Source organism: Protopterus annectens, chromosome 2.part0 (genome assembly GCF_019279795.1).
Source record: "Protopterus annectens isolate FY-2018-M chromosome 2.part0, PAN1.0, whole genome shotgun sequence".
Lineage (NCBI taxonomy): Eukaryota > Metazoa > Chordata > Ceratodontiformes > Protopteridae > Protopterus > Protopterus annectens.
In genome coordinates this window covers 1,921,609,652-1,921,681,740 of record NC_056728.1, presented here as the reverse complement: position 1 = coordinate 1,921,681,740, position 72,089 = coordinate 1,921,609,652, and positions in this window count along the sequence as shown.

Here is a 72,089-nt window from a genome sequence, read left to right as displayed (position 1 = left end):
TACACCCTTGGTTCTAAATACTATGGTTCACCTTTTTGTACCTACTTCTTTAATAAAATGTAAGGCTCTCTTATTACAGCAATACACCACACAAGGTAGAAGATGTAACTTCATCTACAAGCTTTAACTTTGCCGAATGGAAATTGTACATCACATGACTTCACAGTCATTTGTTGTTTTTAATGGCAGCGGATAACCTTTTGACATTGTTCCTTGCAAACATCCAGCATTATAATTCAGATGATAATAAGTGGGGCACTTCAACACAATGGCATTGCTTTACTTAAAAAATCCTTATCTTCAAATGATTAATAAATAATGACTGACATACATACTGGTGGTCAGAAAACTTTCTTCTGAACATTATCATCAAAGCATGAGTATATTCACATGACAGAGTAAGTTACTTTCTCAAGTCAGAATAACTTACTTTACTTCAAGGCTTAAATTAGCTCTGCTTATGTTTGATCAGTGTAGTGGAAATAAAGCTGTTTAATATCAAATTGCTAGTTTATAAAAATAAAGATCACTTGCCAAAGTGCTATGACTCCGATGAATTTAAAATGAAGCATTATAGTAAATGCTGTTGAATCAGCATTATACAGTCCCAAATGCTTTGGATAGTTTAGTATGACAAAGTCACAGTGAAGTCTGAAATGTGAGACATACAAAAGGAAAATCACTGAAAACTGAAAATGATGTCATTTGTTGTATTGCATGGCTTTATTACAGTCACAGATTCAAATTGGGACATGGCATGCTTAACAAAAGGAAAACTCGGATACAATTTTCTTTGAAATGCAGGCCTTTTCTGATAGCATGAGAAGTTACTTCCCAACTAAAGACATGAGCAGTCAGTTCAGAATACAATATGAATAAGCATTCACAAGCTAGAAGCATTGGTCCTTGTTCAACAGAACCTCAGATCAACACTACATGGCAGCAGACAGCTGGCAGAAACAGGGCTAATCAAAAGAAGATAATGGACCTTGTTAATAAATCACTCAACAGTTGCTAAGGCAACAGTGTAAACCTCAAGACTATCATTAATGAGCTTTAGAGTTTCCAAGGTAACCATATGGCATGTTTTTATCTTGGTTATTAACTAGAAGCCGTCTACTACAGTTTATGTCTTACTGCCTTCATTATTAAAAGGACAGTTTGCACTGTTTATTTTTGCTCATCACACTTCTATCTTTAACTTTGATTTAGCTATGTTACTCAGAGACGTGAATAACATTTATTGCATGTGATAAAGTATTAGCTCAAAGGGTGAAGAAAGCAGTATGTTAAAACAAGAGATGATTTGGAAGATCTTTTATTGTTGTACAAAAAGGAAAGGTATCAGCAAAAAATGTTTATATATATATATATATATATATATATATATATATTTCCCCCCCCCCCCCCCAGAAAAATGAGTGAGTGAACGTACCAGTAATGGGATCGTTGGAAGAGCTGCAAAAGTAACTTTAAAAAAGAGGCTTTCACAAAAGTCATTCAGTCTGCTTGCCAGCAGATATTGTAGGTCATATGCAGTACACACACACACACACACACACACACACACACACACATATATATATATATATATATATATATATATATATATATAAATATATATATATATATATATATCTATATATACATATATATATATATATATATATATAGATATGAGAGAGAACAAAATAACAAAGAGGGATGGCTTTGTAAAGGTTGCAGTAAGGCTAGCATGAGGTGCACACTTTGCAGCAACCTTTTGATATTCAGACAGCCCTTCAATGATACTTTGCTGTCTTCATGGCTGTGCTACATGCTAAGGAAGCAATCCAGGGGAGACACATACAGTAATTAGACATGTGCTCTCCCCTTGTAACTGCTTCTGGGAAGGCAGCTATGCACCAAGCAATTCATAGAATCACTTGACAGTGTAGATTAGCATGGCCCCTCCTTGTACCTCACAGTAGTGAACGTGGCCAAAAGGTTATGTTCATCCATTGTGGTAGATGGAAGAATTGTGGTGTTACGTGGTAAAAAAATGTTAGGAAGTGTGCCTGTGAGGGGCTGCATGTGTGAGTGTATGTGCAAGTGTGTGTCTGCCTCAGCGTTATTAGAGGTTATGTTAAGCAGGTGTGTGTTTGTGTGTGTATGGGTAAATGGATGAGTGTGTGACCATACCTTTCAACTTCTTACAGCAAGAAATCTGGACAAAGCCATAAATAAAGTGGGGACAAAAGCCCAAAAATAGGGACATTTTTTAAATATTGCTTTTACAAACATAAAACATTCATAGAACAACAAGTTCTACATTAGCATACATCTTCTAAAGGGTATGAAGTCTGAAACTCAAATGCCTGTCATTTTTTTTTACTTCAGTTCTCAATGTTTTGCCAGAGATTTGCCAGAAAACCAATAATTTATGAGGAACAGACCAAAAATATGAGGCAAAAATCTGGACATTCTGAGAAAATCTGTACAGTTGAGAGGCATGAGTGTGTCTGTGAATGTGATCGGGTAGGAAGGGGTTATGGGTGTAATGAATGAATGTGTATGCATGCACGTGAGTTTGTCTGTGGGGGTGGGTTAGAGTGGCTGTCATAATTTCACATACTCCTAAACTAATGAGCAAAGTCTGCGACATTGGGTTAGGGGAATCACTAGACACTGCAGATAGCTGATTACATGTGTGCCTGAGCAACACATAGACAAAATGGGGATTGGGGAGACACTAGACATTAGGCATAACTCTTTAAAAGCATGCCTGAGTGGCACTTAGACAACACAGGGATCAGGATTGGGGGAAAACTAGACACCAGGGATAACTCCTAAAAAGCACATCTGAGCTAAACTTAGAATGGGGATCAGGGGGTGAGAGGAGCAGTAGATACCAGGGATGAACATCAATGGGGATCAAGGGCTAACAGGAGTACTAGATACTAGGGATAAGCATAAATGGGATCAGGGGGTGAGAGGAGCAATAGATACCAGGGATAAGCATTAATGGGGATCAGAGGGTGAGAGGAGCAGTAGATACCAGGGATAAGCATCAATGGGGATCGGGGGGTGAGAGGAGCACTAGATACCAACGATAAGCATCAATGGGGATCAGGGGGTGAGAGGAGCACTAGATACCAGGGATAAGCATCAATGGGGATCAGGGGATGAGAAGAGCGCTAGATAACAGGGATAAGCATCAATGGGGATCAGGGGGTGAGAGGAGCAGTAGATATCAGGGATTAGCATCAATGGGGATCGAGGGTGAGAGAAGCACTAGATACCAGGGATAAGCATCAATGGGGTTCAGGGGATGAGAGGAGCAGTAGATACCAGGGATGAACATCAATGGGGATCAAGGGCTAACAGGAGTACTAGATACTAGGGATAAGCATAAATGGGATCAGGGGGAGAGAGGAGCAATATATGCCAGGGATGAACATCAATGGGGATCAAGGGCTAACAGGAGTACTAGATACTAGGGATAAGCATAAATGGGATCAGGGGGTGAGAGGAGCAATAGATACCAGGGATAAGCATTAATGGGGTTCAGGGGATGAGAGGAGCAGTAGATACCAGGGATGAACATCAATGGGGATCAAGGGCTAACAGGAGTACTAGATACTAGGGATAAGCATAAATGGGATCAGAGGGTGAGAGGAGCAGTAGATACCAGGGATAAGCATCAATGGGGATCGGGGGGTGAGAGGAGCACTAGATACCAACGATAAGCATCAATGGGGATCAGGGGGTGAGAGGAGCACTAGATACCAGGGATAAGCATCAATGGGGATCAGGGGGTGAGAGGAGCACTAGATACCAGGGATAAGCATCAATGGGGATCGAGGGTGAGAGGAGCACTAGATACCAGGGATAAGCATCAGTGGGGTTCAGGGGATGAGAGGAGTACTAGATACCAGGGATAAGCATCATGCCTCAAAAGGGACTGAAAATAATGAACCTGTACTATCTACCTTGCACAAAGGATATTAGTCCTCTATGCCACAATTATACATTAAAGATAGACTTTAAAAAAAATTAAAAAAAATTTAAGTACAAATGGAAAAGGGATTTGAACTGTACACCTTTGATGCACAAAAACCTTTCATTAACCCACTGTGTTAACTAAGAACTTAGTGCAGCAGAGTTTGTTAAACATATATTGAGGAATTTGGCAATTATGTAATGCCTGCAACATGTTGTGATGTATGAGAGAGAGGGACAGGAAATGTTAAGCATACCTCTCAGCCTCATAGAGCAAACTTAGCGAGTCGCTAGGATAGCAGCTTTTGCCCTACCATGCATTTATTGAAGGATATGAAGTGTGTAACTTGAATGACTGGCATTAATGACTGACTGTAGTCATCCATATATTACCAGGAATGGGGAAAAGATGACACTGAAGATGTTCAGACAAGTTAGGGACTGGTATATGGTCTGTGATGTGTGTGTCTTCGAATGTGTTTACTGTGTGTTGGAGAGTAAATGGCGAGGGTGCTTCTACTTGCACAATGCACCCAACAACAATTTTAACTACCACAGGAAGTGCTGATTTGCACTTTGCAATAGCTGTTATTCAGAGACATGCATATCATTTGATATTGATGTCTTCATTCATTCTGGCTAATGTGTCTCTGAATCGCAAATTGATGCATTGTGGAAACAGGGTCTTTTTACAATGGCCACAGTGATCTTTATGAAACCTCAGGATTGTTTCCTATTAGCTGCAAGCATCTGCAACATCTGAAATGAAACAACATTTAAAATGTGCACAGTGATACCATGATGAGATTCCATCCACAGAGTCTTTTTGAAATAGTTATTATATTTTTACAGACCAGGCTTGATATAGCAACCATAAGTTGACAAAAATATACATTTGCTATAAGTGTAAAATGCATTTTGAAAAATCATACTTATAATGTGTACTATGTGACTTTTACTATCCATCAATCCATTCATTTCTAATATTCAGATTATCCAGCTCAGGGTCACAGGGAGCTGGTGGCTATCCTGGCAGGCATCAGGCCTTAGACAAAAAGCAATAATCCTGGGTCAGGTTCTAGTCCATGGCAGAACACACATGGTCTCACTTGTGCACACACACTGTCACATGCACAACCACACCTCTAGACAAATTTGAACATCAGTAAGTTATCTATCCAACGTTTCCTCTCCCAGTGCCAGTCTGTCAATCTGAGTTTCAACATACCCAAATGGAAATTAGTCTTAACTCTAAAACATGAAATGCCAAGTGTTTTTTTCTTAATTTCATTCAGTTTTACAAATATGTCCAAGAGGTCGTCAGTTAAAAATTCTTGTGAAAATACTACTCCATAAACATCACACTCCTAAACTTCATTACAAGTTTACGTAAATAATTCAGATACGTTACAGTGTGTGGAAAACAGCTAGACAGTACAGCAAATAAGTAATAAAACTTGTTCTATTAATTAACTTATAGTATGTATATCACATATGTTCATTTTGTTAAGTGCAGAATTAATGGGTCGTGTCTGGAGCCTGAACTACAGCTTACCCTGTTAGGTTTGATATAAAAAAGTTTTCAATTTACACAGTAATTAGTAACATCATGAAGAACATGAAAATTTTGCGCTAAGAGCCTCATAGAACTCCTCCATGTATGCCTAAGTGAGAAACAAGGAAAGAAATAAAACTAACCATAAGGGGTTGTTAAAAATGACAGTTCAGAGTAGGAATCTAAGATATCTATGTTGAGTGTGGAAGTAACTCTGAATGATGTAAGGTTAGCATTATTACCCATTAATGATGCCTTACCAAGAATACAAGTCTGGATGCTGAAAATGAAGTTTGCCATACAAGATTACTGAAACCTGGGTATGGATGCACAGAATAACACATTTCAGTCAAGTTATGAAGTGACCACATGACAAAATATAACTGAAAAAGCTTCAAAGGGTACAAATGACAAAACTTAACTGCAAAACCCTTTACCACACAGCTGTCCACATAAACAAATATTGTTAATTTGAAAAATAAAAGAATACCGCTCCACAGGAAAATAGTTTTAGTGCTTTCATTCATTTAATGTTGAACTTCATAAGAAACTGAATACAAACACGACAACATATGCAGTTTAAAACCTGTAGGCTCAGAGACAGGGCCCATCAGAAACAATGGTATCCTATGTGGGCTGCCTGAGTCATACTCTGACACTGATTTGCCTAGCCTTCTTCTCATTTCAACATCTGAGGACTCCTCAAAAGATGATTCTTTGTATTTAACCAAGACAGCTCATTAAACTCTTTCAGGAACGCAAGAACCCCTGGGGTCCATATTTCAGAAGTTACTCATTAAACAAGATATTGTGGATGTACTCAAAATGGCAAAGCTGGCCAACATATACATAAAATCTGTCAGGTTACAAAACTCTGCCAGCTTGTTTAAAGATATTAAACTGCAGAGCTTTTTCAGAATATGTTTAGATTTATTTTAAGTACAATAAAGAGGATTATGGCTAGCCGCGGTGGTGCAGCAGTTAGTGTTGTCACCTCGCAGCAAGAGGTTCTCCCATTCGATTCTCGGCTGGAGCACCTTCTGTGTGGAGTCTGCATGTCCTCCCTGTGGTCGAGTGACGTTAAAGACATGCAGGTAGGTGCGAGCGTGAATGGCCGTGCCTTCTTTGACGGTTGGGTGTCGGGCTGACAACTTGGCACCGTAAAAATGTACTGCCAATCATGAGCGGACCGGAGTTCTGCTGTGGCGACCCTTAACCGGGAAAAGCCGAAAGTCTATAGAGGATTATGACTAAGTTGCCATTTGTAACCATATTATTATTATGTGTTCGAGTCATGGATGCCAAGAAATTCTCCTCGACAGTGAAGCTTGAGAGGTGAATCTTGGCATCTACGTCAAGAACATATAATACAAGTTTGCAATCAGAGCCCGATCATAATAGTTTGTAGTGTATGGAGCTTTATCTGCTTCATGTACTACTAGTTACAGAACAAAAGAAAAAAATAGTACAATGTGTTCTGCCAGCTTTCAGAACCTGTTGAAAATAACCATATACTGGTCTGAAGAAGCGGTAACCCCACAAAAGCACTAACCTTTCTAAATAAACTTGGCTGCCTTTATTTTTATGTATATTTTTATTTTGGCTGGTTATTTTCAGCAGTTTTTGCACCATGTTGGTTGACTCACATTTGTTGTTTTTCACTGTTTATTGCTGTATGTGAGTCACCTTTGGCAGTTGGCTGGCTTGTTTTTTGGTTATTAGCTTTCAGAACCGTAAAGCACTTAGCAAGTACTGTCAAACAGCAACACACATCTTATTTCAGGAAGGAGAGACAAAGTTATGGGCAGATTATTTACAATGACAGCAGATAGAAATGAAACTACTTTAAATTCTGCCACTGTTGATTGCTGGCCAGTACTGGCAGGTCTAGTGCCTAGTGCGACACCTGATCTTAACAGTGTTGGGGGGTGCTTAACAGTTGTTAAGACTGGGTCTTGCACTACAGAAATGCTTAACTAGTTTGCCTTCTTCCTCATAGTGGAGTGTAATCACAGTTCTCCATGTACTACATTTGCTTTCAAGTGTGTTTTCCTGTAGCATTGCATGCCATGTATGATGTTGAACGACTCATGATAGATATTTAACCATTTGCAATAAACACCATAAAAATGTTTTCTGCAAGCATACTTAAAATTTTAGCCTATTGTATTTGCTTGTTTTTTATTGGTAGCTATTTAATTGATTGTATTTTATCGCGAAAGTGCTCACCTGTGTTCGAATAAAAGTCTGTTTGGATTTTATACTGCTCTTTGCCATTTGCTTTTTATTGGTTTGCTGCAGTGCTGTGTTCTACATTTTTGTTCATTTTACTTGGTTTGTGGTTGAATACAGCTTTACAGTCAGCAGGACTTGTTCTACCATATTTCTTTGCTGTCTTGTGCTGTTGCTGACTGACATGGCTGAAAGTATTACCGTAAATGCAGAAGCCGTGCCACAGGCTGATTCTATTTGCAACTTTAGTCAAAGGAGGTGACTACAAAGCTTTTTACATATACAAGGTAATCCTTTGTTAACTGAGAATATGGATGTTTCTGCACACAGTTTAATAACTGAGCATAGTGAAAGTGCACATATGAAAGACTTGTTTAAAAACTTGGAAAATTAGTTATATAAACCAAAGAGACTTCAATGTCAGAGACTGTATTTTGAAGCCTGCTGTGTGTTGAAAGTTGTTCCTAGAGAGCTGAGGATGCTGAATGTGACCTCATATGGAACAACTTATCTGGAACTTTTAGCAAAATGGCAAATAATTAATTTAGAGACAAGTTTTTCTTATGTTAAGTTGCTCATTTACTTTTTTGTGCCTGTAGAGCAACAAATTTGTGAAGATATCAACAAATTACAAAAAGAACTGTATAGCCTTAATACTGATGCACAAGTTGATCTTCACATGACTGAGTTAATTGAACAATTACATCTGTATGAAACTAAGGTATTAGCTCAAAAAAATAAATACTTCAGAGAGACATTGTTGATTTCCAACAACAAAATGTGTTTGCTTGGCCGAGAGAGCAGCGTAAAGAGCCAGTACAACCTAGAATTTCTAAGGCTACTAACTCAGAGGAAGTTTCTTCTATTACTCATAGTAATGGTTCTGTTAATGCTTCAACAGTGGTGCAGGAATGTGCTGTTTCTTCATCTAATGCTAATACCTCTATATACAGCACCCATAGCTCTCAACCTTCCATGTCCAAAATGAGTAACACTAGCCCTCATAATGTGGAACAAATGGATAAAATGTGGAACACATACTAATGGCTTACTAACAACTTCAACTAGGAAGGTCATAGGATGGTTAAAATAATCTGTTTTTACTTATAAAGAAGATCTTTTAATGAATTAATATGATTCACTTCTATTTACAATGGATTTCACTTAAAAAAATTCCTAACACTGAATGTGTGACAGAGTCTTTCAATGTGGAACTTTGAGGATTTCGAGGAACATGAACTTTTTAAGACCCCAAATGAGGTACGTTCCTCGTAATGAGGTACACTTGAGAGGTATGAGCACACCTTTGGTGGTCCCTCCCCCAACTGAGCAGCAACTTAGAAGAACTGCTCCTTCTCCAGAACAGGTAATACAGTCTAAAACACTGAACACTACTAGTGAATGTGTTTTTTGGGTCTTCCTTTACCTTGCAAATTCCAACGCAAGGAATACTTAGATGTGAACATCGAAGGAAAGAAATTCAAGAGAAAAAAACTCCTTACAGGACCGAGAACCACAAACTCTCAATAAAATCTGTAATATAACAAGCAACTAGTATGGAACTTATCGCAGAGACAGTTAACAGAATCTGAACTTTCTTTACTTAAAAAAGGTTTGTCTTTTATTCCTTCTCAAAGAGCTGATCTAGCTGATACTATTATAGAGCTGAAATTGTTTGTATGAAAATAGCTCTTAAAGAGCAGTTTGTTTTTTCTGTGTCGCATGAAAGTGTATGTAACTATAAAAAGCCAAGTGGTTTCTGTCCAACATTGTCTTCTACCCTGGGAGTTTTTTCAGATGTATGTAAACAACAGATTTATAATCTTTTTGAAACTAACAGTGAGTATAAACAAAATAAGTTTTATAACGTATATAAAAATGAGAGACAAGCACTTGCAAATTTACAGAGATATAGTGACATCGTAATACGACCAGCTGATAAAGGCAATTCCTTTGTTGTGTTAGATAAAGAGTATTATGTTTCTACTATGAATACCATGCTTAGAGATGATAACACATATACTAATATAGAACTTTATTCTGTACAAAAGTTAATTGAAAGGTTCACCAAGTCTCTTGTCAACTGCTTTGAGGAAACAGTTATTTCTAAAGATCTGTTCCAGTATCTTATAGTAGAACATCCAATTGTACCCACACTGAATGGTTTGCAGAAAATACATAAAAATCCTATAATTCCAGCTTTTAGACCTATAGTAGCTGGAGGTGGATGGCTAACTGAACCAGCGTCCTTATATGTAGAAACATTTAAGACCCATTTTAGATAAGTATGCCATTGTTTTACATGATACAGAACATTTCTTTTCTTGAGTTATGTTGCAACTGGTACAGAGATTATGGTAACGTTAGACGTTACGTCTCTGTTTATGGTTATACCTAACCAAATTATGTCTTTCCTATGTAAAGAATTTTCTTAAAGAAGAAGGCTCTTTCACTGATGAAAAAATAGAGTTTATTTGCTATCTTATAGAGCTGGTACTAGAATATAATGTTTTTTTATTTGAGAAGCAATATTACTTGCAGACCTCTGGTATAGCTATGGGCACTTCATGTGCCAATAGCTACGCCAATATGGTCATGGCATACTGGAAAAATGCAAACATCTTAATTGCTGAACAGTTTAATGTGTATGTAAAATTCTATCAGCGTTTTGTCGATGACTTATATATTTTTTGGAAAGGAGACCTTGAAAGTTTAAATCATTTTCTAAGTGCTATAAATACAAGTATATCCTTTCTTAAGTTCATGATTAAACATTCTTGCATTCACATAGATTTCCTTGATGTAACCCTGTATAAGGGTATAGATGGAAATCTGCACACTAAGAGACATAGAAAACCATGTTATACACATAGTTACCTTGAACGTAATAGTATACAGCCACCACATATTTTTCAAAATATGGTAAAGGGTCAGCTTTTAAGAGTTTCTAGACTTCATGACCAGGAACAAGAATTTGAAACAACTATGTGTTCCACTAGTATGGAATTTATAGAACGTGGTTATAAACCTTTTGAAGTTAGTAAAACATATGTGAGGGTTAAGTCAGACAGACAAAGTAGTGGACGTCCATTTTTTTCATGTAAAGAAAACATAAGAAAGACTGCCCATAATAATTGTTATAGCAATGTAGCTTATTGTATAAAAAAAATCACAAAAAATTGGCATATTTTATCTTTTGATCCTACTCTACGTGAGTTTGTCAATGCAGTTCCAAATTTTGTTTATAAAATAAAAAATTGTTGAAAATACAGCTCTGTTTTTCTAATATAAGTAAGCTAAGGCAATCAAGTATTAGAACAACTAGTTTTGGCACCTTTATCTGTGGCAAATGCAATTTTTGCAAATGCATTGCTGTATCTAATACTTTTATTCATCCAGACAATGGTAATCATTATGTTTTCAAAGTTAAAGCTAATTGTGACACTAAAAACTTAGTTTATCTAGCACAGTGTGTGACTTGTTCAAAATTGTATATAGGAAAAACTAACAGGCAACTTAAGGAACAAATTAGAGACCATTATTATTGTGCTAATAAGGGCCATAGTTATAGTGCCTTAGCTAAACACATTCTAGAGAAAGGCTCTAACCATTGGTTCAAGTTTATGGCAGTAGAAGTAATCTATGAAGGTTTTAGGTTGGGTGATATAACTAACATCTCAGAAGGGAAATAATTAAGATGGATTCTTAAATTATCAGCACATAGAGGTGCAGGCTTGAATGAATCAGTACCTCTCAAGCCAGTTCTAAATGAAATAAAGCTTTTTAAATAGGTATCTTGCTATGTGTGTCTTTATGGCAATAGCCTTCTATTGTTTTTGCCCTAAAAGAAAGCTGTGCTTTTAAAAATTTTATGCCTATTGTATTTGTTTGTTTTTTATTGGTAGATATTTAAATGATTGTATTTTAAATATCTGAGATGTTGCTTTTTTTGTATGGTCTGAAGAAATGATTTTATCGCGAAAGCACTCACCTGTGTTCGAATACATTTTTGTTCATTTTACTTCATTAGTGGTTGAACACAGCTTTACGGTCAGCAGGACTTGTTTTACCACATTTTCTTGTTAGTTAATCCTGCTGCCTCTACACAGGAACATTGGTGTACTGTTTTGCAAGTGACTACAGGGGCCATAAGATGCCTAGCCATGTGCACCTTTTAAGTAGACATGCTAAAAAGCTCTTAGCACCATTTTGCATACTTACTAATGCTCACCTCCCGAACTGAACAAGGTCATGCATACCTTTGCATTTGCTTCATTTCTTTACTTTCTATTGTTTCTTTGTCCATGGACCATTCCACTTAGCAGGACAATGAGTTTAAGTGAATAAAAAAATAAATTTGCGTCTACCCATCCAATCGTCAAGATTAGCCTTAAGGGTATCCAAAATAGTATTTTGTTTGACTTGTAGTGGTAATTTATTCCATAGGCTTGGAATGAGTTGCATTAGAACCCTATCAGTCCAGTGAGTCTTTTTTTATTTACTGGTACAGATTTAGGTCCCTTGTGCAGCTATTTGAAGAGCCATTTGTATTGAATAAATAATTCACAGGCTATCTTGGAGCAACCAGTAAGCTACTGAGTGTAAGGGCAGCCATGCTAATCTGCCAGAATAGTTGAAGGATTGAATACCTTTAATTCTCTTTGTTAGAAATCATTGGGACCCTTCCAGTTTATCTCCAGTTTATACATACCAAAGAGAGCAATGTGTTCAGTGATGGATCTGATAAAGAATGAATACTGTGGTAGGATGACTTATCCTGATCTTGAAGATATTCCTATGGGAATTAACATGATCAGACAGAAAAATATACTATGTAGAAGCATGCTGGTTGAACAAGAGATAGCTGAACACATAACTATCCAGGTCTCTGCCTATTTGAAGAAGAGTACTATTTATGGGTCTATCGAATACGATATGATCGACACCATATCGTCGAAGTCCAGTAACATCAAACACCTAATAAAAACATCACAAAAAGTCAAAAAATAGACCTACTTGCTTTAAGCAGGGGGGCAAGCCCCCCTGCACCCCCACACCCCCGCTACTTAAATATTGCAACTCCATGACCGCACTACATTGAAGTAAATGGAAATCTCCCTTTACAGAGATTTCCGTTTACCTCTTGGATGTTCTGCAGTTTTGCTGTTTACTTGTCGACAATGTCAGATTTGACATTGTGAACGTTTGTGATTCTGATATAGCCCCCTATTTATAACATGAGGAAAGATCAACATTTTGCTGAACCAGAGAACTAGGGTTATTACTGTTGGAAGAGTAAATCCTATATTTAATATGACTTGTTTTATGCTGGTCAGTCTCTTCATGTAGAGTGCTACATGACTGTGGGTTGACTGGCCCAGTACATTTACTACGGAAGATAGCCTTGGACTTAACAAATTGTATGGTATGGTGATCCTGGGGAAGGAATAACATGACCTTTGCTGGTGCCTTGTATTTACTTATCTGTATGGTAGACTCTTGGGAGGTGCATACCCCGTGCCATTACTACACATTTTTCGGTGCAGATTAACTGATGCAGTCTACATATTCTATTAACCACTGAGCTGATACCATTCAGAATAGTTCAAGTTACCACAATGACTTCCAACATTCGCTTGACTGTGGGCATCTATACTGACAATTATATCCATTTTTCTGAAGTACTGGTTGTTCTCCTGATTGCTCTGCAGCTTCCAGATTGTCCTTAAGGTAGAAGGTTGCATTCACAGTAACTGTATAATGTTAAGCATCCTAGGAATGAAAGTCTAGAATTGGCCTTGTGCACTTATTTATTAGATGTGTGAATTTGTAGAAAAATCAGGATTTTTCCCATCTCACTTTCATGTGGTACTTCCAGGTGTTGCAACATACTGTAATGATGAGTACACTGGCTTAGGCTGAGAAGGCCAGAAATTGCAACAAAGCCATAAGGCAAAGTAAGCAATAAAGCTTAACAAGGTGGACATTATAGTATAAGGTAATAATGGACTACCCAGGAGTATCGTGAGCTCTAACTCTGTTCTCTGGCAGAGAACCTCTACACACCTTTAAGATCTATTTCCCTATAACACTCAACCTGGAGGGGATTGTTGCACTTAGAAAATGGTCAGAGTAGTTGAAAACTGTCTGTACTGTGTTGAAAAGGATTATTTAATTAACGATTTTCAGGTATTTGAAAAAAAAAGTAGTCCACAATACAGAATTGGTTACTTAATAGCTTATTTTTAATAGTAAACATACAAGACCTGACAATTTAAGTCCATGATTTACGCCATTCATACTTCACTTTATAAATGCATTATAAGCACAGAGTTATGTCCATTTGAGAGTGAACTAAAGTGTTATAAAATGTAATAAATGTACTTTAATTTCCCACACTTTTATCACTGTCTAATTGTGTATCTGATGACATGCTTTACATTTGTTTACTGGGTAATATCTATTTCTATCTGGGAAACTGGAAACCCTGGAATTAAGTTTAAAAAAAATCATAGGCATATACAAGGCAAGCAGTCTGCAGACTATTACATGCCTAGTCAATAACCAGACAGTGACCAAATGTGGGAATCAACCTGTACCTTGTATTCGTGAAGTAAATGCCTTAACCATTATCCTAACCTCAAACCCAATATTTTCAGTGTTTATAGACACTAACCCCTGCAAAACAATTTTCCTTTTTTCTGACAAGAATGGATATTTCACAGTATGCAGCAAATTACTATCACCAGAAATGCAGTGAAAAAAACCTGTCACCCAGCAGCAGCAATGTGCCATAAATAAATGTGATGGTCTGTGCAACTGAGAATAATCTGCAGCTTGCAAGACTACCTCATAAGTGCATGCCACTTCCTGATGTCCAGGTTACTATGGCCACTGGCTGAGTACTAGAATCCAGTTAAAACAGTACCAATTCTATAAAATTGTACAATATCCTAGGCTTATATAAGAGAAAGTCTGAAGTAATGGACTGAATGTGCGCACTGTGATTCCTAATGGTTTTAAGAGCGACATCATCTGTTACTTCATTGCAATACTTTGTTCTTCAGTTCAGTTTCCTGATGTGAATTTTGTGTGTGGAGTCTGGATGAGTTCTTTGTGACTGTTGTGGCTTTTAGAGCACATCAATGTCTAAGGGTTTATGTTTACAATAAAAACTGAACAGCAGATTTTAAGGTGGGAGAAGTATTTGGTTGTGAAAATCAAGCTGGGAAAGGGAGAATTCAGCAGCGAGGTATTAATGTTCATACCACTTGGTGAATTTGAAAACAGGGTGGCAGTGAGATAAATTCTACAACTTCGTGATCTATGGCATAATTCTTCTGTGCAATCGGTTTAGTTATATTAGGCTTGATACACTATCATTTTCCAGCTGCTTTGATTGTTCTAGGCACTCATATTGGAGTACTTACAAAGGTCATTTGCTAAGAATATATTAGGGTCATTTTTTGCATCATTTTTAGCCTTTTAAGGGATTAACAAGACATGTGCTTCTTGGATCCTAGCTGGAGAGATGGGGGGCTTATGAATGATGGCAGTTTGTTCCAGTACTGTATGTTACATTACACTTTTTCCAGTTTTGTTTTTCCCCCACCTGGCTAGCTAGCTAGCTTGTTTTTTCTTGGCAAGTATCAATAAATTGCCAAAGATTCCAAAGACAACCACAAAGCATTCTATAGTTATGTCAATAATCTAAATGGCAATGCTCAGATCTGCTCTGAGCTAGCACATAATGGCATTAAATATACTGATCCCAAGGATATTGCCAATATCCTGGCAGATTGATTTAGTGGCAACTTCACCCCCCTCTCTCCCCCTAAAGGGCCCATCTCAATATGAAACGATTGCCAAATTCTGGTAATCATGACCACACTCTCCAAAGATAAGAATACAGCATCCATGGGACCAGATGACATCCCGGGCTGTGTACTACATGAACTACTAAATGAACTGGCACCTCACCTAAGTGTCATGTTTAATCATAGCCTCACCTCAGGTTTCCTGTCCACTGAGTGGTGCACAGCTGCAGTTATCCCACTTCACGAGGAGGATACACTATGGATCCCAGGAACTACCATCCTATCTGTCTGACAAGCCTGATCTGCAAGGGCATGGAACGCATTATCATGGAACATATAAACAAAGACTTTGGCAACCTTCAAACACTGGACCCCAGCCAGTTTGGGTTCGTGAAGGGCCGATCCTGTCTCCTGAACCTGATTGACTTCTTTGAATCAGTCTCCAGAGCTGTGGACGAGGATAAGGTGGTCCACACAGCCTATCTGGATCTCGCCAAGGCCTTTGACACCATCCCCCACTCTGGAATCATAGATAAACTTACTAAGCTGGGCATAAATCCTTACATCATTAGATGGGTTGCCAACTGGCTTACTAATAGAACCCAGACTGTAAAAGTAGCCGACTCCAAATCCAGCTCCAGACAAGTGGAGTACCTCAGGGTTCAGTCCTGGGACCACTCTTGTTTGGCATCTACTTCTTTAAAGTACAGGGCAACACTAAGGGACTCTGGCTAACAAAGTTCACAGATGACTGCAAACTGGGAGCCATTACTGAATCCCCAAATGATGTGAATATTCTACAAAAGGGCCTTACAGAAACAGATGCTTGGTGCCAGAGTCATGGGCTTAAGCTTAATGCCAAGAAATCTATAGTTATCCCCTTTGGGAAAAAACATGTACCCATGAATTACCACATAGGTGGCAGTACACTAAACACTGAAAGTGTGATGAAAGACTTAGGGACACAGGTGGACAGTGGTCTCACCTTCGATAACCACATCACCTCAACAGTCAGGAAATCCTTCTATGTGGCACACCTCATCACTAAGTGCTTTTCATCCAGAAAAAAGAAGGTCATTGTCCCACTGTACTCATCCCACATTAGACCCATTATAGAGTACAATATCCCATTTGGTATGTATCTCACAAGACATCTGCAACAGCTGGAAAGGCTGCAGAAATACCTCACTAAAAGAATCACAGGCCTAAAGCAGATGCCTTATGCTGATCATCTAAAAAAACTTCAGCTATACTCTGTGGCATATCGTCTACTCAGAGGTGATCTCTGCTTGACATACAAGGCCATGTCAAACCCTGAGCTGTTGGACATGCTCCACTTAAAGAAATTCCAATCCCTCAGAGCCACATGATCCAGGGATCTAAACCTTGTCATCACAATGAACAAAACATGCTGGAGGGATAGGTTCCTGACCCAGAGACTCCCCATACTCTGGAATAGACTGCCAATACATGTCAAGCAGAGCACCCCCTTGGCCCGCTTCAAAAGGAACCTTGACGATTGAATGGGAGATACGAAATTCACCATGGGGATCACGTCAATCACCCTACTATACAGGGGTCCAGGGAAGTAAATATTGTGGGAAGAAATATCCAGGGAATTGTTATGGCTAGGCTTGCATAGGCCCTAGGGCCAATAGCCTAGTACCAATCTATGAACCTATGAACAACAATATATGCACAGGGAATAGATATAAAAGATGCAAGAGTAAAGTTTGCTCTATGTAACTCTGGATATCAGGTTTATTCACTATAAAGACAACCCTGACCATTTTATTAAATTTTGACTATTTATTTTATATGCATTCTAAGATGTTCTGCTATCCTAGGATGGATTCTACATAAACAGCTTTCTTTTTCCCCATACAGGCAATGATAGCATTTAAGTGCATCCTGCAATTTTAAGTTCAAAGTCAAGTTCAAGTTCTAGTCTGTTTTGGTGCATGTTCCCCAAGTGCATCACAATAAAATGCAGAATAAAATACAAATGTAAATTTGATAATGCTCAGTACAGAACTAATGTAAATAGGATAACAAAAAAAAAAACAAATGAATGTAATAATCAACAGATAAATAATGATAAGGATGGTCCAAAGCTAAGCTAAAAATGTGTTTTTGGACAACCTTTTAAAGCCACTCAGTAAGGAGATCTAATTCAGCCACTGCGGCAGGAGGTTCTTTATGTGTGGAACTTGATGTTGAAAGGGATGATTGTCACAGGTTTCAAACAGAATTGTAGGAATCTCCAACAATCAAAAAGCAACGAATTAGGCATCTAGAACTAAGAACCTAGGAGGTCTTTTAGGTAAGGGGGAATCCAGGTCATGTGATGCTAAATGCATTAACACCAGAAATCTATAACTAATTGCAGACTGAACTGGCAACGAATGAAGACTCTGTAAAATCAGTCTAATATGTTGGTAGCAAGATGTTTCTGTAAGTAGCTGAGTTGTAGAATTCTACACTAGTTGAAAAGTTATGTTTTTAGGTAGAAAACATAGGTGTAGTAACCAACCCAAGAGAAAACATGGCATATACATTAACTGAAACATCCTAGGGGGAGAGTAAGTGTAAAATCCAGATTATATTCCCTAGGTAAAAGCAGGTTGATATAAAGATTATAATATAAAGGCACAATATGGAGTACAGCAACCATAATCTGTTTGCGCTACCTGCACATTATTGTTGGCTACTACTTGTTACTCTTGCCCTTTTCCCCTTAAAAAGCAACTTTAAGGAAAGAAAAAGTTATTTAAAAAATGGAGCATGTCAGTACTGTCATTTGCTCCGACCCAGGCATGTTTCTTGTAAGGGCTCATTCCCAGGTGACGTGTTGACATCTTACAGGTACCAGAAGCCTTCCTTTTCTGGCTCTGCAGCATATGTTGCCACAGCTGGGATAGTTTAACAAATCAACACAAAGATAATAATTACTTATTAAAGGATATTTTCAGCACTGAGTACCTCTTCAATGTCAGTCTTCAGAGAATGGTAAGGAAAAACATGCAACTGTCTTAGGTGAGTGGTATTATTTTAATGTTCTAGACAAAGGGCCCAATTCCAAAAGACAGCAGGCTGAGAGCAGGTGTTTTGGAATCTGGTCAACGTAGTAAGCCTGCCTATAGATAGACCTTACACTGAAGTAAGTCACTTACACTGAAACCAAGTCTTCCAGAATCAGGGCAGACTTATACTTAGAGCAACTCTTTTGAAACGTGTCCCAAAATGTAAGAAAGGTCTATTGTAAGTGTATCACCCTAATACACCATTTTCTTTATTTTTAATCAAGAACATTCCTGGGACTCAGCATGGGTTACTGCAAGAAGTCAGCCTTAACATGAGCTGCCATCACCTTGTGGTAATCCTTTCCTATTTGCAGTCAGGTCTGCCTCAGTGGTTTTCCATGGTTGGAAGAATCATGTTGGGGGAGCCATCCTGACTGTTGCACTGTATGATAAATAGGCATTCCAAGGGAGTGTCTAATGCAAATGAGCCATCTGCTGCACTCTGGGAATGTCTCTCATCTGTATAATTTTAGCATGTTAATCAACCTAGCCAAAGGTCAATGGACAAGATCATGTTTCAGGTAAGCTTAGCGAAGTTCAGCAGAGAGGTTGTGGTGAAGGGATGAGTTTGTGGATGTGTATGGCAGTGTTTGTATGTTGGGGAATGAGTGAGAGTGTACATGAATTCATTCAAGTGAGGGGGAGACATCATGCTGTGTGAATGTCTGTCTGTACAGTAGCATGGGGGCTATCTCCCCAGGCACAAAGTGCTAAATGATGCAATTGTGAGTACAAAATGCTGGTACAGATGCAGTTCTTCTTTTTTTATCTCTTCACTTGAAGAGCTGATGAAGGCATAGATAGCCTACAGTGAAAGCAAATCTGCCAATCAGCTTCCTTCAGTCAGCCAAAAAAGTATTTTTTCTCTTGAAGATTTAAGGGAGATATATATTTCAGTGTAAGGAGGCTAGGCAAAGTTGTTTTTTTTTTAAATCTTCTCCTGAAGAGCTTAAAGGGTAGGGCACTGGGCAGTAAATAAGCCAGCTACAGGTGTGTGTGTGTGTGTGTGTGTGTGTGTGTGTGTGTGTGTGTGTGTGTGTGTGTGTGTGTGTGTGTGTGTGTGTGTGTGTGTGTGTGTGTGTAATATGATGCATGGGGCATCAGTGGCGACTACCACCAAAAATTAGAGGTGATTCTGAGGCATGCTTATTACATGATGTCTCTAAATCCCAGGACATGTTTTATTTACCATTTTCTCAAGCTTGCCTTACAAATTGCATTTTAGGTTGCTTCCTTTAGGATATGTTGTAAAATGTTCACTCAATAGCTCCTGCTCCTGTACCACATCATCAACCCACCAGGCATTGTGACATGACCAAAGGAGGTACCTCTAAATTAAGCATTTGACCTTTAACTTAATTAAAAAATGAAAAATATTTTCAAAGTGTTCACATTCATTGCAGAAGGTGCCCACTTGCTTGCAACCTCACCACTATTTACAGACCTTTTCACATGGCCTTTAATTACAGTTGGCATCAGGTCCCTACATGTCACGCTGACATTTATATCAGCACTGAGATTCCTCACTTTGCTTATATATTCCAGAGTATCGCTCAAATAGGTGATTGTGGGTAAAGAGCTGCATAATTTGAGGTCCTAAATTGGCAAGTATTGACATAACCACTATCTTAGAAGTACTGAGCTTCAGGTTCTTACTGCTCACCCTGTCTTGGACAATTTTAAATCATTAGCAAGAGACTTCACAATGGACATACACAGCTGGAGGAAGGAGAGGTATAACCACTTATCATCTCCATAGCAGTGATATTGAAGGCCTCAGCATCAAACACATTTTTCCCAGGAGAAACATGCATGTGGAGAACAACATTGGGACCATGACGGAACCTTCTGGAATACAGAATAAAAAGATTTTAAAAACTTGCCCTGGTGCACCCCATGATTATGATCCAGGAATTAGGAGAAAAGAAAGTTCAGGTTCATAACAAAGATCTCAAATTAAGTCTGGATGTGTCCCAAAAATATGTCTTAATCAAGCATGCTAAATGTTGAACAGAAAGATTAAGAAGGGCTGGAACAGAACAATGACACTGATCTCTCAGTTTTTGAAGCTAATGTCTAAACTGAGTAAGGACAGTATCATAACAATGTCTAGTGTGAAACCTTAACTGGAATGAGTCAAGAATTCTATTTCAGTTTAATATTGGGATCAAACCGAAAGTATAGAAAATGTTCAATATCCTTACCAAACAATGGGTGACAGTTATCAAAATGTTCAGGATTCAAGGTACATTTCTCAAGCTAGGAGTCACTAAGGTCTCCTTTAATAGAAATGGAAATGCCCCATCAATCAAAGATGAAGATATGATTAGAGAGATAAACTGGTCCACCTGATTAATACCAGTAGTGACCAGTCTTGTTTGACATGGACATAACCTACAAGTGGTCGGACACATTCTTAAAAAAAATTTTCAAAGAAAAAGTTTTGACAGAATATTCCAATGGAAACTTAAAGCAAGACTAAGATGGAAATCTCCACAAAAATATAAATTGGTATTCAACTTATCATAGAAGAAAAAGTCATCTTCAGAGATGCTAGCTTAGATATAAAGAATTGAGTGGTCACTTCACATTATTCGGAGGAAAGTGAACATTACAAATTGAAGGATTTTTTATTAGGAATAAGGATGCTCTCTAGAAGTTGTGCCCCTTATTTATTTTTATCCATGTTGGGGTAGATGCTAAAAAAAAGGCATTCATTGGAACATCTGAGTCAGATTCCTACCTGTATTTGGCACATGCATAGCCAGATCCAGTATATGTCTCCACTTATATTTCTTAGTTCAGCATCTCTGGTCACATTCACTATATGCGACATCATCAGGATGTAGTCATATTTGTCCTGTTGGAGGGACTGTAGGGCCCTCATCATGTCATTGATCCTGGCAGTGGAAAGCAGTCACTCTGTATTTGTCAACCTTAGTGAGTGTAGAGTCATGGTGTTGGATGATGAAGTCACTAGTTACCAGGACATTTCAACTTGGACACACAGATCCAGTGGCAGTGGAAGGTTTGAAGTCAGCATCCTAGTTATGTGAATATGGTGGAATTGTGTTACTGGATTGCTGCTGAGGTTCCTTCATCCTGATTATTGGAGGCTTGGGAAGTCATTCTATTACAGCTAAGCCATATGTTGGTTTAGGGCAAGCTTGTGGAGGTACACACTAAAGTGATTCTCCAACATTCTAATACTTACCTTGCATAAATTCCCATCAGTGAATGTTTTTAACATGTTGTTAATGCCCAAAAATCATTTAAAAATGCATGGCTTGCTTACACTGACATCACTGAGGAAACAGGGAAATTTATGCTCAGTTACATAGGCATATGACAAGCACCTGCCGCATCTGCAGACTTTAATGGGTGCACCACTGTGCTTGCTCAAAAGTGCCCTATTAAAGGCTATGGACATATGAGATGTTGACCTATAGTAATGTCACAACTGGAGAAGCTACATTTTTTGGTCTATGGTTTAATAAAGCATTTACAGAACTTTTTATTATAAAACAGACCAAAAAAAGAAAGAAAGACCAGCAGGAAAATACACTGTGGTACTTGACTTATCAAATGCTGTGATGTACATAGAATTATCTGCCAATCACTTTTGTGTATATGTTGATTACTATCTGTGTGAGAGGATAGCCTCAAGTTTATATAGATAAATACAGGACAGGTAGACTGGGCTTCTGTTTTTGCCAGGTAGGTCAAAAATTACTGAGGGCAGGGATGATACCCAGTGTAGTCAGGGGCAGAGATGATATGCTGGTTAAATAAACTGCACTATGAAGGAGATGTACTAGGTGAACCTACAGGGAAGAAATTACATAATACAGTCTAATCCAAGAGTAGTATCACCATAGTAACAAGAGCATGAGGACTGGAGAGGTAGTATAAAGTAACCACAGTAAGATCTGAGAGTACTACACAACTCACTTTGGTATAAAACACAATAAAATAATGAGAACTTGTCTCAGATGCCATAAAACCCACGCTCAAGACTCAATAGGCCAGGGTGCTGCACAATTATTGTTTTTAAGTTCTATCAAACTCATTTGCCACATGCTTGGACACAGCCAAGCATAGATGCTGTCAGTAAATAGCTTAAAGGACAATTCCACCCAAAAGTCAAGTTTTTTTTCTTTACAAAAAGTGATTTCCCTTCCCTGTAATCCAACACTAAATATTTCACATACAGAAAAAGCATGATTTGATAGTTATGTCTGCCTTTCTTTCCTGCATTTGTCTCATCTGTTACATCACAAAGGCTACTAAGAAAGGCACATAGGATGGGTGCACCACTGCACATATCTGCTGACCTCACAAGATCCAAACATAGAAAAAGTTTTAAAACATGAGGAGAACAAGTCTAAGATGACTTCCCTGTTTAGTTTAGCAGAAACATATCAGTATCAAGCAGGAATGGAAATCAAAACAGAAGAGGATGAACATCAGGCAGCAACTGAATGTGCCAAAAAAAAAGAAAGAATATAAGGTGAAAGATGGACGAGAGGGCAAGAAATGTGGAAAATACTTAAATATAGTTGCATAGTTGCAAGTACAAAAAACTCCTGGAACAACCTCATGTTGATCAGAATTTAATCAAGGAATAGTTGAGCAGAGGTGAATTTAAACCAAAAGACAAAAGGTTAATATTGGCAACCCAGGATAGTGGAATATGTAGTACACAACTCACTTTGGTACAAAACACAATTACAGTAATAAGAGAACAATGCATGAATTTTGCCTAATAAAAATAGGATGATACAAAGCCATGTCCGACCCACCCCTACTTGAAATGCTATAGCTAAAGAAATCCCACTCCCAATCATCCCACGCCACATGCTTCAGAGATCACAACCTCATTACCACAATTAACAAAACATGCTAGAGGGAGAGGTTCATTTCCCAAAGACTGCCCATACTCTGGAATAAACTTCCCATTCATATCAAGCAGAGCACCTTGTTGGCCCTCTTCAAGAGAAATCTTGATGAGCGGATGAGTAAGAGAAAGTTCACTCCAGGGATCATTCCAGTTGTCCTACTGGATATCTGCACTGTGAACTAACATTGGGTGGCACAGAGCAAGGGCAATTTTTTTGTGCTAGGCTTGTAAAAGCTCAAGGGCCATTAGCATAGTACACACCTATGAACCTATGTACACATTGGTTTACAAAGTCCATTGAACATGTCAGAGAAACAGACAAATGCAGGTTTTGTAAAACAGAACTGGAAACAGTCACACATCTTGTTGCTGGGTGTGATACACAAATGGGAGAAGGTCTGTATACTGAAAGGCATAATAATGTGGCAAGACTGTTGCACTGAGGATTGTGCAAATATTATAATACTGAAGTAGCTGAGAAGCATTGGAAACAAAAGCCATAAAGCATTATAGAAAATGATGAAGTTTATATCACATGGAATCACCCATTACCAATAGTTTAAAAAATAGATGCGAGAAAAACAAATATAGTAGTCCAGAAAAAGCAGATAAAAGTAGCATTGATCACCAGAATTGGTACACCCAGTCATTACAGTGTCTTATGTACAGAGAGACACAAAGTCATAAAATTCCAGGATTTGCAGGCAGAAACAAGGGCAATGTGGAAGAAGAATGCCCAGAAAGTTCTAATAGTAGTAGGAGAAATGGGTCTCATAAAAAAATAATTTAAAGTCTTATTTACATATGCTACTGATACATGTAACTGTATGAACAGCAGAAGGAGTGAATTCTGGACACATTGCAGATGCTGCAAAGAGCACTTTGGGTTAACATCAAAGATTGAAATAATACTAGTTTCATGAACTTTATTCGTACTTTGACTTACGAATGGGGTCCATTCCCAACATGGTATTATAAACACAAAAGTCTTGGAAAAATAAAAAAAAGGTACAGTAATTAGGTTAGGTCTCTTATTCTAAGATTACAGAAACAATGCCTCTTAAACAATGGCAGTTTAATGTGCTTTACTGGTTACAGATTGCCAGCATCATACCTCAGATAAAATAGTGAAACCCAGAGTCTGAACTCCTCTTTCAACTTTAGTTTTCAGATGCAAATGTCTTTCTTTTTAATAAAACTCTCAGTGCCACAAAGAAAGAAAGAAAGAAATGTATTCATCTAACTCTTCTTACTTTCTGTCAGTATTTAACTTTGCATTTTTTCTACAGTGTAATTTCTGGAAAAGTGTATGTTTCTTCTGGTGTTTTATTACAGCATTTTTGCATTGCATACAATGTTTTGCTTAGACAGGTCAGTGAATTGGGGAAAGATTAATATCGAAGACTTTAATTCTGGCTACAATACTTAAAACTGTGAACGCAACACAAGCCATCTTAGCCCTAGTATTATCTGTTAATCACAGAGGTCAGATTTTTCACACTTGAGCACTGAACTACAGTTGTCACTTTGAAAAGAACAGTTACCTCAGCTATATTTTCAAGCCTGTCATTCAAACGTTCCTTAAAATGCTGTGACAGAGATGGCCACTAATGAAAATCAAGGGAAACAAAGTAAGTTACCATAACAAATTTTATTGTTAAATGTATGTATATAGCTGAATATAGTATTACTGCACTTTCTTACTCAAATATATTATATTTTGTGTGATATTAGTGTACACTCTTTATATATTGTACACTTCTATAACTTCTCATCATACTATGCCATGATATACTATTGTTTGCTCTATTTGTTTGTACTCATCTTTGACTTTTGTATTTTTATCATTTATGTAGCTTTTGTATTTTTTTAAGATTGTCATGTATGTGGAGCTTGTCTCCCTGGGTCTCTGCTGAAAACAGGCACCTGACTGCCCATTCAGACCAACCTGGTAATCAAATATAAAATAAAATAAAAAAATAAAAAAAATAAATAAATAAAAATGCAGATTGATACTGAAAGTGAAAAGTAGGCAGTCACAGCACTGGTGTAAACTGATGAGAGAGAAAATCCATAGTAAATGATCCCTTCATCATAGGGATTTCTTTCTGTCTGTCTAGCATAATATCAGGAAGGCAAAGGCATTGACCGTAAAACAAAAGAATGCTAGCCATGACAGCCTCCTTTTAGATCACTTGGGGTATAATAATTTAGAAATTAATAGTCACCATTTACCTTGATAAGGAGAAGAATCTGAAGAAGTTCCTTGAAAATAAAGGAACAAAAGTACATATTCTAACCATACTGGACTAGTTTTTGGTGTTCCTTGACATTCAAGAGGTTTTTGTGTTCGATACAGAGACATTGATAATGCAGCGAAGTTCATGATTTGTTGAAAAATGTTTTTTTTTTCAGTTTTGGGGTGGGGTTCTCCTTTAACTTTAAATGAAAATGTAGATATCAGCAGCTGTAGTTGATGGCTGAGAACTGGCCTGGGAAGAGCTTAATGCTGTTATAACAACATTTTGATCAACTGACATGTCAACAACAAATAATTTTTATGAACAAATAATGCCAGCAGTAAGTAAGTCAGTGAGACAAAACTGTGTGCAATGAGGAGTTCCTATAAATGAACAGCAGCAGCTTGCAAGTCAGCGCAGCTAAGAGTCAAGCTGCAGTAGCAACCTATAACAACTATGGAAATTAGGCAAGGGAGCGAGATTACTGCAGCGAATGTCACATAATAGTCGTGAACACTTTAAAACAAAACAACTTTACATCTACAATGCAACATATCCCACTGCTGCACTTAAAACTGCAACTTCAAATCTGATTGTAATTTATCAATCCATCAGCAATGTATAGCAAGGAAATGCAGTACAGAACAGTCCAGCTAAAACACAGCATCAAGTCCTGCTATGCAGTGCAATTTAAAAGCTCCACATAAAAGTCACAGCCAAAGTAAAATGCCTGATATACCAACAATTCCCTACCGTAACTAATAAAAAAAGCCAAAACGTTTCCCAAATAACAAAAATCTTGCACAGTAAATAGTATTAACATATTAACAATAAATGCATTTTAAAATCTGACAGTTGGAATATAATTAAATACATCCTTGATATTTCTGAGACTGGTAATAAGATCAAAGTTGGTTAGAACTGGTCATTCCAGTAGTTATCTGCAGTAAGGGAAAGTTGCACAAAGCAAGTCAGCCAAACATAGCAGAAGGCCCTGTTATGCAGCACAATTTAAAAGCTACAGTTAAAAGTAATAGCCAGTCAGAAAACCAACTGTGCATTCAGTCTAAAGGAAGTATAATACCCAGAACAACATCAAATGTCCTATTCTAACTTAAGAAAGTGAAAACTTGTCCTAAATGCACAACACTATAGCAGATTAAATTGTATTAAAAGAGCAGCAGTAAATCTTTTTAAAAGCACATAGATGGAATTGGTTTAAATAAAAAAACACATCACTGATGGCTTTGGGACTGGTAGCAAGGTCAAATCCACATATAATATGGCAGTCCAGTATCAGTGTAATAGGAAAGTGCAGCTCTGAACAGCCCATCCCATTTAAATAGCAGGTTCTGCTATTCAGCACAATCTTAAAAGCTGCACTTAAAAAGTTAATGGTCAAACAGAAAATCAACTGTGAATTAAGCATGAAGCTAGCAGAATGGACAGAATGCCAGCAAATTTCATGTTCTCACTAGAATAAAAAAGCCAAAATGTGCCTGTAATAAAGACAACTGCTGCACAATAAATGATATCAACAGATTAATGGTAAATACACTTTGAAAGCACCCAGATGGAATTGGACTAAATAATAACACACTTCTTAAATGTCTGTGAGACTGGTAGTAAAGTCACATCCACTTAGAACTGGACAATTAAGTAGCAGTGTGTAGCAAAGTACTGCAGCACAAAGCAGCCCATCTAAATGGAACACAGGTCATGCTAGCAAAACAAGTTAAAAGCTGAACTTAAAAGTCACAGCCAATCAGAAAATCAACTATAAATTAAGCAAGGAGGAAGCATAATTCCCAGAACACCAACAGATTTTCTACTGCCACTTTAAAGTGTCCCAAGCAAACAAAAGTGTTAACAATAACAATATTTGCATATTAGCAGTAAATGCACTTTAAAAGCACACAAATGGCATTAGATTAAATAAAAAATAATTTTTTCTGATGTCTTTGGCAAGGTCAAGTCCAGTTAGAATTCTCCAATTCAGTGGTAGGATACTGGTAATGATTGTATTTATGGCTAAGTAAAATACTTATTTCTGCTTATAAAATGGGCAAGGAAAACTGACAGATTAGTTTGCAAGCTACCTGTTTTTTTTTTTTTTTTGTATGGGAAAAATGGTCACCTTGTCTTTACTGTCACTGTTAGTTCCCAACTCAATCAGACTTCAAATATCCAACAAACTGCTACCATATTGAAAAGTCATTGGGCCGGATTCATGAAGGCTTGCACGGAGTCTAAGACTAGAGTAAGACTCCATGCAGCCAACATGTCTGCCGAGTGATCCAGGAACAGCCGGCAGGGGCGTGCAAGAGAGCTCCTAAAATGACTCTTACACGGACAGGGTTAGGTTATGCAAATTACCTAATTTGCTGTTGAAAGCTATGCAAATGAGTTAAATTTGCGATCCAGGAAACAATAACCTGTCCGAGTAAGAGTAGTGTTATTTGCAGAAATGTACTCAGTTGTCAACTGAGTACTGTTCTGCAAATAGCAAAACGGAGCCGTGACAGCTCCAAATAAAAGATGCATTCAGTTGAGGAAGCATGCCAATGGCCAAATATACGGCCATTGGCATTTTTTTCCATTGCAAAATAAAAAAAATATATTATTTTTTTTTTACCTCGATCTCCGATGTTTAAGCATAGGGCAGCACCACGCAAATGTGCTGCATTCTAAAAAACAGAAAACCAAAAAATAAAAGCCACAAATAGGGATTTTATTCAAAATATTAATTTGCCATGCAAGAGAATGGCAGTCTGAAGACAACATGGCTACTGAGTAGAGGTTGCTAAGGGGGGAAGCTCAGTCTGAGAGATGTAGTAACTAAGCATTAGTAGGCAATCCTATGCAAATGAGGATAAGGATAGTGAATCCCAATATTTCCTGCTATGTGAACCATGTCCCTAGAGTGTAAGAGTAGGAAAAGGGGAGTAAAAGAGTAGGAGATGGGTGACATTATGAGGGGGTATGTATGAAAAATACTGTAAGCTTATTGGAGCAGAGTGGCATGTGGTTGCTGTGAGTTACTCAGGACTAAAAGAGGTGTGTCTACAGTTGTCTAAACTGAAATCAAGAAACTGAAGGTGTACACCGTGGCTATCACTAAAGTTTCTTGCAAAGCTGCTTACACTGTGTGCACGCGTGTGCATGCCTGTAAACCGTTCTAAGCCTGTGTGGGAGTCTGTGCACCCATGTAAGCCTGTGTAAGGCCCTCTAAGCTAGTATACATGAATGTGCACCCGCCTAAGCCCATGTAAGCCTGTGTAAGCCTGTGTGCATGCATGTGAGCGTGTTTGCACTTGTTTGCGCAGTGCTGCCCTGTGGAAACAGAAATGGGAAAAGGAAGGAAAGGAAGTAGTAGGAAGTTAACCAAGGAGAACTAGCGGAGCTGCCAGGTGAAATCAATCAGAATCAGCCAATTACACAGGCAGTACACTAGCCCAGCCCAGCACTTAAAACTCTGCAAACAACATTCCCCCATGTTTTTCTCAGAAACACTGCAACACTGCAGTCAACAAAGAGAAGTGAAAACTTAAAAAGCTTAAACTGAGACATAAAAATGTTAGGGGCTGCCATTGCTGTTATAAGGCAACATGTGCAAGATGCTGAGGGTGGTGCCATTGTGAATGCTGCTGAGCAACCCACAGCGAGGAGACAGAGAAGAGTGTACAGACCCAGAGTAACCTACCAGGGGCTACATGAGCTGGAGATAGTGGAGTGCTATAGAGTGGACAGAGAGCTCCTGCAGCAAATTGTTGAGCTGTGCAGGCCACGCCTCACACACAGAACCAACAGAGGGGGAACCCATCCCAGTGGAAACCAAGGTATGTGTTGGTCTAAGAATACTAGCAGCAGGTACCTTCCAGAGACCAACTGGTGATATGATGGGGATTTCACAGGCATCAGCATCAAGGGTACTGCACCAGTTCCTGAATGCCATGTCAGCACATGTCGATGATCGTGTATATTTCCTCAATTCCTGTGAGGTATTGGCCAGCAATATGCATCTCTTCCAGCAAATAGTGGAATACCCTGAGGTAGTGGGAGCAATTGACTGCATGCACATACACATCAAAGCACCAGCTGGTGAGCAAGGTAGGGCCTACATCAACCGCAAAGGCTTCCACTCCATCAACTGCCAGGTCATGTGCGATGCACAGGGCATAATACTGAATGTGTGTGCTGGCTGCCCTGAAAGCTACCATGATTCCCATATCTGGCATCTGTCGCAGCTGTACCAGACATTTGCAAATGGGGACATCCCTGGTGGTCACCTAGTGGGGGATGCTGGATATGCACTGGAGCCGTGGCTGATGACACCCATCAGAAATGCACACACATCTGAACAAGAACTCCATAATGAGGCACACGCACAAACATGAAATGTAATTGAGAGTGTGTTTGGGATGCTCAAGTCATGGTTCCGGTGCCTGGACACATCTGGTGGAGCCTTGCAGTACTCATCAACTACATGTACTCAAATTGTTATGGTATGTGCCATGCTACACAATATGATCCTGTGAAAACAGCTGCAGTAGGAACAGCATGGGGCAGAGCCAAACAGCCCCCCACCATTGCCAAGGCCTGCACAGGCACAGCGTGACTCGGAGGAGGAACAACCTGAGCCTGCCCCAGTAGGCAGAAGGAGGCATGCCCAGTATGCCTTGTCCTTGGCAAAGAGGCGACTCATAGCACATACACTGGCACAGTAGGAACCCTGAAAATGATACCTCTCACTGACTCGCACATAAAATAAAAGGGATGCCTAACTTGACACTACCTGTTTCCAAACATGTATAGGGAGTCTAGTATGTGCATCCAACATAGGCAGCCCTGCAGCACCACCTGAGGCATGATTGCCATGTTTTAAGCAATATAAAGCAGTGCTAAGCAGCTTTTACCAATATCTAGTATATGTAAACAAAATTGCTCATGCAATGTTGGCCAAAGTCGGCCACAGTTGAGCAAAGTCAGTTAAAAATGCTCATATCTGCTTTACTGTACCTTAGGCAGTCTGGTCTGGCCAGCATGAAAATAAAAAAGCAGTGACAGGGCTTGAGCCCAGAATACTGCGCACTATAGTCACAGCACTGAACCACTAAGCCATGATAGCATTACAGTGGTACAGACACAGCAGGACAATTGTACACTAATGCAAACACAAAGCAATGCTGTGTCATGCCCCTAATGAGGCAAATGGGTAACCTCACCCACATGCCTATGCAGACAGAGAACATAAGACCAGGTGTTGTGATGTGGGCTGTGTAGGCTATGAAGTTGCAAGCTAATATATGTTGCAATGGATGCTAAGACCTGTAGTGCACTAGTATGCATCAAGCCAGTACGATAGGCAACAGTACTGACTGTAATGGTGTCCTGTACATAGCAGTGCAGGCACAGCAAATGTGTATAAGATTCAGGTGAAACCCACATCCTATGTACACCCATAGTAACAATCCTGTGTACCCACGGTTAGAAATGTACAAAGAATAGCTGTCCCCCCCGTATGTAGAAATGTTGATAGGTCTATGCAAAGTGTCTCATGGAAGCCCTGCAGGCACAGCATGATCCCTGTTGATCTATGACACAAAGGTGAGTTCTGCTGTAAAAATACACCTTGATTTACCATACACATATGGTATAAATGTGTATGATGTGCGTGCTCACACACTCCAACAAATGTAGTAGATTTCATTCTGCATCACACTGAAAGGTCATACTGGGCATGCTCACACACGTAGGCTAAATACAGATGTGATGATAGGGGATCTATGAACAAATGTGTATAGTCATCTCTACTTCCAGAAACACATTCACAGAGTGGTCTGAAAATCCTGCTATGTGTACACACAAACTGCCAAGGTCTGTGCATGTAGGTCAAAGGAGGTTGCCACTACTCAGCAGTCATCAGACCTGTCAGAGACTACCACAACACACTTGCGAGGAATCTGACTAGGCACGTTCAGCAACTAGAAAAAACAATGAAGAACCTTAACAAGAGGATCACTGGCCTCAAATAGTTGCCCCATGCAACAAGAATGAATGTAACCCAAGCTGTACTCAATTGCATACTGTCTCCGCAGGAGATCTCTACCCAACAGACAGGTCCATGTCATGGTTACACTCAGATCTGTTCTGAGTTACAACTCAATGGCACTAAATGTACAGAGTCAACTGATATTGGCAACATCCTGGCAGATAGGATCAGTGTTAACTTTACCCCCCTCTCACCCATGAAAGAGCACATGTCTATAATGGAAGACTGCAAAGTTGCTGTCATTATGGCTGCACAGTTAAAAAACACTCTCCGAAAGCCAGTATCACAGCAGCCATGGGACTAGATAACTTCCCAGGCTGTGTAGTATCTACTTCCCTGAAGTAAACATTAACATGGAAGTTCTGTGGCTACTGACGTTTCCAGAGGACTGCAAACTAGGAGCCATCATTGTAAACACTAAATATGTGGACATCCTACAAAAGGGCCTCACTGAGATAGATGGCTGTTGTCCAAGCCATGGGCTGTAGCTCAATGCCAAAAGGTGCATTATCATCACCTTTGTTAAAATCTCTGTAGCCAAGAACTACAACATAGGTGGTAGTATACCTCACACTTTAAGTGTGACAAGAGACCCTGGGTCACGGGTGGACAGTGGATACAACTGTGATAAGCACATTCCCAGAGTAGTCAGGAAACCATCTTATGTGGCACACCTCATCACAAAATGTGTCTCATGCAGAATAAAAGAGGACATTGTTCCCCTCTACTCACCACTCACTAGAACTATAAAAGAGTACAATGCCACTGTTGCTATGTACCTCACAAGACAGCTACAACACCTGGAAAGCCAGCAGCAATACCTCACAAAGAGCATTAGTGGCCTAAAATACATGCCATATGCAAACCATTGCAAAATGCCCCATCCATACTCTCTTGCATATCGCCTACTCAGAGGTGTTCACTGCGTAACATCCAAAGCTATGTTCAACATGCAGCTGTTGGATATGATCCACATAAAACACTCACAATCACCCTGACCTTTGGACCCAAGACCACGAGTGAAATACAAAAGGAGGTGGTGTAGCCATTTACCTTATGGATATCCACACCTCCAGGTTACTGCCACAGCATGAGGCCTTGGAGACCATGCAAGTGCAACTAACATTGGGCAAAGCTGTCCATCAGATTGTAGCCTGCTACAGATCATGTATCTTGTCTCAGGAACCTCACTCAGTATTCTGGAGAACAATGGCAAATATAAAGGTCCTATCAAACACCATTATATGAGGAAATTACAACTACCCAAACAATGAGTGGGTGAATTACTCGTATACAACGTCCTTTGCCCAATGTGTCCTAGAGTTAAGAAACTCTAACACCCTGGAACAGCTGGTCAGCATGCCCACTAGAGGTGACAGCATACTGGACATGATCATCACCAACATGGGGTACCAGTGTTCCACAACAGAGATAAACCCCTCACTGGTAATATCAGATCATTAAGTAATCACACTGGACATCCACATCCCGCCCCCACACCCAGTCAATGAAACCACTGTGAAGACATTTTCAAAAGCAAACTGCACACTTCCCAAGACCAAAGTGGAAAGTTCCAAAGCCCTCTTGCTATAGGATAATGGTATACAATCTGCCAAATCATTTACAAGTGCATCCTATGAGTATCTACAGGGATGCATGGATCAAGACATTACAAATAAAACCAAGATGCACCCCTCCAAAAATAAGAAAACAATCTGGTGGTCATTGCCCATAAATAAGCTAGACAACAGAAGGAGGAAACGAACACCTGATAGAGCCAACTTCACTAAAGGAAAGGCATCTCTGATCATTATTAGGATGAAACAATGATCGCTCATAAAATAATCCAAGCACAGTTTCTAAAGACAAATTGCCAAGGAATGTAAGAATAACAACCACAAAGCCTTCTGTAGCTATATCAGACATGTAGGTGTCAACTTCAAAAATATGCTGTCAGCTACTGAAAAAGGTAATGACATACACCAAACCAACTTTCATTGCCCACACCCAGGGGGACAAGTGCAGTGTAAACTCCCCCCATCACCCCCAAAAGGGCCTGTGTCTATCACAGAAGGATGCAGAGACACAGACGTCATGGACATGCAGGTAAAGACAGCCCTCACCAAAGCTAAGAACATAGCATCAATGTGACTGTAAGTTGTCCCAGGCTGCGTCTTACACTAGGACCACAAGGAACTACAACCTCACCTACATTCACTGTCCAGACTCAAGTGTATCACAGGCTATGTACCCAAAGAATGGCATACACTAGCAGTCATCCAGTTCCACAAAGGGTGTGCCAAAACAGAACCTGGAAACTATTGCCCAACATGTGTACTCAGCCTGGTCTACAGAGCTATTGAGCAAATTGTCATGGAACCCATACACTGAGACATTGGAGATCTCCAGACACTGGACTCTACACAACTTTGCCTTGTTAAAGGCATAGCCTGGCTCCCAAACCTAGTTGACTTATTTAAAACAGTTACCATGAACATAGATGGAGGTGAAAGTAGTCCACACAGACCACCTGGACCTCACTAAGGGCTTACCACACCATTCCCCACTCCATCATCATGGACAAGTGTACCAGCTTGATCATGAACAGCTATGTCACAGGATGGGTGGCCAAGTGGCTCACAGATCAAACACACATGTTCATAGTTGTGGGTGCCATGTCCAACTCTAAGCCAGTCACAAATGGCATCACACAGGTCTTGGTCCTGGGACCCCACCTGTTTAGTCGATACTGCTCAGAGGTACAGGCAAGCATGGCAGGTGTAAGGCTGAACAGAATTGCAGATGACTGGGAACTGTGGTCCATAATTGACTGTACAGCTGACACAGACATCCTCCAGAAGTGTCTCACAGAGACAGATACCAGGTGTCAAAACAATGCCTTCAAGCTGAATGGCAAAGAATGCATAGTCATCCCCTGTGGGTAATACAAAGTGCACACAAAGTACCACATAGGTGGTAATCCAGCATGTACAGAGAAAGTAATTATGGCCCTGGGAACACAGGTAGATAGTAAACTTACCTTTGATGATCACATGGCCAAAGTGTTTAGACATTCCTTCAATGTAGGCCATCTAATGTCACCTAATGTAACACACTTCATATAGTCTGATGATGTCACCATCCTACAAATATACCTGTGGAAAAGAAAACTCACAGTAATATGTATAGCATGTCATGTTAATGTGTATTTCTCTAGTATTGTGAAGTCATTAGGTAGGGGTTTGAATCCTGCACTCAGCAGCTGTGTGTGTGTTCCTCTTGGGAAGGAACAACTTTTTAGGAGAGTAGTGAAACACCTCAAAAGTGGTAATCTAACCATTGTCAACTCTGATGATGTCAGCATCCTACAAATATACCTGTGGAAAGCAAAACTCCCAGCAGTCTGTGTAGTGCATCGTGTTAATGCGTACTCCTCTAGTATCATGAAGTCATTAAGTAGGGATTTGAATCCTCCACTGGGCAACTGTGTGTTTGTGTGTGTTCCCCTTGAAATGTAACAACCTTTTAGGAGAGTAGTGAAACACCTCAAAAGTGGTAATGTAACCTTTGTCAAGGCTGATGATGTCACCATCCTACAAATATACCTGTGGAAAATAATGCTCCCAGTAATCCGTATAGTGCTTCATGTTAATGCATACTCCTCTAGTATCATAAAGTAATTAAGTTGGGTTTGGAATCCTGCACCAGCCATATGTGTGTGTGTTCCCCTTGGGAAGGACCAGCCTTTTAGGAGAGCAGTGAAACACCTCAAAAGTGGTAATCTAACCTTTGTCAAGTCTGATGATGTCACCATCCTACAAATATACCTGTGGAAAAGAGAACTGACAGTAATGTGCATTGCATGTTGTGTTAATGCATACTCCTCTAGTATCATGCAGTAGTTAGGTAGGGGTTTGAATCCTGCACTTGGTGAGTGTGTATGCTGTATGTGTGACACTGTTGGTCAATGTGTTGTGGGTTTTGCTTTTACCACTGTATGACATATCAGTATGCATTGCACATGTGAGCTAGCTGTGTGTCAAATACATATCTGTACATGTTACCTCAATGATTGCATGTGTGGGAACCCTGCTTTCTCCAAGAACACAGCTGTCATCCTTGCCAGACTGTGCTGCTGCTTCCAAGACCTTAGGTCACATCTGTATGCTTGTGACAAGGCCAGCCACTGCAGTGATGCCTGGCCTAGGTCATCTGTGTCACACAAAGTCATTATGATTCCTATTGGAATGTGTGAGTGAGGGTCTATGGCCGAGGTATATGTCAGACCTGTTCAAATGCAGCAACGTCTGTCCATGATGACTATTCATAGGTAAAGAACAAACTGCGGATATGCATGCAGACCCCTTATTGCTTATGTGATCCACCAAGGGATTCCAAAATACCTTTGGAAATGTGATTAACAAAAGAAAGATGACATAGCACTTGGTTGCATGTACACATCGGTACCTGTTCATCATGCTGGTGGCTACTACCTATGTGGTACTGTGGGGATAATATGTTCCTTAAAAGTGGATGACTATGCTTAGTTTGACTTATAGCTTTACAGCATGGGTTTGACAACAGGCATCTGTCGGTATGATACCCTTGTGGAGTATGTGTGTGTCATCTGGAGAATTCATTATAGGTCACAGTACGCATTACCAGACGTGGACGGACATATCCCTACTGTGACTGCTTGTACCTAAGAGAGCTATATGGCAAACAGTAGTGGTCTCAGTAATGGGTCCAGATGGATACCAGTGGTTACTGGCATTGTATAGTACCTGAAGGATCCAAATGTTGCTGTGTGTCCCACATCTGTGTGTCTGTTGTCAAGACATCATCTAACGATTGGTTATGGTCAGGCTGTTGAAGTGACGTATACCAACAGAATGCAAAACAATGACAGATAGTAACAGTATCACCCACAGCACAGTGTCAAACCATGTCATACACAGATGTGTAGTCAGGTTCCGGAATGTGTGTAGTACAATGCATACTGGCCACCAATAGAAACTATGGAGTGTTACTGTGTAATACAGAGCATGTCACCCTGGCCATATGTCCACTATGCACGTACATGCAGACAGTACACCTCCACCATGTTCACAACTGTACACCTGCAAATCTGTGCTACACACATCCCACACATACTGTCCACTCTCTAACACATGCTGCCAATACTGCACACATCAACCAAGTGGCACGTGGCTGGACAATACACAATTGGAACCAACACTGGTGTAAACAACACTACAATGGCAATCATAGCTTTAATGCATCATGCCTGCTCAGCTACACCTTCAAGCATATCATTACACTCTACAGCTGGCAACATGCTAACATTGCTATACTGCTATATAGACACCCTGTGCATCAGCACCATGGTAGCCTGTTCCTGCATCAATGTTACAGAAGACAGGAGGATGCACAGGTTTCATCATATGCACAGGGTGTGTTGTTGGTTCGCCAGAGGCCTACAGTGAGCCATCCAATTGACATGTATGTGTGTGTGTGTGTGAGGGGCAAGAATAGTGGAATGGGCCAATGTTGTTGTAATGTGTGTGGGTATGTGTTAGCCCTAGGTGTCTGGAGTATGTGTGTGTGTCTGCATGCACATAGTTCCACCATGTGGCTGCCATATATGGGTATTTGTGGGACTGCCACAGACTGTACTTGCGAGGCTTTACAGATCACCGTCTCTGGCCATGGATACGGTACCAGTGTCTGGCAGGGGTGCTACTGACACTATCAGGCACTAAGCCAGACTGGGTACTATCCCCAGAGGTGGATGGATGTACACTGGACACAGGTCCCTGCTAGGACTGTCAAGAGCCACGTGCATGTGGTCTTCTAGGACATTCTATGGACAGCCCACCCCCAAAATTTCTGGGGTTGGTACTGGCACTACGGGAGTGGCTGTGGCTTGAGGGATGTCCGCGGCGACTGCCAGCTGCTGATGTTGCTGGCATACATCCATGTCGATGTCTCAACCGTCCCGCACTGCCCTGACACATGGACATGACATTGCGGAGGATATCTAACGTCTCTCCTCAACGTCTATCAGTGACCGCGGTGTAATGTCAGATGGCACCTGCTAGGGCATGGATACTGTCAATGACAGCAGTGTTATGGGCCCTCTGTGCTCTTAGTCCCTGTCTGGTGTACCTTTCCATATGTGCCTTTGCCTCCATGACAGCCTGGGACATGCATGACATTGTCAGACCTGTGGCACATCTGCCAGTGGCATGATGAGCAGCAGTGCTCCTATGAGAACCCCTGGACATCTGCCTATGTGGTACCCTTCCAGACATCTGGGTATGGCTGCTGTGTTGGGATGCATGTGCCATGGATACCACACTGTCCTGGCCAATGCCAACAGTACGCTGTCTCTCAGCTATGGGCATTGGTGATGGATGTATTGGCAGTATGACTGTATGCATGGATGGGGTGGACAGCTGTGTACTGTTGATTGGTGGCCCAACAACAGACCCTGGCAAACACGCCTGTGCCTCAACACACCTATCTTCATTATCACTATGTGGCTCAGTGACATCAGTTTCCCTGCTTCAGTGAACCAGCCCTTACACAGCACCTGTGGGAGGGAGACAGAAAACACACTTTACGACCTGTACATGATGTCGGCACACATGCACACATGCACACATGAACACATGCACACATGCACACATGCACACATGAACACATGAACACATGCACACATGCACACATGCACACAAATACACTCCTCACTACAGCAAATACCCACACACACCACCAGCAATCCAAAACATACTTAATAGTGGTTGAAGGTGGGTTACAGTATCACAAGGCAAACAGTCATATCACACATGTCAGCATGCAGAAAGTTTGTTGCTCAAGATCATGCAGTGCGAGTGTAGATAGCCAGTGTTAATAACAGTATACATGGCTTTGATGCATGTGTGTTGTTGTTCAGTGATTGGACTCACAGTCACTCATTACATGGGTTTGTAAGGTGCCCATTAGGGAGCATTGACTAACATGAATGTGTTATGTGTTGAAGAGTGTCGCACAGCCCAATGATAGGCCTCTACCCCTCAGGTATATTATGTGTGCTGTCTGGATGACATGTGGGATACTGAAGTGTGACCTTACAGCGGGTGTCTGGATACGCTATGTGTAGCATGTTAAGGTGTACTGTGTATGACAAAGATGTGTATGTTGTGTACATGTGTATCAACTATGCCTATCCAATGTCCAGTACAGTGTTGCCACAATTGTGTGTGCTGCTCTGGGTATTGCATGTGATTGAGACAGCTACTGTCATTACTGAGATATGCATAGTCTCACAGCAAACATGCACAGCATGCATTATGCGTAGGTGTGGTACATGTACATGGCCTATACATCACCTATGACATGCACATTTCATTAGCAATATTAAAATTATAACGCACTCACCAGCATTGAACGGCTGCCTTGCTGTCACACCAGAGGGACCTACAAGAATATGAGAGAGTTAGTCAGTGGCCGCAACTGTGCCATTGCTACTGTGAGTTTGCTAAACTACAGTAGTACAACATTCGACAATCACAGGCGTACAGATTATATTCCAAATATCAGTATTGCACAACGCTATGAAGCACAACTGCTAAACACACAGTACACGTCACATATGCATAATCTACCAATACAGGAAACAGAAGTCTACAGATAGGTCATGTTACCTGCATGCTCCATGTCCACATGCTGGGTGGCTCCGACCTCCATGATGACACATGTAAGTTGCTGTTTCTGTGGTTGGCCAGGAGCCACCATGCTTAGGAGCAGCTCCTCCACTCTGATGAGGGGGGATGAATGGCAACCCCACCACCTGTGGCAAGCTGTTGTCGATGAATATCAGACACATGCAGCCAGACATGTCTAATTAAATCACTGCAGTGAGACCTGCTCATATGTCTGGTTATGCATGCCTATGTCATTTACCCAACGAATGAGATCTTGCCACAGTGCAGTCCACTCATGCTGGTCCTGGCTGGTTCTACAGAACAACAGGGTGTAGTGCTGCACCAGGCTGTTGTGTATTTCGGCTTCCTCTGCAGCTGTATAACACGGGTTTCTTTGGTGGGACATACCCCTGGAAGACAATTAAACAAGATGTGTGAGCAAGTCATGTGGCACACTTAACATCCTAAAGTACAGATATAAATTACCTGCCATATTTTGCATCTGATTGGTTGTCAGAGGATACACATGTTCAATACCACATATTAGTGCTCAGGCCACAACTGGCCAACAGTGCCTGCCACGCTCTATATATCAAGCCATGTTCTGCACAGCAGCAAAGAGAAGCCAGTATGTAAGACTATACACCAGTACATGGCACACTGTATGTGACACAATGCACCACCTAACCACAGGAGGTATATATCAAGCTAATGCATAAAGAAAGATGTCATCCATTGCAATGAATGTAAAGTACAGTTACAGTATTACCAGTATACCACAGTAGTCTTTGATGCCAAACCCCTGCCTAACATATATGCACAGATGTTAATATAGGTGGCATACTGCTGTACTAGACTATACATGTTGCTAGATACACACGTATACCCTGTAACACAGATATGATTGAGGGCATGGTACAGGCATAATTACACACACATCAGACATACATACAACACACAAATGTATGCCAATCCAGATGAGCTTTACCTGTGTACCATACAGTACTGTGTGTCACTACTTACAAAACCTTATGCCTGATGTATGTAATCTGTGAGGACTACAGGGAACACACAAAACAGTGCTTCCAAGCAATGTGAACATACACCATACTGTACTGTTTAGGCCTACAGCTTCAGGTAGCACTACAGTTGATATGGGAGTTGGATTCACCAGCAGTACCACTCACTAAACATACATGTATTGCTTTAGCCTACAATGGGACACCACAGTTGACAACACAAGGAACTATGTCACACAGTATGCCATACTACTTTTTCTGCTTAGCAATAGCATACACATCTTTTTCTGGGATCACAGCTAGGACACAAACTACCATGACAGAAACAATTTCACACTAAGCCATCACACCTTTACAGACCTTGCACACATTCACCAACACATTCACCATCACACTCAGTCAACCTCACATAGCAATTATTGCACTAAGTACATGTGTGTGTGCATCATGTGGGTAGGTAATACACTATTGGCCCTAGGGCCTACAGCAGCCTAGCCATACACTACCCTGGCCTTTGACACACATGTAATTTAATTTCACTTGCCCCTATCAACCAGAACCACAGAGGTGATTCCCGGGGTGTATTTCCTATCTCCCAATCATCAGGAGTATTTATGACAACTGCTAATGAGGAGCTTTGTTTGCTATTGATAGGTGGTTTGTTCCAGAGTATGGCATGTCTCTGAGTTAGGACTCTATCCCTCCAGCATGTGCTGTTTAGTGCGCTGACAAGGTTTAGGGCCCTAGAGCGTGTATCTGGGAGGGATTGTAATATGTTTACGTGGAGGATGTCCAACAGCTATGGGTGTGACATAGCTCTGTATGTTAGGCAGAGGTCACCCCTGGGTAGGCGGTATGCAACACAGTGTAGCTGTGGTTTTGTGAGTCGGTCTGCATAGGGCATCTGTTTGAGGCCAGTATTACTCTTTGTGAGGTATGTCTGTGGCCTTTCCAGTTGCTGTAGTTGTCATGTGAGGTACATACCACATGGGGCATTGTACTCTCTAATGGGTTTCAAGTTTGATGAGTAGAGGGGAACACTGACTTATATTTCCCTAGATGACACACCTTTTGTGATGACGTGTACCATGTAGACAGAGTACATGACTAGTGTGGCACTGTGATTATCAATGGGGATGCTACTGTCCACCTGTGTCCCATGTTCCCTTATCACACCTTCGGTGTTAGGTAGACTACCACCTATGTGGTAGTTAATGGGTACAGTGTTCTGGCAAGAAGGGATGGCACTGCAGTGTCAACACTGAGCTTCAGTCCATACCTTGGTCACCAGGCACCTGTCACAGTAAGTATGCCCCATGTCTCTCTCTCTCTCTCTCTCTATATATATATATATATATATATATATATATATATATATATATATATATATATATATATATATATATATATATATATATATATATATATATATATATATATATATATATATATATATATATATATATATATATATATATATATATATATATATATATATATATATATATATATATATATATATATATATATATATATATATATATATATATATATATATATATATATATATATATATATATATATATATATATATATATATATATATATATATATATATATATATATACACATACATACACACATACATATAAACATCCATTGCTGTACATATAGATGTACATATAGACACATATACAGTCCACTATTAATGGTGGGAATATCAATTATGGGACAGTTGTGAGATATACAGTTATGTAATAATATTGCACAGTGTTGTGCAGACTGCATTGAAGGTGTCCTCAGCCCATGTAGCTTTAGCAGGCCTCACTGGCTGCAACACTGCAAAACTGACAGAGCATACCCACAGCGTTTAACCACCACATGTCATATACCAGCACTGCATGCTGTTTTCTTTGCCACACACTACAACCTACATAGAAAAATGCACATAGCAACCTTCAACAACGTATATATATATATATATATATATATATATATATATATATATATATATATATATACACACCCTTCACAAACAGTTGCAGTATGTCCCTTGCCCTATGCACATGTACAGATACTTATAGATAAGTACTGCTGCCACATATGGATGATTCACAGTATGTAGAGTACTCTTCAAAAACATCTACTACATGCCAGCAAATACATATGTGTTACATACCTTTCCTTTGTATTTCTCTGTTCCGTCTGTTTTTAAAGGAAATAATTTTTTGTTTTTAATTTTTTTTTTTTTTGGTTTGTGTTTTCTCTGTCTGTTGCTGTTGCTCTTTCTTTCTCTGTGTCTCTCTGTTTCTGTCTCTTTGTCTGTGTCTGTGTCTCTGCCTCTGTCTCTGTCTCTCTCGCTCTCTCTCTCTCTCTCTTGCTGCAATGACATTATTGCATGTGTGGACAGCAAGTACAGCCTGCTTTTCTAGGTATCTGCACATGTGCATGTGATGGCCTCTGCACCAGTTGGTGCCCACCATTTACTAATTGCATGCAGCCTACTGTGTGGTAATTGCAGTACTCACTGTCATAGCAGCCCACTGCTATAAAATGCTAAGTTAGGTAGGCGTAGCCCTTTCAGCTTTCCAAAGTGGGGCCCATGATTGTTTGCTGTGGACACCGTTGTGTCAGTTGAAGGTTGGTATACTTCTTATATCTGAAGCTAAGGTTGTAGCCACTGATTTGCATGCTGTACTCATACCTGAATGTTTCTGCTTCTAGTACACACTTGTCAGTGTAGAAATTTACTCACCCCTCCAAATGCTTACACAAGATACATGGGAGTATGTACTTTCTTTTCTATTTAAACAATTAACTGCCATACAAAAGTAGTTATTGCAATGTATTCTTCTGGCACATGAACTGTTTGTGAACTACTATACTGTAAATATTAATTAACTCACTTCTGAACAGTTTGTTGTTTATTTGTGTTGACATTAGCACAGGCTGCTCAAGACAACTGGACAAATTTCAATACTGAGTATGCCTACCTGCATCCTTGGTAGAGCCTGAATACACAGGTATATTGTTCTTTTGGGTAGGGGTGCAGAAGTACAGAGAGCATTATATATTATTGGGTGATGTTTATCTTGCTGAACATACAGGGTTGCTGTGTACCTGTTAGTCTAACAAGGCAAGTAGTCTGTTTGCATAGCTCCCACTTGTGGACATATCTAGATGGTAGCCAGAGGTTAGCCTATTATTCTTTGTCTGTGCACCACACTGGTCTTTTCTGCACTGGAACAATGGCATTGTCACAGTTGGTTGCTACCAGTACATGGCTACATCCTTTGATATTTCTGTGTTGTACTCCTACATAAGGGTATGCTTGTGGGACTCGTTCCAAAGCTATTTGCAGAGTGTGTAACAGCAGACAAGCTGTAATGCCTATGTGTTTCTGCCTCTGCCGGGCCTCTGATACACTCAGGTATATACTTGAACAGCCTCAGGGAAAGGTACATATAAGTGGGGTACACCTGTAATATATTACAGACATTAAGTTGAGACTGTGAGAGAATCAGAGCATATGTATTAATACACCTTTTCTGACGTGCATGCAGTGTGTACTCTTACTTATTGACATTATTCATTAAGTGCAATTCCCCACTCTTTGGCCTACCGTCAGTACTTTTCAGAGGGATTCTGAGGGACAAAGCTAACATTTGTTTAGGAATCAGGGACATCCCTGAAAAGCAGTCACAGTTGTGAAGTATGGTCTCTGCCCTATTCAAATATGCCAGTGTTTATCCTGCTCTGATACTGTGTGGGGTTTGTAAAGTGCTACTGTAACTTTATTTCCTGCTAGAATGGCTGGTTTTCTTTTCACAGTCATGTCATGCAATTCCACAACAATGGCTGGTAAAGATCCACAGAACAAGATTTGTGTTATGGCATTCCTATTTTCCCTTTACATTCACTCATTGTAATGCATGATATATTTATTACAGCACTATCTTGTTGTATGTCTACTGTGTCTTAGTGGTACTTCATGCAGTTTAGTGTGTCCAGGGTTCAAGACTGACAGAGGTGTTTTATATTGCTGCTCAGCAGAACAAGGGCCCTGCCGTGCAGAGTGACTAAGGCACTTTTAAGCAGTTGTAAGCGTATTTGCGTGCGACGCTTAGCAATACTTAGCTAAGCGCACACATGTGCACACTCGCTCAAACCCACTAACTACTTCTTAAAAGTGCTTACTCCCGCTAACCCCCGCTCTAATTTCTTTGAAAGAAATGAAAATGGGGAGATAGGAAAGTGGTGAAAAAGGGGGCAACAAGAGGGAAAGACAGTAGGGAAACCAGCTCGGGATGTGCAGGACGGGTGTAGGGAAGGTCCATAGCTGCCCATTTCTTTACCAGCAACAGCTGTGCATATGTTAGAAATTTGGAGTGAGATTTGAAACCTTCCACCCCTGAGATAGGGGTGAGGACAACAAAGTATGTTGTACTGCCAATTATAATTATCAGTTTACATGTCCAGCGGACATGTGTGCGAAATGGGCAGCTATGTATGGGGCGTAATTTTTTTGTGGGAACAGATTGCCCTTTTTTTTTTTTCAGGTGAGAGTGGAATGTAAGGTAGAGGAAGTAGGTATATTTGTGGAGGTAGGTTGGGGTGGTAAACAGACAAGACAAACAAGACACATACAGGGGCGGAATATGACACATGGGGTGGGTGAACACAATTGACGGGGACGGATGTTTGGAAATCACAAGCCCATGAGCCCACAGATGGTAACAGTGGAACTGTGATCCCCACCCATGGGCAGTCACCACTGCACCTTCACAGCCCTGAGGGTGGCTGTGCTGGGGGCTGCGTAGGAGGGGCAGGCTCACCCATGAGTTGCGCCACTCTTGCCTTGAGCTGGAGTAGGGTATCAGCGACTGAACACTGGATCTCCCTACACACCACAGCCCGGACCCTTCGGAGGGTGACAGGTGGCCCTTCTCCGCCCATGCTTGCATGGGGGGGGGACGAGCCCCATCCCCTGCAGCGCTTCCACCCGAAGGTGGCACAGGACCAATGGAGGAGGGGAGCCCGGGCGGGGCACCGGACCTGCTGGTGCCAGGTGCAATCGCCAGCTGAGGAGGGACAGGTGTGTCCACTGGGACCGGCCTTCCCATATGTTCTGTGTTTAGGTGTGTTTAATTACAACATAGACAACAGCATTCCAAATTAGTTGTAACAGCATGCAGTAATATTCCCATTAGCCCAACACACCAGGGTTCCAACAGTTGAACAGCAAGCATAACACATGCATATATTGAACGACAGTGGACATTCCAACAGCATTCAGGGATGACTGGTCGCAACAGGCCACCAAGATTGTGGTGTTTGAACAGGGCACATGCATCAAAGTAAATGCAGATATGTATAGAACAATAGGACATATGTCCCAACAAATTTTTTGAGATTACAATACCCATTGAGGTGTGGAATTGCATTGTTTATGCACATACAGTAGGGTGTAAAAAGATACCTCCATTAATAAGTACTTATAGTTTACACTACATTCCTATTGACTACAGGTGTATATCCCCTACATGTATTATTACACTAGGCAACGTGCATTAGGTTGTGTGATGGGTTTGGCTAGTTCATTTTATACCTGACCTATATCTGACATACTAACTGTCCAAGATGCAGATGTTACTGCTACATAGTTATATATTTTATTTATATTTATATATCTACATATCTGGATGTGTTCATGTGACATTTTCAGTTATATTTCTACAAAACTCTACATTTCAAGTAGCACACTCACTTTTCTGGGGAACACATTAACAAGCTACTCATGTGCCAGATTTACCTATGCATGCCAGCCATTAACCAACTTTTGAGGACTGTATATATGCTTCACAGCTACTGGCACTTCCTTCATCCACTTTATATGGGACTGCCCAACTGTGGGTTGACAGCGCTTAATACAACAGTACTATTTATATAATGCAAGGGTACAACAACATTTCAAAGTAAGTGACACGGACATACTCCAAGTAATATACCTTTATTAATTACATTACACACTTTTCTAGAGGCTCTCTCATTTATTTGATATTACAGTGCATGCAGAAGACTTATTCAAGACATATTATACCTTTATTAATAGGTTGCAATACTCTTTTTCAGGCTCACTCACTTATTTTATATAACAGTACATACAGAGAAATTATTCAGGGCATTTTATGGCTTTATTATTGGGCTACAACACTTTTTTTCAGGCTCTCTCACCTATTTTATATAACAATACATGCAGAATAATTACTAACCTGCCTGGTGGTGCAGCCTTAGCAGCCTATCTGCATAGGCTTGCTGAGTCGCAGCATGGACACCTGCAGCTGTGAAGTAAATGAAGGGATATTGAGACATACCTATCCATTATATAGACTAAATTAGCATGTCTTACATACTTCATTCCATGGCTACCTACTCAGTAGTGGGGCATCTTGCATGTCACGGGCCTCCTGTATCCATCGGTTCAGTAGGTCCTGCTTCCGTCTCTTCAGGTCTGCATGCTGGTGACGGACATGCTCACCAGTCCAAGAGATGCCTGTGGCACTGGTGAGATCATGAGCTAATCGGTTACAAGCCTCTGCTTTGTACTCCATCCCTTGAAACTGGCCCTGCAGGAGTCTTGACTCATGATGGTGGACAAGGAGCCAAACCATGTATTTTGACTCCTTGATGCCCCAGCGTTGCGCTCGAAAGTGAGTACCCTCTCCAGCACCAGCCATTCTGACTGCAGATGGGAGCTACAATCAGATATGGCGAGTATTCCCGCCTATGGAGCTTAAATATGCCTCATTTCCCGCACTTATTTGTGATTGGCCATTTTTGAAAATTCTCGGCTAAAAGCAAACCTGCTTAGCAATGATTAATCTTCCATTCATAAGTATATGTATGTTAACAGTGCATGTTTATGCTAAGCTCTCATGGCTTAGTGGTTCAGTATTTTGATTATGGTGCACAGTGTCCTGGGTTCGAACCTTGTCATTGCTTTTTATTTTACTACTGTCCAGACAGGCTGGGGGGGGTGTGGCTGTGTTTAGGCCACTTTGCACTACGTTGCTCCACGTTGCCCGATGGTGTGCTGTTTAGCGCGGTGCGCAGCTCTGCACAAACCTATTGAGCTAGGTAAAGCACTGCTTAGCTATGGGCAATAATATTGCGCTAGGTAAAACCCTGCTTAGCTATGGGCAATTATATTGCGCTAGGTAAAATGCTGTTTAGCCATGGGCAATTATATTGTGCTAGGTAAAACGCTGCTTAGCCATAGGCAATTATATTGTGCTAAGTAAAACGCTGCTTAGCTATGGGCAATTATATGTCAATATCCTTATTGCTGCTCACCTTCTTATCTTTATATGTATACATTTTGTTCACTAATACATAGGCCATTTCAATGCTTTTTACTAAAATTTCATTCATATATGTCAGGAATTATTTTATATACTAATTTAAAACATAAAATAGACAGGGGAGTGGTGGGAATAGAACCGGGAATGCCTCCTATTTGTGCGAACGCTCTACCACTAGGCTATTGCTATTTGGCTTGATTGGCATAAACATTTCTTATTATGCTCTTCGATGTCGAAATTGCTAACTGCAGCTAAGCAATGAGCACACCCACGCAAACACGCGCAAATACGGGCAGCTATATCGGGGATTATAAAAAAAAAAAATTTAGTTTACATTTTACATTTACAAAGGGGTTTAGTTTGTGGGAATGTGTACTGTTTGCTATATGTACATTTCAGCGGACTCGCTCACTCCATTTGTCAGTTTCACTTTATATGGTTGCAGGGGCATGGATAGACATGCCCCCTGCAGTCTTATATGCTCCGTGTAAGCCTTCCAGTTGAGTCAGCGCCCTCATGCATATGCATGACCCGCTGACGTCATAGTCTTAAATGGCAGTCACCGAGTAAGACTTGGTTAGTCTTACTCGGAGGATTACTGAATCCCCCCCCCCCCATTTAAAAGAAAAAACAAAACGATGAAATGTAGAAATATTCTAAAAACAAAATGACAAGTTAATAAAAAGCAAAAGGAGGACTGACAATTAGTGCTAGAGCCCTGACTTGTTAATGAGCTACTTTCTGTTCCAAGGATACAGGGTTTGAATATTTCCACCTTTATTTGCCTACTGTGTGACCGTGAGAAAATCCCCTAATCAAACAGCTCTTTGGGGCAATTGAGTTCTGCATGCCTAATAACCACCTATGAACCCAACACCAGGAATATATACACACAATTCAAATATGTTACTATGTCTGCATACAATTTATAATAAAAATAAATCGATAAAAACAGGCATCAGAATTGTGGCACACACATTAACATACATATTTACAGTAATACAACCATTACAAAATTAAAACATACTACCTGACCGAGAGCTGTAAAAGACATCTAAAACATACAAATTAGCTTTCTGAACAAAATTAAAAGCATAAACCTCAAAGAGAAGGTGAGGCACTGTAATAGTTAGCAGCAAGAAGTAAAAATATCATTCCTCATAGCAACAGAAAATAGCCACTTTAGCCTATGAGACTGTTTACACATACACACACACACACACACACACACACACACACACACACACACACACACACACACACACACACACACAAACACACACGTAGTCGAAAGACCCTGCCAGATACCATTTAATCAAATCGGCAATTTTGAAGATATAGTACATAAAAGTAAAATACTACATGAATACAAGCACACAGAATAGAATATTTCCCAAAATAGAAATAAAATGTATATGCATTACAAATATACCTAAATGTAAAATGCAAATTGCAAAAAATACATATTCCTACTTTGTAAGCATAGTAAGTCACTTTAGGTATGCTTGTCAAAGATATTATTGTGTGTCCAGGGGACTGTAGTTTCCTTGCCCTTTAGGCTTGTGACTTGTGTCACAAAAGGAGATGCTGCCAGCCCAGCTATCTGGAATTTTGTAAATAATTATATGTCGTTTGTGAAAATCAACATGATTCATATAGAAATGTAACAAAGAGAGATACTGCCATCACAGCTGTCTGGAATTTTGTAAATGATTATGTGTCATTTGTGAATGTCAACATGCTTCATGTAAGATGCTTGTGTTACAACTGTATTAGGCCTGTATGTTATATGTATATCAAACGGCTGGTACAGAAGTATGTGTTGAAAAGGTATTTTGCAAAGTATTGAGTTTAAAGATGTATCCACAGTGTACCCTACAGGATTAGAACAGAAATGTACCTGCACTATTATAACTGTTTAGATGTATATATTTTAACAATGTTAACTGGAAAACCAGAGGTTAACTTCAGAAAAATAGCTGAAATTAAATTACTTTATGGCCACGTAATAAAGGGATGTTATCTTTCAGTTTCAGGGCAGTAACAGACACAATGTCTAGAACTAAAAGTTCACTGTATTGTCTTAGTTTCATAGGTTCATAGGTAGGTACTAGGCTATCTGCCCGAGGGCATTTATAAGCCTAGCCAGAGTGTGTCAGCTTTCGCCATCCCATTGATTAATTAACTGATCCTCTGTCAAGCAAAGCCAATGAACTGATCCCATCCACTTGTCAAGGTTTCTCTTGAAGAGTGTTAGTGAGGGGCTCTGCCTGATGTAATTTGGAATTTTGTTCCAAAGCACGGGGAGTCTCTGTGACAGGAATCTATGCCTCCAGCATGTTCTATTTATTGTTGTGGTGAGGTTTAGCTCACTAGAGCGGGTGGCTTGCAGTGACTTTGATTTCTTTAGGTGGAGCATGTCCATCAGTTCTGAGTTAGACATGGCTTTGTAAGTCAGGCAGAGATCACCTCTGAGTAAGCGATATGCCACTGAGTACAGCTGGAGTTTTTGGAAGTGTTTTTATTGTTTTATGACTTCCATGGTCTGCCTTAGATCTAAGAAAAGCCTTGTCTATGTATTTTCACAGGTAGATGCTAAATGCTGCCAGCTGCATCAGTGGGGTTTTTACCTGGGGAAGAGTCAGATGACAAGAAGTGATGTAATCCTGCAAGCTATCCCAGCAATAATATTTTAGATATTAATTTAAGAACTGTCTGAGAGAGACTGAGTATTCTGCATGTTGTCTTTGACCTGACAAGAAGATCCATTCACCATACATCTGCCTTGCTGTGTAAGTAAGTTTAGGGAACAGTTTAATTCTTTTAGATATTCTTAGGAATATAGCAAAGCATAGCTTAGATATTTTTATTTTTTTTATTTGAGACTGCCCTGCAATGGTGTTTTACATACTTCCTGTGATTTTGAACTTTGATGTTACTGTGATTATATACTGAGTATTTTATTGTCCTTTTATTATTTATTCTTAAATATATTTAAACCTTTCATTGTAGCTGATATGTCTGAGACATATTTAAGTTCTGATAGTACTTGTATATTTATTTGGTGGCACTGCGGGCCACTCCTAATAGCCTTGCTGTTGATCAAACTATCATTTGTATTGATTGTAGCATTAGATAGTAGGATTGGACACCCTTTGTTAAGGGCCTCAAAGTAGCTGATAAAGAGTTGGCTGGTGGCAGTAATAACTGCCTTATAATCTGGGCAGAAGAAGGCATAGCTAGTAAATCTGTGCCAACCTTTCCCAGGTGTGTGTGTGTGTGTGTGTGTGTGTGTGTGTGTGTGTGTGTGTGTGTGTGTGTGTGTGTGTGTGTATATAAATCAAACCTCAAAGTGGGTGTGTGTTAGCTACTTGTGTAGAATTGTGTAGAATGTGCATGGTGCAGTGGTGCAGCGTTTGTGCTGTCACCTCATTGCAAGAGGATCTCTGGTCTAATTCTCAGCTGGGGTTCCTTCTGTGTAAAGTCTGTATGTCCTCCATGCATTTGTGTGGGTTTCCTCCTATGTTACAAAGATGTGTCTGGAATGTTTCGCCCTGGGCCTCCAGTACAAACTGGCTCATTCCAGGTTGGACTTTCCTGATAAATAAAAAAATGTAGAAATGAAAGCATCACCAAACTTTACTAAGTAGAGATCACCAAGAAATGTGGAAATGTTACAGCATTGATAGGTTAATTTAGGACCTTAATATAGCAAAGGTTTTGGAGATCATACTTGTGCAGATGAATACTCATGTGCACACACACACACACACACACACACACACACACACGCACACACACGCACACACACGCACACACACACACACACACACACACACACACACACACACACACACACACACACACACACACACACACACACACGCACACACACGTGCATGTGCATGCATGTACACACACGCACACACATATACACAGACACATACACTCACCCACACAAATATATTGTGAATTATTTCTTAAAAAGTCTATCTACTATAGCAGTAAACTATATGGTTGTTTAAAACATGATAAAAGAGGTGGTTATTGTCTATGGAACTTTTGTCTAGGTAGCCTGTTCAAATCACTCCCTAAGCTCATTAATCTCCTATGCATAGCTGTGGTTCTTTAGGATACTGTCACTGGTAACCTTGAAGCTATTTTAAATTCTTTGCATTATAATAGAATGCATGGAAAATATTTTAAAATTCACAGAAAGCAAGCTTGATGTTTATCACAAATGGAAGCAAAGGACTCTGACATTCAGCACTATGTGCCCTTTTCTCTGGTAGTGAAGTCGGATATGATTAACATGCTTCTGTTCTGCAATTACCATTCTTTAATCCAGTTGAGCAAAAACTGCAACTTGAGATCCACGCTCTAAAAACTCACATTTTTTAAACCATTACTCTTTTGTGTCATACTTCTGCTCTTTTGTAATATAAGGGAATCAATGTAATTTATTTCCCGGAACACTGGGTTTTATTCCCCGAGGCACAGCAACAAACCTTGCAATATTACAGTCGTTCCAGAGTGTATGACAAGACCAACATTTTCAAGTACACATATTCTGGAGTTCCACAGGGGCAAGCATTTTTTTTAATTAATTTTTTTTTTTTATCTTTTTTTTTCTCCATTGTCCTCTGACTAGGCCGCAGGATATAAATCTTGTCTGTTGTATATTTTTCCTCAAAGAAATTGTTGCTTCAGAATGAGATAAAGCACAAAACTATAATATCAGAGTAACACAGCAGAGATAGTTAAGTCTAATAATTATTAATCAGCTATACCTACAGTTCTGTGTTTGATTATTTCTGTTTCCACTTAACATACTGTGTATGTCAGAATATCTTATTAACCCAGTCCAAAGCTAAGTCATTGGTCACTTGCTGTGAAGAATTGTTTGTGCCTTCTGGTGCTTATCCAGTTAATAAATTAATACGTATTCTGCAAAATAAATTTTACATTTCATAAACTGCAGTCCAAAACATATGTCATATAGTCTAAAATATTAACACCAAATCAGCAGTTTAATTTTACCATACATTCATCAGAATTTCCATTTGTCCATAAAAATGGATATTAAATTGTTCAGACTATCTGTTATGTAGTTTCAAAGTGTTACATTGCTAACTCTACACTCTATTAGTACATGCTTTGCCTTATTGTGTTTCTATTTTTCTGACCACAGAAATATGTCTGTGAAAGAAAAGGCAGTTTAAGTCAGAATAATTCCACAAAATAGCATACCACAGGGAAAAGCAGGTTATCTGCATTTTTAGTAATACAAAAAAGGAAAACTTAAACAAAATTTATATGACTTTTGAAAATACATTTAGATGCATTTGATAAGCCTGTAGCAATAAAATTTTACAGATGCTGGAACCTCAGAAAGTCCTAATTTATAGTTGTGACCAATCAGTGCAATGCATTCTTCAGTACTGACTAATTATGGCAACCGCAGAATGCCATAATTTATACTTGTGACCAATCAGTGCAATGCATTTTTCAGTACTGACTGATTATGGGAAGCACAGAATGCCCTAACTTATAGTTCTGACCAATCAGCACAATGCATTTTTCAATACTAACTGATTATGGCAACCACAGAATGCCCTAATTTATAGTTCAGACCAATCAATACAATGCATTCTTCAGTACCGACTGATTATGGCAACCACGGAATGTCTTAATTTATACTTGTGACCAATCAGTGCAATGCATTTTTCAGTACTGACTGATTATGGGAACCACAGAATGCCCTAATTTATAGTTCTGACCAATCAGTGCAATGCATTCTTCAGTACTGGCTGATTATGGCAACCGCAGAATGCCCTAATTTATAGTTCAGACCAATCAATACAATGCATCCTTCAGTACTGACTAATTATAGCAGCACTGCTGCTCTGACGCACTAGTACAGAAAGTAAAATATAATTTAAGGTTAGGAGACCTGAAATCCAATAAAACATATAGCAGATGATTCCATGAACATCTTCCAGGATATCACCCGTCCCCTCCCTAGCAAGTGTTTTGTTGTAAATAAGACACCTTCGAAAGCAGACCCGGCTTAAATTCTGACTCTGCATGTCCTCCCTATGGTCGAGTGGTGTTCAAAAGACATGCGTGAATGGGCATGCCTTCGTTGAAGGTTGGGCATCCAGGCTGGCACCTTGGCACCATAAAAATCGACTGCCAATCATTGGTGGACTGGAGTTCTGCTGTGGCGACCCCTAACCGGGAAAAGCCAAAAGAAAAATAAACATTATCACTTTAGAAGTCCAACACTTCAGTTATGGCTCATTAGAAGTCATGAATGCCAAGGAAGAGGCATCATTATTGCTCAACAAAGTTTTGTTTTACACATTAGATTTGTGTGGAAAAATATAGATGGCTTCCACAATAAGCGGTCAAAGTTTAACCTGCCAAGGATCTTAATACCAGAACTCCATCTCCTCAAAAAAATGATGAAAGAAAATAATTTTTAAGTGTTTTTACAGGGGGAAAGCCTCCCTACACCCCACAAATGTATATATACCAACTTCACTGCTGCAACAACTGGAAAAAGAGGGAAATTACTCCCAAAAAGGTCATCACTACTGGCAAAACTTGGCAACAGTGATTTTCTGTTAAGGAGCTCCTATCCTTGGATTGAAATTCTGGCAAATGACACTCAGGAATACAATCTTCAGCCACCCGTAGATTATCCATATAGATGACCTATGTGATTACAAGACAAATACAGATTTTGTATGGCTGGCAAAGAAAGTCCAGCTAAAAGACAGGGCACTGTAAAAAGCATTAAAGGTAGTGAAATGAACAGTGCTGAATAAAGCCCATCCTAAAATTTATGCCAAAAGCCCTGACAGTAGTCCTGTAAACTATATGGGATCTATTTAATAAACTGTGTCTGTAACATTGAAGATAATGCTGTGAAGTGCTCTGAGAACAATGTTGTATAAATAATATTGACAGTAGAGGGACCTGTCTTACAATATTATTAGCAACACTAAAAACAAGCCCAGGGATTCAAAAACTCCACGGAGGCTTCGGAGTTTGCACATTAGCGTGATGAACAGCAACGCTAATCACATGGCCATGCTGTTCATTGCACTTACACAAATCAAAGCAAGGTTTCCTGGCCAGCAAAATTGTTGCTGGTCAGGAAACCATGCAGAGGAGCAAGATCACAGAAAAGAAAAAGCATTCAAGTTTGCCTCTTTACAAACCTGCTCTGCAAGATCACTGAGACAGCCACAATGACTACTAGGTAGACAATACTACAATAAGAGCAGTAATAGCACAGTAAAGAAAAGTGTACTGAGTGCAGTAAAGTGTATACTACAACAAATCTTTGCAGAATGAAATAATGGAGGGTGAGGGTAAACAGCAAGGACAACTACAAGGAAAGGTACACTGGGCAGGGAAAGTGTGCTGATGAAAGTGTGCACAGACATGAATGATAGGAATTAATAAAGAGGAAGAGGGCATGGTAAATATGGAAATGTCCCCAAGTTAGGATATGCCAATGTATGTACCCTTCCAAGGCAAGTCAGTAGCATAACATTAAGCACGTGTAGATAGCACAGTACTTACTGGTGTTTACACCTACTGTACTATTATATTATGACATAAACACACATAATAGTAGATATTTGATTGTCACACAAAGTTACATGTCAATAGAGGAATGGTTGTGATATACACATCACTGACAATCCACTGGAGAGGAAACTTAGCAAGGATGGTATATACAATAGGGGGGTATGTGCATACTCTCAAGATCTGAAAAATGACTTGCTTGAATATGACTGACATGTCATCATACCTCTCAACTAAGCAGGGATACATAACAATAGACTCCTACATAAATGTCAAAAGAAACAGGCACAATCATGCACACTTTTAAAATATTATGACCATTAACCTGAGGTATTGACAGAATATGTAATTGTAATTTATTATATATGTTCTGCAGTAACAGATGTGTACAACTGTAATAATTGTCAGTATTTTATAAGGGGAACTCACCATCCTTTCCCCAAAGTGTCCACTTTTTGAAGAGGTTAAGAGGAACAGTGTTAACCTGGAGTTCAAATCAGGGGTAATCCTAGCGAGTTGAGGAGTTTACATGACACATAAGACAAAGTCCCCCACTGCAAGAATCAGGCCCATGCCATTAATGTCACTGAGCTGTGTATTTACTGGGTGCAGCACAGAAAGACATATGACACATGTGTCTAGTGGAAAATCTGGAAGGGAAGTCTGCCCTGTCAAATCCTAATGGGTATGCATCCCAGAGAATACTTCAGTATGGCCTACCAGATGTGGGAACTCTCTGTGCCAGATGTGATACACTTCACTAAAGCATCCCTGCCTGATGTAGGTATCAGCCATACAGATAACAATACATGCAAACACCATAAGTGGATTCCGTACACACACAGCTGTGTATTCCATGTATCTACCGCATGTCATAGCAATGGATACTGTCTGAGGAATCTGAAATTGATGTGTGAATTAAGAAGCAATACATTATAATGAGTGGTACAGCAGTATGTGAAACTGATGGCAATGCATCAACTATACCTATGAGCACAGAAGTTACAGCAGTGTAAAGTCAAGTGTTAATGATCGATGAAGCTGTCACTGTAATATTATACATGTACAAAAGAAAACATGGAACACACTCTATAAGTACATATCAAACCTCAACATATGTGCCATAAGATCACTGTCCCACTGAGATTGCCAGTGAAAATGTTATACTGCTATGAAATCCTGATGTACATCCATATGTGTTCATGTAAACTATCAAGTGATAATACTAATGTGATGTAGTGGTACAACCATGATGCAGCACAGTCACACTATAGCTATACTTTTGCTACAGCTGGACTTCAAACTGTACATCATCTCCAAACAAAACCTTGGGTATGAATCATATGCAACAGAGTGGAAAGGTCAACACAGTCATATACCTCTACCTATTTCACATCATTACATCAGTTGTACATCATATGCCTATATGTTTTATCAGTAGAAATGTGTGGGTGAGGGCCCTGACACTGTATATGGGCACATTACAACTGAGATGGATGCTGTTCAAGCAAAACAGTTAATGACACAAATGTTGACAGCCACACAGTGCTGCTGGGGAACACCTGTATACTCCTTGTGAATGGCAACACAATAGTGCATGCAATGTATTCACCAAGGCTGCAAGTGAATCACAAAATGTCATATGTTTGCATATAACAGCATTGCAACATGTTGATTAACCCAGAAGTATGTGCCCATGTAATCAGTATAGGGTAATATTGCTGTATGTCAGATTACATTTCCTGATGCTTGGTATACACCTACACACTTGTGCCATACTGCAGCTGTCACTGTGATGACTGAATGAGAACTGTGCAGAATGTGGATATACTCCACTATCAAAACACATGACTTAGTAAGACAACGATATACATAGCATCATCCCAAGTCAACAGTCCTCAGGAGACATATTACTACAGCTGTTATGGAAGGAACATGTAAACAAATGACAACAGTGGGCATCAATACAGCAGCTAAAATCACAGATTGGAATATACTGTTATAGGGCTACAGAACATCCATGCTTCAACATAGCACATGTGAATGACAACAACATTGATATGTGCAATCTTCAGAAAGTCATAAAGCATTGCTAGGTCAACAGCCAAGAGCCCATACAAGCATAGCCATTATTATCCCATTTGACCTACATTGCTATCGGTAGGTGAGGAAAGATAGTAGGAGTATGTGTATATGTGTTTGATTTTATTGCAGACTGCCTCTGTTCATATGCGACATGGGCAACACCCCATGAGTGAATTAGCAATCACACAACCAGTGGCCTGAAGATGGCTTGTAGAGGGTCACGGAGGGGCTCTGCTTCACAATATCTTCATGCATCTTTGAGATGATGAGATCATCAGTGTTCCATAGAAATGAGGTTATGTGGACAGAGGAAAAAAGGTGATGTTGGATTCAGGAGGCTATGTAAAAGGTTCTCCAGAGAGGGAGTCAAATGAAAATAAATTCAAACATCATACCACACACCAGCTGATTGATATCAGGATCGAGCACCATTACCCATCTAGGTAAACAAGCTGGATTCCATACAACATAAGACTACCACTACCACAGAAGTCTGACTTAAACAGTGTCAGAGTACACTTTCTAAAGGATGACATCATCAATGTATGCTGAGGAGAAGAAGAAGTTGGGAGGAGTATCTAATACAGTTGGGGACTCGCATACATCCTAGTGTAAAATTGTCTCCAAACTGATAGTTGAAGGAAGATACACACAAATTGACTGCTGCAAGCTTAGAACCCCTTCCTATCTAGTTGCACAAGTTACAGGACATAGGATTTAACATCAGCATCACTGCAGAAGTCTGCTTTAAGCACTTATAGAGCATAACATCATTACTGTATGCTGAGAAGAAGATGTTGGGAGGAGTGTCTGACACAGCTGAGGACTCACATCCCTGTGTAAAATTTTCTTCAGACTAGCTGAAGGAAGATACACACACACACACACACACACACACACACAAACACACACACACACACACACACACACACATTGACTGCACAAACTAGACAACACAGTACTTAATGCTTATGCCACAGCAGAAGTCTGACTTTAATAGTGTCAGAGTACACTTTATAAAGGACAACATCAGCAGTGTATGCTGAGAAGAGGATGTTTGGAGGGCTGTATGAAATTGCTATGGAGTCATTTAGGAGTTTAAAAGTATCCTTTGAATGATGTTTGAGTGAGGGCAGCAGGACCTGGACTCATGCTCATCTGACTATGCACACACCCACTCAGATGGCGATACAGAAACACACAAGTTGGCTGCTGTGAGATTAGATCTCCTGCCTATCTAGAGAACACAGTACTTAACACTAATGCCACAGCAGAAGTCTGACTTTAACAGTGTCAGAGTGCAGTTTATAGAGGATGACATCATCATAGTGCCACAGGTAACATATACTGTTATGAGATTTGGGTGCAAAGCCAGGATCTATGATATGATTGTGTGAGCACAATTTGCAAAAATACTGTTAAATACATCCTGAAAATCTAGGTGAAATAAGCTGTCATGAATGTATATTGCAGAACTGAGACAGACATGTAAATATGCAAATATTTTGATGAACTCTTTTGAACTAGATTTTTTGTATCAGTTAGAATTTTTTAAGAAACATGTAGTAAGTTATTATCGATATGTTGATGATTTGATTTTTGCATGTAAGGGTGGTATAGATGAGATAGGAAATTTAAAAAAAAACTTACAAGAAAGTTAATTTGGACTGGAATTTGATGATTTTCAAATGGGTAACAAAGTGAATTTTTTGGATTTGACTTTAGAAGGTATGAATAATGGTAAGATAGTTACAAGAATTTATAGAAAGTTTGAAAATTTACATTTTTTGGATGGGTTAAGTCACCATCCTTCTCATCTTATGAAATCTTTGCCATATGGGGAATTTACTAGAATTATGAGGTTGTGCAATAATAGTAATGAATTAGAAATAGAGTTAAAAAAGACTGTAGATTTATTTATTAGGAGAAATTATAATGAAAAAGAAGTTATATCATCTTTACAAAGAGCAAGAAGTGAAGGATTATATATAAATGAAAATAAAAAAAGTAAGATGAAAAAAGAAGAAAATAATTGTTCTGATAAACAAATGTTTTTGGTTTTAACATATGATTTAATAACAGAAGAAGTCAAAAAGGCAGTACGAAAGTACTGGCCTTTTTTATTTAAATATAAAGATTTAGTAGAAGCCATTCCAACAAATATTATATTTTCTTATAAAAGAGGGAGAAACCTCAAAGATATGTTAGTACATGCTAGATATTCTAGTCCTAACACTAATTTAAAATCAGAGATAGGTCTAATGGGTACATATCAGTGTAGAAGATGTATTTCGTGTAAATATATTAGTAGAACTTTTGAGTGTATCAATGGTAGAAATTTTAAATCCTGTGGAATTTTTTCTTGTAACACAGTAGCAATAGTATATGCTTTAAGATGTCCGTGTGGACTGTTTTATATAGGAGAAAGTAAAAGAGCTTTTAAGGTCAGACTTCAGGAACATGTAAGGGACATAAAGAATAAAAAGTTAGAAAGTCCTTTAGCAGTGCACTTTAGAGACTATCATAATAGTCAACCAGATGGCTTATTGGCAACAGTTTTGGAACAGATCACAATAAATAATAATAGTGATTTAGTTAAACAAAAACTTTTATATAAAGAGACTGTTTTTATATTAAAGTATGATACACTGACACCTAGTGGTATTAATGTAGAATGCAATTGGAAAGTATTTTTATGAATGAAATATACTGTGATTGATTGTTTAATTGTTTAATTGTTTTATTGGTTTTGTAATTGTTGCGTTTGTATGATATAAATACTCTTGAAATGTTTGTGATATTCATTCTCCTTGAAGGTGTGAGCCGAGGTGCTAGAGAGAGGGCAATAAACAGTGCTGGATCTTTCACTTGGTCGTATTGCTTGGATTATCTTCTTTTTTATTTTTGGTTGTGTATATATTCATGGCTAGTGATCCTTCACTAAATGTGCCTAGGATTTTTAGGCAAGATTCATCTAATTCAAACCAAACTACTATGGAACAATATACTACACCAGTTGGTGAACGTCTAAATGTGAATGGGATGCAAGATGAACAAGTTACCTTCTGGCAGAAATTTTTACAAAAAGAACAACAGAGAAGGTTGGCTAATCCATTTTCTTACATTGGACAACGAATAGGTAATTCTTTACCTTCAGATATGAGAGAGACATTTGACAAGTTAGATAAACTTATGGCTAAAGAGTTGGCAACGTATCTTAATTGTTTAAGCCTGCAAAGATACTTGGAATTGAACATCACTCCTAGGGGCTTACGTGCTTTTAAACACCCCACTACACCGTTTGATCTACAGGATGAAATTGATATGGCATTCCATAAGAGATGGGTAACAGCTGCCCATCAGTGTTCCGAGTGGGTTAATATTCTAGTGGAGCGCGATAAAGTTAAACAAGCCAAACTCAAAATTGACATAACTAATACTTGTGAAATGTTAGCTGGAGCAATAGGCACAGCTCGTATGGAACAGTGCCTTAAAGACATACAAAATAAGCTTATTGAATTAGAAAAAGATTTGCTCGATGTCAAAAAGTATAAATTAAATCGAGATATCAAAGATTATGCAGCTGATTCAGCGTTTTCACATCCAACCAACAAGAAAAGACGTCAGAATGTACGTTTTGCAGAGCAGGAGAGACCTCAGCGTAATGGCGGAACATACACACACTCAGACGCTTCCACTGAATGGGAGAGTGAACCAGGGAAAGGCGGTGACTTTCCTAGTTTGCCAGCAGCACAGAATCCCGTTGAGTTCCAGCAGTCGTTTCGTAGAGGAAAACGGAATGGTTTTGGAGATGGCGAGCGATATAGAGAGAACGACAGAGAAGCGGAACATGGACAGAGAACATTTGCGGGTACATATGCGACAACGCAAAGGTACAAACGAACCAGAAGAAACTAGTGACAATTCTCTTATAGTTAATGATAATAATGTGGATTCTACTTATATCATTAATTTATGTGGTATGGACTTAAGTAATGAAACTGTTTCAGTTCTGAATTACGGCTTAAAATTTATTCCAACTGTTTTGCCTCGTGAACATGTTCTGAAAAGTGACATTTATAAGTTTATACGAAAATTGCATTTGGCTGCTTTTTTCATGGTAAAAGTGTTTCCAATTCTTGTGATGAAAATAGTATGATGGTTTCAATGACTTCTTCTGATGATTCGGATGATAGTTTTTATTCTTGTTCATCAGATTATGCAGATACAGTTAGCTGCATTGTGTACAGCAAATTAGATACATCTAAAATTAAAATTAAAAGTGATTTTGTCCCTCCATTTATACACACGAGGGTATAAAAAACTTTTCAGCTATGATTAATTTTGCTACAGAAGAGCTATATAAAGAATTTTATGTTAATTAATAAATCTAAGATTAAATATAATTTAACTAAATTAAAATGGCAGGCTTTACAAAGTTTAATTAAAAAACATGAATTAGTAATAAAGCCAGCTGATAAGGGAAATAAAGTGGTGCTTATGCACTATACCCAGTATGCTGAAATGTGTTTAAGACACCTTAATGATACTGATACATATGGCAAATGTGATGATAAAGTATATAATAATGCTTTGAAACAGTTTGATGATTTGTTATATAAAGGGCTTAGATTAGGATATTTTTCTAAGGATGATATAATGAAGAAATGTAAGACTAATAATTGTGAGATAGCTTTATTTTATTGTCTACCGAAGGTATACAAAAATGTGAATTTTCCTCCAGGACGCCCCATTGTATCAGCATGTAATTATTTTTTACATAACATGGGTATTTGTTTGCACAGTTTTTTGTATCCCTATGTGGTAAAACAGACATCATATATTAGAGATAGTTTTGAATTTTTTAATAAGATATCTTCAATAAGATGGACAGAGGATATGTTTTGGTTCACAGCTGATGTAAAAAACTTATATACAAGCATTAAACATGAATATGGCTTGGGAGCCTTAAGAAAAACATTAGGTGACAATCCTCAGTCCTTTTATATTATTGAACTAATGGAATTTTGTCTTAAAAATAATTATTTCTATTTTGATGGCCAGTTATTCCATCAATTGAAGGGTACAGCCATGGGGGCAAGTTTTGCCCCTATGTATGCAAATATTTTGATGAACTCTTTTGAACTAGATTTTTTGTATCAGTTAGAATTTTTTAAGAAACATGTAGTAAGTTATTATCGATATACTGATGATTTGATTTTTGTGTGTAAGGGTGGTATAGATGAGATAGGAAATTTTAAAAAAAAACTTACAAGAAAGTCAATTTGGACTGGAATTTGATGATTTTCAAATGGGTAACAAAGTGAATTTTTTGGATTTGACTTTAGAAGGTATGAATAATGGTAAGATAGTTACAAGAATTTATAGAAAGTTTGAAAATTTACATTTTTTGGATGGGTTAAGTTACCATCCTTCTCATCTTATGAAATCTTTGCCATATGGGGAATTTACTAGAATTATGAGGTTGTGCAATAATAGTAATGAATTAGAAATAGAGTTAAAAAAGACTGCAGATTTATTTATTAGGAGAAATTATAATGAAAAAGAAGTTATATCATCTTTACAAAGAGCAAGAAGTGAAGGATTATATATAAATGAAAATAAAAAAAGTAAGATGAAAAAAGAAGAAAATAATTGTTCTGATAAACAAATGTTTTTGGTTTTAACATATGATTTAATAACAGAAGAAGTCAAAAAGGCAGTACGAAAGTACTGGCCTTTTTTATTTAAATATAAAGATTTAGTAGAAGCCATTCCAACAAATATATTTTCTTATAAAAGAGGGAGAAACCTCAAAGATATGTTAGTACATGCTAGATATTCTAGTCCTAACACTAATTTAAAATCAGAGATAGGTCTAATGGGTACATATCAGTGTAGAAGATGTATTTCGTGTAAATATATTAGTAGAACTTTTGAGTGTATAAATGGTAGAAATTTTAAATCCTGTGGAATTTTTTCTTGTAGCACAGTAGCAATAGTATATGCTTTAAGATGTCCGTGTGGACTGTTTTATATAGGAGAAAGTAAAAGAGCTTTTAAGGTCAGACTTCAGGAACATGTAAGGGACATAAAGAATAAAAAGTTAGAAAGTCCTTTAGCAGTGCACTTTAAAGACTATCATAATAGTCAACCAGATGGCTTATTGGCAACAGTTTTGGAACAGATCACAATAAATAATAATAGTGATTTAGTTAAACAAAAACGTTTATATAAAGAGACTGTTTTTATATTAAAGTATGATACACTGACACCTAGTGGTATTAATGTAGAATGCAATTGGAAAGTATTTTTATGAATGAAATATGCTGTGATTGATTGTTTAATTGTTTAATTGTTTTATTGGTTTTGTAATTGTTGCTTTTGTATGATATAAATACTCTTGAAATGTTTGTGATATTCATTCTCCTTGAAGGCGTGAGCCGAGGCGCTAGAGAGAGGGCAATAAACAGTGTTGGATCTTTCACTTGGTCGTACTGCTTGCTGAGACAGACATGTACCTGTTTTTCAGGATGTTAAGTAGATGAGACATACACACACACACACACACACACACACACACACACACACACACACACACACACACACACACACACATACTTGGGAAATACCAATAGTGCAATGATGGAGTTATGTGTCTTCATATTCACATGAAGATATGTAAACATTAATACAAGTTACTGACAATATCAATGGGGTATGATCATGCATGACCAATGTCCACTGTCACCATAAAACCATATCAAATGTAACAATGCAGTTAGGCCATGTATTCTGGTGGCTCTTTGACAATGGCCAAAGTACTTATATATCATTTGCAAGTATATTACTGCAGGGCACACATAAATATCAATATATGTGTTCTGTCAAGCACAAGTTAATGCACTTATGTTGTGTTTATGAATGCATTTCCACTTATTGGAGGATTACAGCCCAGTAACCAGAGTTAGGCATTCCATATACCTCTTCACAAAGCACATCACTAAGAAGCTGATTTGCACGGAAAATGGCAAAGTATTACTACATGCCTGATTTGAATTTCAAGAATTCAGTTAGACTTACGAAGTAGCAGTGTCCACTGACATTTATTTCCAAACTGCATGCAAATAGTGTCATACAGTAACTGACCTGATTGGGGTTAACTGCAAAATACATCTGTTTGTTGTTAATGTTTCATTTGTCAGCCATGCAAGATATGTTGTGAGAGAAATTGCTAGCAGCTAGTTTGATGTGCATGCTGTAGTCTATCTTTGAAATGTTGGGGCCAAAGTTTTACTACATAAATAACTGCTGGCCTTGTCTTTCTCATTTGCACATCATTAGGTGCTGAGCAAACGTGGTTCTCTGCTGAAGGAAAACAATGAAAAATTTAATGAAGTACACCTTTCTTCTCGTAAACAGGCTCAGCAGTGATGCATGGCTGTCAGCACTCTGGATAGTACTGAGTGTGGAAAATTCACCTGTTCCCTAGCTGTCTCTGTGGCACAGGACGTCAGAGCAGTGAGCTCCTCATCAGAGCACAGGTGAGACACAGTTCAAATCCAGATGATTTCTTTTTCACAAATCATGTCAGCATGTCCTTAAATAAGTACATGTAATCAGAACTGGAAATGTGACTATCAATGACTGCACTAAAGTATGTGTCTTCCCCAAATTATATCAGTATTCCTAGTGATGTCAATATTAACTGGCAAACCTTCACATTAGACTACCTTTCCACTAGTATAAATCTATATTGTTTTAAACAATTCATAACTTCCCATGCTCAGTTCAACAAAGCTAATAGTACTGGGACTACTCTGGACTAGATCCTAGTCTCAAATCCAAACCTTTACAACTCTCCAAAAACCCTCCCAGACTCCCTCAGTGATGACCATCGGACCTATGTTCACAGACTAACAACTCACTATATCAAACAGCAACTTTATAAAGACTGCTGTAGCCAAATTTCAATTCCAAGATTTTGAACAAAATCCTTCATCTATTCCCTACCACTGGCTAACACTCTTGTAAAATTTAATACAATATTTCTTGACATTCTCAATAGCCTTGCTCCTATAAGAAGAAAGTGAGTTAAATTCATTGAATCAAACTGGCTGATAATTAATGTATAAATGAGACAAAGCTTGGAGAAACTGGCAAAAATACAAATCTTAAACTCACCTACAGACCTACAAACAACTTCAAAACATGACAAAGAAAACAAGTTACTGCTGAGAAGAAATATTATTATTTCAACCCACAGGATAACCAAAAACACAACGCCCAAAAAGTTTGATAAACTATCAAGAAAATATTACACCTTAGAACTCCTAGTACCCATAATCCTTAGCCAGACATTTCACCCTTAGAAACTGCTTCTAAATTTAACCACCACTTTATAGATTCAATAGCCACCCTCATCGAAAACTCCCTAAAGAATCCTGCCACTCCTGGCAAACTTCAAAGCTATAACAGTGCTATTTCCAACTTACAATCTGCCTCTGCTTCCTATAAAAAAAATTTATCACACAGAGTTAAGCCTTGCTCACCCCCTGTAGACAGTGTCCCATATGAATATCTTAAGATTGCTGCCTCCTCTATCGCCTATCCAATCTCTGTCTTGATCAGTCGATCCATTTGTGAGTCATATGTCTCATCTCTCTAGAAAAAACATTTACATCATTCTTTTTCATAAAGTGGAAAACTCCACTGAAATAACAAACTTCAGACCATTTGCAATCTTGTCCTCTCTTTCCATGATCTTAATAAAATGTATTCATCAACAACGCTTACAATACTTACTCAAAGACAATCTTTTAACTTCTACTCAGTATGGCTTTTGCCCAGATCATAGCACAACTGCCATTGTTGCCTTTTTGGATCATGTCATTAAAGCCAGAGATAACAACAATTTAGTTTCTTCCCTTTTTATAGATCTCTGTAAAGCTTTTGATACAGTCTTGCATACCAAGCTACTCTCAAACATGTCTGCTTTAGGCTTTTCCAGTACAACCGTCACTTGGTTCTCTAGCTACCTATCTAACTGGCTACAATCAACTAAATGTCTCTGTACAGGTCTACTTCACATAATCAAACATCCAAATGCTCGACTTTCATATGGTTGAGACCATGTGATCGAACATTTGAATGTTCGAAAATGTGAAAAAAAAATAAACACTACTAGCAGGGGGGGCAAGCCCCCCTGCACGCCCCACAGTCCCCGCTATTTAAATATACTAACTCCAAGATCACACTACACTGTGGTAAAGGGAAATCTTCCCGTTCTGTGCTCTCTGGAGATCCCCATTCAGACCATTTGAGCTTTTAAAAGTTTGATCATATGGTCAAGACCATATTAAAGTCAAACTTTTAAAAGTTCGACCATCTGAAGGGGGATCCCTCTCTACTTACTCATCTTTTCTCGCAGTTAATACAGGTGTCCCACAAGGCTACAGACTTGGTCCTCTCCTTTCTAACATATTTATAAATTATCAACATAAATCTTCCCAACAAGCTACACGTATACAATATACAGATGACTCCAATGTCATTTTCTCATCTAATATTCCTTCCAGTTACAATCTATAACTCAACAGGCTTTCAACTCTATTGAAAACATGTTTTATTGACAATCAGCTTTTCCTAAACCAAAATAAAACAAAACTGCTCTTATTTCTCCCCATTTCCCAAACACATATAAAAGATACCTTCAAAATACCCTCTCTCAACAATACTGAAAGTTGTATCTCATACAAAGTTACTTCATGTCATAATAGATGATCAACTGAAATTTAATCTTCATATTCGAAAGTGCGTAAAAAGAACACATCAAAAACTAGGTATGCTCAATAGAGCAAAAAGATTCCTTACCAACTCCTCAAGAGTTACTCTAGCCAATACATCCCTACTTCCTTCATTACTATATGCCTCACCCATTTTCACCAACATTCAAATCTCCCTAAGATCAAAACTTGAGGCTTGCTATAACAAAGTAGCTAGATTTGCAGCCAGACAGTCATACATCTCCCACCCCTGCTCTGCCCTTAGATATTTACACTGGCTTGAGTTACTTCACTACCTCAAGCTCGCCTAACTCTTCCTTGCTCATAAAATGGTATACAAATCCTCATCCTGCCCAGTAACCAGCACCATTCTTAACCATTACCACCCTAATCACCCTCTTCACTCATCTGAGAAACATTTCCTTGAAATCCATAGCCTATATTCCTACTCCATAGTCAAGGTCTAGAACAGTATTCCTACAAATATTAGAGCAATGCCATGTAGTCACATATTCAAACAATCTCTAAAGAGATTTCTCCTTAACTCCTGTCTCTGTACATTCTTACACCAGGCTGACACTACCCATTACTCCTTCCTTCTCTTCCTTTCTCTCACCTCTCTTCCTTTTTCCTTCCTTCTCCCTTCTTCATTCTCTTTCCCTTGTTCTTCTTTTTCCCCTTTCCTCCCATCTCTTATTAGCCAAAGCACCAGTTACTTCTCCGATAGCTCCCTACTTTAACTCCATTTCCTAATCTCCCCAGCTACAAAATCTCTTTCCTTTCTCTTAGTCTTTTGCCCATACTTAAAATGCTTAACATCTTTACCATTGGTTATCACTATTGATTGTACTTTATTAGGTGTTCATTATTCTATTATTGTTGTTTAATATTCTCTGTATGATTTTCTGATCTGACTTAATTTATTATGTATGTCGATTCTACTATTTGTTACTGCATTTCATGATAATATTATGTAGTTTATTAATTGAACTATGTATGTTGGACCTTTTCTCTCCAAGCCTCATGCCCAGTCAGACTTTCCCAGTAAACAAAAGCCAAATAAATAAAATCAGTAATGCCTACCTCAACACTTCTATGACTAGTAGTGATTTTGCAGGCCCCACTGCAAATCACATTTAATTGTCTGTACAGCTTGCTATAAATGACAAGGGGTGGTAGATCTTTTGAAATTATTAATATGACTGAGCAGATAGCTATTTGTGTAGGGCCGGATATCCTGAAAAGTGTGTGCAGTATGATTCATCACAGTAAGGACAGTTTACACATCATATTAGATGAATATTTCATCCATCATCCTACGTAACATGCTACAGTATATTCTGATGAGATAGAGGAGGTGATGACAGACTCAGGGCTGTAGTCACATAGAAGATACTGTCCTGGTACATTCATGAACATCGTAATGTGTTTTGGTATGACGTGTCTTCTCAATCAGAATATGTCCTGCTCTGTAGCATAAATTGCATGAGATAAGGATAAAGGAGACATACCCCGGAATTCACGAAGCTTGCCCCAGGTGCAGGAAAGCGTTGGTGTTCCAACACCAAATATGGCCACCGAGTGATGCAGGTACAAGCTGTTTTCACGTGCACTACCTGCATACGCTACACCAGCACAGCTCTCGGTGCCTGTATGCTAATCACCCCATTTGCAGCAGTGTAGCATGCAAATGAGGGTATTCAGCGATGCAGGAAGTGGTGCAGGCGTAGTGTAAGCACGCAGAAATGTAAACCATAAAAAGCAGTTTACATTACTGCAAACATAAAATCGGAGCCATGTCAGCCGGCCAAACACATGTATTATATTGTTAATATATGCCAATGGCTAAATATATAGCCATTGGCATAAAAAAATGTACAAAATGTAAAAATAACATTTTTATTTTTTCTCGCGATATCGAGAAGTTTAAAGCTTAGGGTAGTGGCGAGCAAATGGGATCATAAGAAAATAGAAAAAAAGAAAAGAAAACTGCATTGTAACACATAGCATGATTTCCCCATAATAGTCAATGGCAGGCATGTTACACCACACCATGGTGCAAGGGTTGCTAAGAGGCTGTGTTAGTGTTATGCGCGGTTTCTAGGAATTAGTAGGCAATCTAATGCAAATGGGAGGAGTTATACTGAATCACAGAATCCCCCCTGGTGTAAGGATGCACCTCACAGTGTAGTGTTATAACAACGAGGTGTGACCATGAGATAAAGATGACATCAAGAGAGGGTGTGTGTCACCTTTGCTGTAAGCACATTGGAGCAATGCCAATCCGGTTTGCCCGTAGCTAAGCAAAGCTAAAGGAAAGGGGTGTGTTTAACTGGCTTTAGCTTTGCCTAGCAGAGAGCACACAAGGTAACCGAGTATGCATGTGAATGGAGATTAAAACATGCTTAAACCTGGTAAATGGGTTTGCGCATCGTGCACCGGAGCTAAAACAGGAAGGATATAGGAAAAAAATAAGAAATGCTGCAGCAGGGAAATTGGAGTACAAATGAGTAATTAACACCTTGGAACCCACAGTGGGACATTGACAACAGCTAACAAGGCTGCTAGCAGCTACCTGCAGAACAGGAAAGGGGAGAGGCTGTACTGCAAAGAAAATAGTAAAGTGTCACAGCAGAACAAAGTAGAATTGCAATATATCAGCTACATAACACACTTTGCAACACACGACTGGGTAGGGAAAGTGCAAGACAATAAAACTGGCAGGTGGATGCATGCCTGACAATGGGAGGGGATCTAGGTTTAAAAGGGAATTAAAGGACAACAGATGAATCAAGCCAGGCAAGCATAACTCCACACTACAGCCCCCGCACTTGCAGTAATCAATGTAAAACCCATATGTAAGATACCTTGCAGCTGGAATTGCTCATACATAGCCAATGACATCAGCAGCATCTATAGCACAATAGTATAAAGTGTGAAAGCACCTCACACACACTTGTATTTTCCCATACACACTGCACCATTGGTGTATACAAATGGGGAAGTTTAATATGTACATGTTAGGGGCTGCCATTGCTTTGATCCACCAGCATGTGATGGAGACTGAAGGTGGTGAGGAGGATGATGCTGACAACCACCGCTGGCACCAGAGGAGGAGAAGAGTGTTCAGACCCAGGGTTACCTACCAGGGGCTACATGATCTGGAGATAGTAGAGTGTTACAGGGTGGACAGGGACACCCTACAGCAACTTGTGGAGCTGTGCTGGCCACACCTCAGAGCCAGAACAAACAGAGGGGAACCCATCCCAGTGGATACCAAGGTATGTGTAAGCTTGAGAATACTAGCCACAGATACCTTTCAAAGGTCAACTTGGGATATCATGGGAATCTCACAGGTATCAGCATCCAGGGCACTCCTCCAGTTTCTGGATGCCATGTTACCACATGCCATTGTGCACATATACTTCCCCCAAATGCAGGAGGAGTTAGCCAGCAATATGCGTCTCTTCCACCATGTGGCAGAATATCCAGAGGTACTGGGTGCAATAGACTGCACACACATACACATCAAGTCACCACCCAGTGAGCAGGGTAGGCGCTACATAAACCACAAGGGATACCCCTCCATTAACTGTTAGGTCATGTGCAATGCCCAGGGCATTATCATGGAGTGTGTGCTGGCAGCCCTGGAAGCTATCACGACTCCCACATCTGGCATGCCTCACAGCTGTATCAGACATTTGCCAGGGGGGACATGCAATATGGCCATCTGGTGGGGGATGCTGCCTATGTACTGGAACCGTGGATGATGACACCCATCAGAAATGCACACACACCCATGCAAGAACGCCATAATGAGGCACACGCACAAACCAAACTCATCATAGAGCATGTGTTTGGGATGCTCAAATCATGGTTCCATTGCTTGGACATATCCGGTGGAGCCTTGTAGTACTCTCCAGCCACATGTGCCCACATCTTCATAGTATGTGCCATGCTACACAATATGATCCTGCAGAAACAGCTGCAGCAGGGACAGAATGGTGAATTCCCTCACAGCCCACCACCATTGCCAAGGGCCCCACAAGCACACAGGAACTCAGACCATGAGCTTCCTGAGCCAGCCCCTTTAGGCAGACAGAGGCATGCCTAGTATGCCCATGCCTTGGCAAGGAGGGAACATACAGCAAGCACACTGACAGTGCAGGCACCTAGGGACTGACACCTTTCACCACCTGCACACACAGTAAAAATGGATGGCACACACACAAGACTAACTGTAAATTGTCATGTATAGGCAGTCTACTGTGTGCATCCAACATAGGCAGCCGTCAACTATTGCACACACAACTGCTATTGGCACAAGGTAAGTCAATACCTGAACAGTAAATTAGGCTATCAGCATGTACTGCTACTGTATGTATAGGTTCATAATTTCATAGGTAGGTACTAGGCTAACTGCCCAAGGGCATTCATAAGCCTAGCCAGAATGTGTCAGCTTTTTCCACCCCATTGATTAATTAACTGTCCCTCTGTCGAGCAGAGTCAATGGTGGGATCCCTGGGGTGTATCTACCATTCTTCATCCACTCTTCAAGGTTTCTCTTAAAGAGTGTTAGCGAGGGGCTCTGTATAATGTAATTAGGGATGTTGTTCCAAAGCATGGGGAGTCTCTGTGACAGGAATCTGTCCCTTCAGCATGCTCTAG